Raw genomic sequence first — 72,089 nt, forward strand, 5'->3', positions numbered from 1 at the left:
TAGCAAAACAGAAGCAGTGATAAGTGGAGAGATAACAGATATCAGAGAAGAGAAGAAGAGAGCATGGTAAGGGTCGTAGTCTGTTTAAAACCTTAGGTTTTCAAGGCGGCCGGCATGTTAGCGCAAGAAGATTGGACACCCCTGAAATGTGATCCACAAGTCGGAGATCTACTGATCTCCTTTTGATTCCCACGAATGATCGTCCTATTCCTGTTCCTTAAAATTCTCTCTTCTCCCGTAGCCCAAATCCCTCTCCAAATTCCCTGCACAAAACCGATCACAATAAACTGCTCCAGTATCAGTCGCAATTAGACACCGTCGAGAACACAACCGTCGCGTAATAAAACTAACTTTTACACCGTCCGAACTGTTCGCGTTTTAGTTTTAATAAACTGTGCCGTTCTGCAACCTAATCGCGCGTTTTAAGTGCAGTGTCCGAAACCGTGCACGAACAATAATCTTGAAAAAGTATTTGCAAAGGCCTTACATATATACAGAAACTCGAAATTTAATTTATTTAGAAAATATAATTGTTCATTTAGAAAAAAATAGGGACCATCCATGAAGCACGTGAACAATTTTCTGAAATCTCAGGACCCCCCCCCCCCTCGTGGAAAATTTTGAAAATAAAAAATGACTTAAAAAATGCTTCACAGCAATTCTCTACGAAATCGGTATTTTTATTAATTTTAATATTTGTATTTTTAATCAGTCTGAAACTTTTTGGAACCTTCGATATGCCCAAAGAAGAAATTTTGCATCATTAGTTTGTCCATATCATTTTCCATACAAATGATATATAAAAATTCAAAAATCTGTATCTTTTGAAGGAATTTTTTGATCGATTTGGTGTCTTCAGCTAGGTTGTAGGTATGGATAAGGACTACACTAAAAAAAATGATACAAGGTAAAAAAAATTGGTGATTTTTAATTTAACTTTTTGACACTGTAACTTGATTTACAAAAAAAACACTATTTTTATATATTTTTTTATATGTATTAGGGGACATCAAATGCCAATTGTTCAGAAATTTCCTGGTTGTGCAAAAAATCTTTGACCGAGTTATAATTTTTTGTATCAATACAGATTTTTTTAAAAAATCTAAATATCGGTCGCTAACATTTTTCAACTTCATTTTTCGTTGTAAAATCAAATTTGCAATCAAAAAGTACTCTAGTCAAATTTTGATAAAATGCACCGTTTTCATGTTATAGCCATTTTTAGGTAACTTTTTTGAAAATAGTCGCAGTTTTTATTTTTTTTTTAATAATTGCACAAGTTTGCCTACCTTTGAAATAATAGTTTTGAAAAGCTGAGAAAATCCTCTATATTTTGCTTTTTTGAACTTTGTTGAGACGACCCTTAGTTGCTGAGATATTGCCATGCAAAGGTTAAAAAACAGCAAAAATTGATGTTTGCCCAGTCTCACCCAAACAACCCACCATTTTCTAATGTCGATATATCAGCAACTAATGATCCGATTTAAAATGTTAAAATATGAAACATTCGTGAAATTTTCCGATCTTTTCGAAAACAATATTTTTAAATCAAGACTAACATTTCAAACTAACATTTGAATGTTTGGCCCCACCAAAATCGAATGACCGATTTTTTTTTAATTTTTTTTTTGTTGGAATTCTGCCCGGGTTATCTTTTATAGAAATTTAAAATTATTGATCTTTTTTTTTTATTTCTGAGTTTTTGTTTTTTTTTTATTTTTGGATCGGAAACGGCCATGATCAACGACGACCAACCTTTTCAAAACTTGTGTAACTTTGTGGAAGATTTTCAGTAATATTTACCCTATTTTACCTACTTATTTTTTTAACTAATCTTTTATTACGTAACGCAGTTGGGGGAGGAATGGTCGAAGGCCGTGTTACGATCCAATTTTTTTTGTTTTTGTAATTTGTATGAATATTTTGTTACGAGGAAGAGGGGGTCCAAAAATCCAAATTTATGCGTTACTAAATAAAATTTATATTTTTGTGGACCAGGCTTTATTTTGAACAAATCAAACAATTTTTTCTCAGAATCATCACCGATACAGAGGCCAAATTCTTCGAAAAACTTTCCCATGCTTTTCAATTCAATTCAATTAGTGTTTATTGGTAAATAATCAATTTACAATTTAGTGTTTCTTATAACCTAATAGAGTTTTGGAGTTCCTTTCAACTATGGTTTACACTATAATTCATTTAGAAGTAATTGGATATTCTAACAATGGATTTGGCAAGAGAAGGAAAAATGAAAAAAAAAACCTTCGAGATTTGCTAAGGAAAAGGATAGAAATAGGAAAAGCTTAAAACTAAATCACAGTTTGTATTGTCTGTTGACGTCGAAAAACTTCGCTGCACAAGGCAGCTTATCCGTTGTAGATGTACTTCATCATCAGCTCACTGAGAGCTTGGAATTGTTCTGCCTTGTTTCGGCAGGCACGAAAGCGCGTGAGCATCTCTCCAGCAAGGGCGAAAACTCAGGAAGCGTGAAGAGATCATCACCGGTAACATCAGCTTGTCCCGGGGAGTACCGACGCCAGAAGCGGCTACTCTGCGTACGAACCTCCCCAACCGGGAGGGAACGCTGGTTTGGTCGATGGAACCGCTCCGCCGCCAGCTGCTGCAGCGTTCGAGCTCAAAGTCTTCGGAGGTTGGCGGGACGCTGGCGCTTTCTTCTTCTTGTCCTGCTCCTCGAGGTACTTTTTCCGCGCGGCACAGCCACGGAAATTCGCAGTGTGGTTTCCACCACAGTTCGCGCACTTGACGCGCGCTTTGTGCTGCTGGGCGTTTTCCCCAGCTGGTCTTTCCGCGGAAGATTGCACCTTTCGGTGAAGTGGGTCTCACCGCACTTTACGCACCGGGGCGGAAGATTGCAGTTTCTTGAACCGTGTCCGAACTTTTGACAGCGGTGGCATTGGGCTGCGTCGGCGGGATTCTTCATGTAGAATCGCCACGTCACAAAGAATCCGTCCAGTGCTTTGATCCGCCGAAGGTCCTGGATTTTGACGGACCCACGATCGAAGTACAGGAGGTACAATGTGTACGTACCTGTCACCGTTATCGTCTTTGAGAGCACCTTAATCTCTCGAGGCTTAACCTTGATGCCCGATAGGTGTTCTTCCAGGTCGGAGATCGGGCGGTCCGGATATCCCTGAAGGACGATCTTCACTGGGACCTTCTCTGCAGGGTCAAATGTAAAAAACTTGAAGTTTCGCAACTTCAACTTCTTCACCACCATGTCGAAATTCAGTTTGTTATGTGTAATCACTTGCACTGACGTTTTACCTATTTTCAGACAATATTGGAGGCCCTCAAGCAACTCGTCAACATCGTCTGCCAGCGTATCCAAAATAAAAATTGGAGGTGGACGTCGTTCCTTCGGAGAGTTACATTTTTTCTTCTTTTCTTGCTTGCGCGCAAGTTCATCATCGTCATCGTCGTCGCTAGCACTGCTGCTGTCACTGGCGGTGTTGTTTTCATCTCCACTCAGCATCTCAAATTCGTTGCTGGTGGGAACGTTGGAAGTAGTTGTTGTCGTAGTGCTGGTGGACTGCTGCTGCTGCTGCTGGTCGGAAGTGCTTCCGGATGCCCGGGTCGATTGTCTCGTCCGTACTGGGGACTCACGTGGACGGTATGACACGTGTAAAAAAGAAGGATCGGTGACGTCACCGGGCACGCTCCCGTGCGCGATGGCGGTCGATGCGGCGTTGGTGTGTTTACCTTTCTGCACTCTGCCGGTAGATGAGCTTCGCGGGTTTTTCGAGGCCGCACTCGAACTGCCACGGCCACGGCCGGCCCTTGGCTTGCTGGAGCAGCAAACTCGCGGGTAATCACGGTAAATTACGGCGAAAAAATCGAAAAGTTTGAAGAGCTCCGAACAATTGACTGTTGCTGGCTGGTGTTGCCAGTCCCGATGCTTTCCCATGCTTTTCTCCTCAATACTCACCATTAAACAAAAACAAAACAATCTTTCGCCCCACAAAGACCAATTGCCAACCTCTCGATCCAGCAGCTCTCAATCGCAATCCTTCGGCGTCGATTCCCTCTCCCTCGGAAACCAAACGACCAACACGATGGAGAGTGGATTTCTCCAGCAGTTTCCCCCCCAAACAGACATCGGGAAATTGTAAACTTTTATATTCCTGCCCAGGTTGAGTTGGCCAATCCTCCCTCGCTCCCTCGCTTTCTCACCTGTGTGCGTGGGAATTGGAACCGTGCTCGGAAGCGATAAAACAAACTTTGATGGAATTTTTCCGCCCAACCCCTTTCGTCGGATCGGGAGATTCAAAAGTTTTCCTTCCAGCGTGGTGAATTCGCTCGCTTTGTGTAAAGAAAAGTTGTTTTGTTTTGTTTCTGCACAAGTTGGACGTTTGACACAGTTTTCTTCTATTTCTGCATCAAAATCGAACACGAGGAAGTTTCGTTTTTGTTCTAAATCAAACAATGGAGGGAAAAAAAAAACAACTTTTGTGTGTCGCTTGTGAAATATATTTATAAACCAAGTCTATCAATTAAACACAAATAAAATAAAATAATGATAAGTTTTTCTCTTTTGCTTTTGATTCGTAATACTTTCATCTGCACTTCAACGCTAACTGTTGGTTATTTTTTTTCCATGATTTTCTCACTACTTTTAAAGGACTTTTGCTTAAACAATTCTGCCGCATGCATGACATCTTACAGACACAAAAAAAAATAACTAATGGGAGGATTTCGCTTCTAAACATGACTCGTTACAATCGTCTTTTCCTTCTTAAAAATGCTGCACAATTCTAAACTGTCTGAACCGAAGGGGTTGTGGAAATATTTATAAGTAGAATGTGTTGCCCTTCTGTGTGTTTTGTGATTTCTTTCATTTTCATCCTCTACCATTTTTTCTTCTAGTTCGTTCGCAGCTGATAGTCCCCGTTCTGGGTGATGTAGCGAACCCACGGCAAGGCCTGGTAGCCGCTCTTCTCGATGATCTTCAGGTAGCGGACCTGTTGGTGGAGTTGAGGGGGGAAACATTAGAGTTAGGTGGCGTTGGCAGAAATTTAAATACTAAAATTATTGATAATGAGTAGGGTTAGTGAATTTTCACGATTTCGCGGACAGCGTGCAATTCATGAAATTTAAAGATTTCCGTGAAATCCCGTGAAATTTATCAATTTTCTTAAATCAATTCTTTAAAATAATAACATATTCAATATTTCATTCATAAAAGACTTTTTAAGTAAATTTTATTAGCTTTCAATTGAAAAGTGTGATAAGTGACCATTTGAAAAATTGTTAGCAAAACCTACATAAACATGAAATTGATAGAACATTTACTAAGAAGTGAATGCTGCGAAAACTTAAATGATGTTAACAAAAATCAGTCAAAGAAAAACAAAATATTCTCGCATCTGTTTTATAAATTCTCTTTTTTTCAACCGAAACATGTTAAATTTGATTGAACAAGTAAATTGTGATTTTTTTAAAGATTGCACAGATTTTTTAATTTTATTGACTTTTTTTTAGAAATCAACTAAAAGCAAACATATATCTTTCCCTTTTCCTCCGGTCAATGATTTAACGGGAAAAAATATATTATCAATTTTACTTAGGAAACTAACTTAATTTAGCAATATTTTCATTAGCCGTAATAACAATTTCACCATTATTTAATTTGATATTTGAAACATATAATTTAAAAAAAAATCAAAAGATTCATGCTTGGTTAATTCAACATTAAGTTTTTTTTTCTATTTTTATTATCTTTAAAGTTACCTCTAAGAACATTTCACCTGTTTAAATTTCACGATATTTAATTATTTGGGTGAATGGCTCCCGTGGAAATAAAAAAAATAGTTTTCTGTTCGGATTTTGAATAAAATTTTGAAGATTTCGTTACAGATTAAATTTTTTTTGCCTATTGATTTTAAATTTAGCTTTTGAAAAGTGAGATGAAAACTCTTAAAATATTTTCAACTGGGCAAAATGTCGCAAAAAAAGAATGTTGGATTGTTTTGTTGAATTTAGCTTTGATATGAAATTCAATAAAATGTAAAGGATAAAATAGTAGCAAATCGACGAAAACTGTTTAGCTATATTAGTCGAACATTAAAAAAGCAGCTTAATAAATGACAATGCGCATGCCCTACATTTTGGTTTAAAAATGAATATAGAGCCCATCCATAAACCAAGTGGATTTTTTTTTAAATGCTAAAAAAAATTTAAGCGTCACGTTCAAATAAAGTTAAGATTAGTTGTAGGTATGTTTTAGGACTACACTAAAAATATGATACACGGTAAAAAAAAATCTGGTCATTTCTAGTTTCACTTTTTGTCACTAAAACTTGATTTGCAAAAAAAAAAACACTATTTTTTATTCAGAAATTTCCAGAACGGGCAAAAAATCGTTGACCGAGTAATGAATTTTTGAATGAATAATTTTTTTTTTCATAAAACTAAAATATTGGTTGCAAAAATTGTTCAACTTCATTTTTCGATGTAAAATCTGATTTGCAATCAAAAATTACTTTAGTGAAATTTTGATAAAGTGTACCGTTTTCAAGTTAAAGCCATTTTTAGGTAACTTTTTTGAAAATAGTCGCAGTTATTCATTTTTTCAAATTAGTGGCCATGCTTGCCCACTTTTGAAAAAAATATTTTTGAAAAGCGGAGAAGATTCTCTATATTTTGATTTGATTTTGATTTTGATTTTGAACTTTGTTCATACGACCCTTAGTTGCTGAGATATTGCCATGCAAAGATTTAAAAACAGGAGAATTGAAGTTTTCTAAGTATCACCCTAACAACACACCATTTTCTAATGTCGAAATCTCAGCAACTAATGCAGGGGTGCTCAAAGTTTTTGAATGGCGGGAAAAATTTGGAACTCACATGACCTTGCGGGCCAAATGTGAAAAATTGTTTAGGCCGTTGCAAATATTTTTCAAAGTTTATGTCACCCCACCCCCCCCCTTCCCCTTCAAAATTGGTCTGAAAAATCAGGGGGCAAAAAATATATTTTTCCAAAAAACTTCAAAATTTCCATGAAAATTGAAGTCTAATCAACTGAAAACAATCTAAAATGCATTTTTCTGCAATGATAATCATATTTAGCATGTTTGGGCTTGTTTGAAAATGTTTTGAACTTTTATGAAATTGCAATGTACAGCACCGCAAAATTTTTATTTTTCGCAAAAAAATATTTTTTTTGTCAATCATTAGATATTTTGGAAACTAATGATGGCAAAACAACTGGACAGGTGATAATGCATTTTAAAACACTTTTTTCATTAAAATGTTGAAACCATGGCTCGTTATTTAAATTTTTATACTTTTTTATTTTTTTGTCCCCCCCACCCCCCTCGACTTTGGTCAGAGTCGAGGGACAAAAACTTCAAAAAATACTTGCAACGGCCTTATTTGAAAAGTACATTTTTTCTGGTTAGTTTGCAATAAGTCTTAACAACCATCGTGGCCTCCGACACTTAATTGTTTTTTTTTTTTTTTTGTTCGAAGCAAATCAAAATTTCACATTTTTCAGTAAAGAGCATTAAAAGGACGTGCAGATGAACAATTCAAAATATTATTGAATTTGATAATTCGTAAATTGATCGAGAATCGATAGAAAACGGCTTTGTTTACATTTGGCGCTTAGGACCTTATGAAAACTAACCCGTGATTCATCAGCTGATTTTTTTTTATTTTATGTGTTTTACAACATTTTTGAGGACAAAAAATGACATTTTTCCAGAAGTTTTGTTCAAAAAGCTTCGAATTAATTGGTTCAAATTTATTAAAATCAATAAAACCAATAAATGGCAAACACAAAATATACATAAGATTTGCATTGCTATTGGCAAGTGCAAAATAAGTTTTTGACTAGAGCGTCCAATTTCCCGTCCCGGGAATTCCCGGGATTTCCCGAAAAAATATATTTCCCGTTTCCCGGGAAATTTGTAAATTTCCCGGGAATTCCCGAAATTTAAGCAAAAGTACACATTTTCTATACTTTTTGGAACATTTTTTTTAGATGCTCAGAGAAAAATAAATGAAGATGATTTTGTTCAATTAAATTTATTTTATAGCTCATACACAATTAATCAGATTATCAGACTCTTTGATCTGATTTTATTAATTTATCATCGGGAAAATTAAGTAAGCTTTTTCAAGAATATTTGGAGTTATTTCATAAAAAAATATAATGAGTTGAAAATTAAATTGGTATCTTAACATTTTTAAAATAGTTTTGTGCAAGAAGAATTACTTCAATTCGTTAAATACCTGGTATACAAGAAATTACAATACGTAGTAAAAGAAAAATGGAGCACTGGTGTAACAATGGGTGTTAGAAGGTTAAATAACAAAACATGTAAGACTGATTGTGTTAATTCCAAATATTTGAAAACATTGAGTTGTTTGAAGTAAAACAAACAAGAGAAGTTTGATTTTTGCTTTGCCATTTTGTCCAAGAACTGAAACCATTATGACTTTTTTTTCCCCGGGAAATTGGACGCTCTATTTTTGACCCAGCCCCTAAGAGATTGGTGCGTTAAAACTTTTAAATTACTGTGGAATACCTGTTTTTGCTATTTTTACAGTTTCCTACTTTAGTCAAATTTGAATGTTTTATAACTCATTTCCAAAAAACTTTGATGAAAATTTTGACGAAATACCAATTTTCAATCACATCTAAACTTTCGGATCAAAGCATGGAAAAAGCTTAAACTAAAACTACATTTTTAAGAATTATAAAATCAATTTACAGATGAATCAAAGGGCCATTTTACATGATCTTTCAAAATGGGTCCGCGGGCCACAAAAAATCACCTCGCGGGCCGCGTTTGGCCCGCGGGCCATACTTTGGTCACCCCTGCTATAAATACAAATTGATTGAAAACGGTTAATCTTACCAAAATTTCACTTTAGTACTTTTTGATAGCAGTTTAGATTTTGTTCATTGACCATTATTATTTTTTTAATCATTGACAATTATTTTTTTTTAAATATGCAACATTCTTACAATAAATAATGATTAAATAAATAATATTTCGTTGAAAAAAACTTGCAAAATCGATCGAAATATATTTAGAATACAATCAGACCAAAACAAAATTTAAAGAAAGTTTGTACATCAAATTACACGACGGCGACATAAACTTTGAAAAATATTTGAAACGGCCTAAATATTTTAAGAGAATTATTATTCATGAAATATTTAAATTGTCTTTTTATTTTGTAATCAAAAATAGTTTACAACATTAAAAATGCTTTGCAATCGAAATGTTTATTCTACATTTTTTTCAAAGTCAATCAAAAATATATATTTTTTAAGTGCAATCAACCCTCAAATGACTTTAGCTTGAAAATGGTTCATTTTATCGTAAAAATCAAAAATAGTTTCAAATTGCAAATATTATTTAGCGCTAAAAAATAATTTTGTAAATTTGTTAAGGCTTTTTAAAAATATTTTTGAAAAAAAATATTAATTTTCAAAAAAAAAAATTTGTTAAATGAAACGTCCATGCTTCTCTAAGACTTGAATGGCCTTTGAATGGTAATTGGGAAGTCCCTAAAAAATTCAGAAAAGTCATAAAAAACAAATTAAATTTCGCGGAGAATAGCGAAAACCAAAACGCAAGTTCACTCATTGTGGTGGTCAGCATGTCACGCGAAAGACCGGGGTTCGATTTCTCTCTCTCCCACACAAACTCACCTGAATGCCGGACGTGGTAAAGTACGGTATCTCGAACTTGACCTGTATCGGCGGCTTGCCCTCCGAGTCCTCGCACTCGACGCTGGGCAGCCCAAAGTGGGCCCGCATCAGATACTCCTTGCCGCCCTGGTTGAGCAAAAAATAAAAGTGTTATTAAAAGGTGTTATTTAAAGACTTCAAGAGCTTACCGGGAACGACTTGATCGTCCAGGTGATGGCGTTCTGCTCGGGCGCGTACTTGACGCTGCCGATGGTGGTCTTGAACTTGGGCGAGTCGGCGTCCGCCGGCACCGGAATGACAATCTCGACGTTGTTGGCGGTCGAGCGGCGCTTGAACTGCGACTTGGCCTTGATCATGTACTCGACGCGGCTGTGCGCGTGCCGCTCGATCACCGACTCGATCCAGATGAGCGGCTTGACGTGGGTGTTGAGCCGGTACGACATCAGCTCGAACTCGCCGTCCGGTGGAATGAACGAAATGGTCCGGTCGTTTTCGAAGCGCGAGAGGCGCACGCACTGGTGGAACTTGACGTCCTCCAGCTCGACCGATTTGGACTTGCCGCGGCCGGTGCTCTCGAAGAGGACTTTGTCGTTGAGACCGAGCCGGAGTTCGGGCATTCCGGACAAGTAGACGCGCATCTTGATGGCGCCGACAATTTCGCTTCGCAGGACGTTTCCGTTCGCGTTGGCCAGCAAATTGACGCTCTCGATAACGTCCAGAAAGACCTCGTTCTTGCGGTACTTGATTCCCTCGGAACGCCACGAGACCGCGTTCGTCACGGCCATCGGAATGCGCGGTTGGATCTCCAGCTTGTGGCCCTCCTGGGTGATGTACTCCTGCAGGATCTTGCTGTCCGTCGTCTGCGGGTAGCCAAAGTCGATCAACTCATCGAGCAGCTCGTAAATGACCACAAAGTTGTCCCGGATGCTCTCCTCCTCCAGCTCCTTGAAGTACTCCGTGAAGACCTGCACGACCTTGTGGAGAAACACGAAAACCAGCGCAATGTTGGCGTTGCTCCGCGTGACCGACACCAGGTACAGATTGTTGGTCTTGACGTACGCGAAGGTGCACTCCGGCGTTTGGAGAATCGGCGTAATCAGGCCCTCTTCTTCCTTTTCCATCAACAGCGGCATGAACTTGTCGATCACGCCCATGTCGATGTGGCCGCGATAGTTGCGCGAGATGAGGACCTGGAAGATTAAGTTCAACTTAACTCAAAACATTCTAAAACCACAATCATCCAACTAACCTTCCCTTTGGCGTCCAAGATAAAAATCGCCGATGACGACATTGCTTATCAATTAACCTGGTTCGAGCACGAAATCGTCGAGTTATTTAATCTGAAAATAAAATGCAAATAAAAACATGACTAATTAAAGCGACTAGACCCAACACTATTTACATCGAAGGAGGCCTTCTCTCTTGCAGACGAAAAACCCGTTCCCGGTCGCTGAGTTCCAGCTGGCTGAGAAAGAGTTTGGTGGAGGCGCGGTGAAGGACGGGAAAATTTGACAAAACGAAGAAAAATTTACGTCACCACTTTTGCCGAACGTGTTTTCCTCAATTTTCCAGCAAATATAGTCAATTATTTACCGATTCCATCGAAATTTCAACACAAATTCGACGCCAAATCAACTTTCAGTCATTTTTTCACTTTCCCCACTTGAATCCACCAAAATCAACAAATTTGGGCTGGGACTTCCGAGCCTACTCAGGTTTTGCAATGATTCACCCAAAATGCCCCACTAAAACACGGAAAACCCACCTTCTCCGGCACCGGCACACTCCCGGAAGCAGCGTAAACCACCTGAAAACGAGTTTTCACGCGAAATTTATCACGAAAAGCAAGAAAATTTACACATTTTTCAGTGAAAAGTACTTTTTTTTTCACTCGCGACGACCGACGACGATGTTTGTGGTGACACGGCAGAGTGACAGCTGTCAGAACGGAAAAATGGGAAAGGGCCAATTCGGCGCACTGTAGTAGTTTTGGATGAAGGTAGGAGGGAGACACCTGGCGGTGAGTGCCGTAGTTTGGATAGGGTGATTAAGACACGCTATTTTGTTTTTGTTTGAATTCAAGTTTTCTGTATTCTATGTAAGTTTTTATGTACAACGGTAAAAAACACGATTAAAACCCATTTCTGATCACTTTTTTTCATTTTTATGCAAAAAAAGTTATTGACAAGACAACATTTTTACGATGGATCAACTATGGTCCCCTTGGAACGAGCTGTCAAGTAGGAGCTTTTCTGTCAAGAAGGACCGCGAGGTTAATTTTTCAAAATTGATTTAAAAATCCATTTTAAACTCTTTGTGGTCGTACAAAGGGTCATTGTACTCAGAAAAATAAGCTTTATCGCTGTGAACAATAATATCAGCAATCTAAGCTTCATTTTAGGACCCAATTGAAACAAATTTATATTTATAGTTTTGAAGTCGGGTACTCCCGATTCGAGTGGTTTAAATGACAGTTCTCCCATAAGTACGGTATGCAGATCGGAAGGAACGCGGTCAAGAAATGTTGCGCATTCTTTTCGTGACCCCCCCAAGAAAAGTTGACAGTTCGGTGTGAGCGCGTTTGACGGTGTGCGCGCTTTAGGTTCAAAAATATTCAAAAGTTAAAATTAAATAGATTGTTTATTCAAAAACATTCAACAAAAATTATTAATTATAAACAAAATTGAGAAATCAATAATTTAAAATTTCAAACTTTAGGAAACTTGGATGTTAGGAAATTTGGATGTTAGGAAATTGAGAAATTTAGGAAATTAGAAAATTAGGAAATTTGGTAATAAGGAAATTTGGTTATTTGGAAATAAGGAATTTAGTAAATCAGGAAATTAAGGAATTGAGAAATTTGGAAATTTGGAAATTTGGAAATTTGGAAATTTGGAAATTAGGATATTTGGAAATTATAGGAAATTAGGATATTTGGAAATTATAGGAAATTATAAAATAAGGCTGGTATAAATGTTTTAAAGTTTTTCTTAAATTCTTAAATTCTTGAATTCTTAAATTCTTAAATTCTTAAATTCTTAAATTCTTAAATTCTTAAATTCTTAAATTCTTAAATTCTTAAATTCTTAAATTCTTAAATTCTTAAATTCTTAAATTCTTAAATTCTTAAATTCTTAAATTCTTAAATTCTTAAATTCTTAAATTCTTAAATTCTTAAATTCTTAATTCTTAAATTCTTAAATTCTTAAATTCTTAAATTCTTAAATTCTTAAATTCTTAAATTCTTAAATTCTTAAATTCTTAAATTCTTAAATTCATAAATTCTTAAATCTTAAATTCTTAAATCTTAAATTCTTAAATTCTTAAATTCTTAAATCTTAAATTCTTAAATCTTAAATTCTTAAATTCTTAAATTCTTAAATCTTAAATTCTTAAATCTTAAATTCTTAAATTCTTAAATTCTTAAATTCTTAAATTCTTAAATTCTTAAATTCTTAAATTCTTAAATTCTTAAATTCTTAAATTCTTAAATCTTAAATTCTTAAATTCTTAAATTCTTAAATTCTTAAATTCTTAAATTCTTAAATTCTTAAATTCTTAAATTCTTAAATTCTTATTCTTAAATTCTTAAATTCTTAAATTCTTAAATTCTTAAATTCTTAAATTCTTAAATTCTTAATTCTTAAATTCTTAAATTCTTAAATTCTTAAATTCTTAAATCTTAAATTCTTAAATTCTTAAATTAAATTCTTAAATTCTTAAATTCTTAAATTCTTACATTCTTAAATTCTTAAATTCTTAAATCTTAAATCTTAAATTCTTAAATTCTTAAATCTTAAATTCTTAAATCTTAAATTCTTAAATTCTTAAATTCTTAAATCTTAAATTCTTAAATTCTTAAATTCTTAAATTCTTAAATTCTTAAATTCTTAAATTCTTAAATTAAATTCTTAAATTCTTAAATTCTTAAATTCTTAAATTCTTAAATTCTTAAATTCTTAAATTCTTAAATTCTTAAATTCTTAAATTCTTAAATTCTTAAATTCTTAAATTCTTAAATTATTAAATTCTTAAATTCTTAAATTCTTAAATTCTTAAATTTCTAAATTTTGGATGCTTAATTTTTTTAATTATATTTTTTCATATTTTAAATTTGTAAATTTCTTATTTTTTATTCATAAATTTTAAATTGTTCGAATTTTGGAGAAAAAAAGTTTTTGATTGTTAGAATTTAAAGAATTCGTAAATCTTTATTTTCGAATTTCAAATATTTAAAAAAAATTCACCTGTAATTTTTGAAATTTTCAAGTTTTTGAATTTTAAAATTTATGAGCTATTGAATTTATAAATACTTTAACATTAACATTATTATTAAATTCTGCATATTTTATATTTTGAATTTCAGATATTAAAAGTTGTTGAAATTTCCTTTATTATTTTTCTTAGTTATTTGAAATTTCAGAATTTTCAAAAAAAATATTTTTGGGTTATTTGTATTGTTTAATTTTGTAATTTCAATTATAGAATTTTCAGTCAGAAAATAGATATTTGTACTTGTATTTGTATGATTATTGTCAAGTTTATTTTCACTCTGGTTTACTTCATTTCGGTCCCGCCACTGTGGGCGCAGGGGACTCATAATCCAGAGGTTGCTGGTTGGTACTAGCAATAACTAGTTGGCCGACCGATGGCCGACAGCTATAAAGACAACTTCTTTTTTTTTCACTCCATTCGACCAAAAAACTAAATCTGTCCCTCGACGCCGACCTACTTATTTCTACCCTCAGCAGCTTCTCCATCCATTCAATGGGTAGTTTGGTCTTTAAGACTCCGGTTTCAAGACAAATTTGATAAATTTCAGATTAATTTCCATTATCCATGCGGCCGCACGCGAATATTTTTTGTTTTGCTTTGATTTGTTTGACGTTTGTGCGACAGACCAAGTCAAATAAAATGGTGGGAATGCGCTAGTTGATTAGCGTAAATGCTAATCAACTAACTGAAATTTCTAACCAACTAGGCGATAATCTTAATTGATTAGGGCATGTGTCTCACCCCTCGCTTATGACACATTTTGTTTTATTGGACCTTAAACAAACATTAGTAATAGAAATATTAATTTTGCGTGTTTTTCTATTCCGAGTCATTTTTAAGAGTAAGGACATCCCTAGCGCACCCCCTAACGAAGGAACTCAATACGGGCTAACGTCACCCACCCAGCAACAGGTGGGTGAGTTCCTCCTGTTTGTTGTTGTTGTTGTTCGAGTCTCGAAACCAAAAATAAAATCTCATTCGTCATTCAGCACTCGCTCAGGTAAGAAATTGCGTGCTTTTTAAGAAACCTTAATTTTCATAATTTAAATAATTTTCACAGAAGCGTCGAAAGACATAAAATGTTCAAACCGGAGCAGCACGGCCTGGACCGTGCCTTCCGGTTGACCCGGTTCTCGACGCTGCGCGGGTGAGGGTCCAAGATTCCTCAGGATGTCCTTGACCGGCTTCTGCGAGGAGTTTACGCCGACCAGTACCTCGGCGGAGGGGGGGCTGGTGGTGGTGGTGATGGTGGAGAACCTTTCCAAATTTTAGTAGATAAGGAGGGCAAAAGCAGCACTGATAACGAGGGAGTTGGTAAGATTACACGGTTGAAACAGGTTGTTCAAATATTGACCGCGCTCGTTATCGTCGTTTTTAGGCATTGGATTGGATTCTTCGGTGATTCCGTTGAAGAACGACTTGCAGCTGGTTCAGACGGTGGACTTTTTCTACCCGTTGATCGACGATCCGCACATGCTCGGCCGGATTGCGTTGGCCAATGTCGTGAGCGATGTTTACGCCGTGGGCGCGCTGGAAATCGACGAGATCAAGCTGGTGTGTTCGGCCCCGACGGAGTTTTCGGAGGCGGAGCGGGACATTGTGGTCCCGATGATCATTCGAGGGTTTCAGGAAGCGGCGGCCGAGGCTAAGTGTCCTGCCAAGATCGGCAGCATCGCGTTGAATCCGTGGTGCATAATTGGGGGCATTGCGACGGCCGTTTGTCACAAATCCGAGCTCATCATGCCGTACCACGCCCAGCCGGGAGACGCCCTGGTTCTTACGAAACCGCTGGGGACCCAGCTGGCCACGAATGCCTTCATCTGGATGACCGAGGAGGCGGAAAACTGGACCAAACTCGCGTCCCATTTGACTCCGGCGGAAGTCGAGCGATCGTACGCCATCGCCGTCGAGTCCATGTCCCGGCTGAATCGGTCCGGCGCGGAGTTGATGCACAAATTCGGCGCCCACGCAGCCACCGACGTGACCGGGTTCGGTCTGTTCGGGCACGCCGAGAATCTGCTCAAGTTCCAGAAGGCCGACGTTGACTTCGAGCTCGACACGCTGCCCATCATACGAAACGTGGTCAAAATCGCGGAAATCCTCGGTCGAACGCCGAAGTTGATGGCCGGCAAGGCGGTCGAGACTTCCGGAGGGCTGCTGGTCAGTTTGCCGGCGGAGAATGCGGAAAAGTTCTGCGCAGACTACCGGACAGTGTCCGAGCATGACGCGTGGATCATCGGGAAGGTCGTCCCCGGCAGTCGAGTGCTTAGAATGAGTCCAAATCCGACCGTTATCAGTGTTGACTAATATTTTGAAGATTTTCGCCGAAGTTTCGCTGCGCGCGCGTTTGTCCGGAAGCGTATGAAGCTTATTTTTAAAGGCTGAAATGCTGGTAAATTTGCGAAAGTTTCTTCTGGCAAAGGTGCGCATGGCGGAACTTTGGCTAAAACTTTCCACCTGAAGAAGCAATAAATATTTTTTGAGCATTTTAAAAAGTGGTTTCTAATTCTTGAATCCAAAGAAAAGTCCTAACAAGAAACTGAACAATCCCACGTGCCTGCACTAAACAACGGTCAAACAACCAAAAAACAAACAAAAGTTTCTCCATTTCGCACACGTGTCCAATTGTTCGCCCAATTACCATCCCCTGAACTGCAGTTGCTTGAGTTCGTCGTTTCAGTAACACTTTCGAGGCGTGCCCATATTTGTGTGAACAAACCCAAACTTTCTCCAACGTTAGGAAGAAGGAAGCAAGTTTCTTTGCTTTGTCAGGTACCGTAAACTGGGGTGACTTTGATAGGATTTCAATTTGTTTTTGGAATATTTTCCAACTGTAAAGATTTTTCTCAAGATTATTATTTTTAAAACATGTACTGGGGTATGCCACATAAAGTCCATGCACTATTTTTGAAAAAAAGTTTTTTCAATAGTAATTGGAAAAATAGTTACGTTAAAAATTCTTAGTTTAAATTCCGGGGTGACTTTGATAGTCGTAGTTTTTCTTGTTAAAATCAGATTTGAGGTGTTCAAACTTTATTTTTACGTCAAATGTACCATCACTAAGGTTGCTGATACAGTTTTAAAGAAAGAAAATCAATGTTTATATTTAGTTAACTAAGTTTATGTTCTTTTTAACAAAATACATATAAATTTCAGGTAAAATTGTTAAAATGTTGGAATTTTTCCTTAAATTCGTGAAAATTAGTTTTGTTTACAAAATTATCAATTTATATAGCATTTTATACTGAATTCAAAGCACGAATCACAAGTTTTCACATTTTACATGAAATTTGTTCAACTGAAATTGCCTTTAAATTTGGAGATTTTATTGAAATGTGTTTTAAAAACACATATAATTTATTATTTACAAACTTTTTTTACCATCTCCTAGTGGGAAATTGTCCAAAGAATCCGAAAATGCATTCCGTTTTCCGATTCAAAATGATGTTCATTGATGAAATCATGACACTTTGAGAAGTTTTAAATAAAGCCTTTCATCAACATTTTCTGTGTTATAGTTAACTAACTATTTAAACTTTTCAAAATTTTATGAAAAGTTCTTCTTGAGGTACATTGAACACTTCTCTACCACGGTCTGTATTTTTCTAAACCATTCCTTACGTATTTTAATTGTACTCTTCATTTTGCGGAAAAATCTCAAACCTATCAAAGTCACCCCGGCTATCAAAGTCACCCCGTTTTACGGTAGATCTTTTTATCCGGGCTGGCAAACTATTTGTCCCACCCCCTGAAACGATTCAATTTCCGCATCAAATTTTATTTGCCCTTCTCGTCGTTACGCTCGGCAGGAAGTTTTGTGGAAAATAAGGGTTGCCCACGTGGAAACTTGCCCAAATCATCAGGCAAGTTTCTTACGAAATTCAAACTCTGAAGCGGGGGAAGCAAAAGTTTTGCATCACAAAGGAGGCTTTGCATTGGGTTGCATGCTGGCTGCAGCTCCATCCTGCCTCTAATTGTCGGGTGGAAATGTGTCGAAGGCTAGCAAACAAATTTGACGTTATCTTGTGTGGGTTGCATTTCAAAAGATTACAGAATATCGGACAGGAAGTACACATCTTGGGTTATAAAGCTAAACATTTTGAAAGTCATGACGTAACTCCTGGTTTTTTGCATTGAAGTGTTGGCTATCATAAATTTAAATAATTTTTGCCTTCCAAAAAGCCTATAAAATCACTCGAAAAATAAACTTCAAGCAAAACAATGAACATGGGCCAAAGCTGAAGTGTAAAAAAAGAGTATGTCCTGCTCGTTTCTAATATAAACACATCCACTGACGTAAGCAGGACAGACTGTTTGTTTACACTTCGACTTTGGCCCATTTACATTGTTTTGCTTGTCTTCTTAATAAGGCTTTCTAGTCAGAAATTTACCAACACATTCAAAGTATGTTTACATTACAGATGGCAGTTTGTTTGCATCAGGTTTCCTATCTCTTTCTAGCAAAAATTTTATGTCAGGCGACTTCTAGCAGGTTTTTTTGACTGGCCGCCCGATATTTCAGCCAACATACTTCACAGGGCTGTGACAGCTCGAGCTCGATCATTGTTTGCATCAGGACACTGTGACGAGAAGTTCGTCATTTTTGAGTAAAATTATATTTTTTTCACTGGGCCTAGAAAGCCTTATTAGACGTTTTGGACCCACCTTCACGTATACTTATCGACTCAGAATCATGTTCTGAGAAAATGTATGTGTGTAGGGATGTTAATCGAAAAATTGACACTGGATTATCTACAGACTGACTGAACGGATTTTAACCGTTTTGGTCGCATTCGATCGTAATATTGAATGTTTGGCCCTTTTGAAATGTTAGTCTTGATTTAAAAAAAATTAAATCGGATCGGAAAATTTCACAAATGTGTCTTATTTATAAATTATATCAATCTTATAATAAGTACTCCTTTAGTAATTTATTACATATTCAATCCTGCAACCCATAATCCCTACAAAATGATTCATATTTTACATTGAAAATCAGACCATTAGTTGCTGAGATATCGACATTAAAAAATGGTGGGTTGTTTGGGTGAGACTTAGAAAACATAAATTTTCCTGTTTTTTAATCTTTGCATGGCAATATCTCAGCAACTAAGGGTCGTATCGACAAAGTTCAAATAAGCAAAATGTAGAGAATTTTCTCAGTTTTCAAATATATATTTTTTTAATGTGGGCAAACATGGGCCACATTTAAAAAAATGAATAACCGCGACTATTTTCAAAAAAATTACCTAAAAATGTATTTAACTTAAAAACTAACTTAATCCACCTATGTGGTTGATGCCTTCCTCATTTTTAATATAAGTGGTTTGCCAGCTATTTTTTTAGATCCAGAAAAATAAGTACACAGCTATAGGGGAGAGTGGGGAGACTTGATCCCCGGGGACACTTGATCCCAAGCCTGTATCTCGTCAGCATGTGGGTAAAACAATTAGCATTGTTCTAGAAAGTTGTGCGAAATTGACTAAAACTCATTTTAGAAAAAAAAGAAAAAAATTAAAAAATGTTTAGATTGAGTTACACACATTTTTCTAAAAAGTGCTGCAAAAAACTTCCAAGAGATCTTTTTTCTTTGTTTTGATAAGCATAGATTACACTCAGAAATTATTCAAAAAATATTTTTTATACATGAATTGTTTGATAAACATATCAACTTCAAAACCCTTACGCATTTGACGTTAAATTTATCGTTATACTATTTTTACAATCAATTGTTTAAAAAAGTGCGTTTAGGGAGACTTGATCCCTGCATTTTTACAGTCACTGGAATCAGCCTCAAGATTAAAAAATTGGGCTGGATTTTCGTACATAGTTTCCTTTAGTATAGTTGTACATAACTTACTGCAGTTTGAACCATTTTTCAAAAGTTTTGTAAACAAAAATTACCAGCTTTTGTAAACATGCTCAATTCAGGTCTAAAAAAGAAAATTTTAAGTTTTTAAATATTTTGCATGCTAAACTTGTTAGGGGAAATATACCCATTTTAATCACTCTAAGCCGTTCGACCAATTCTCATCACTTTTGCCGTTTTCCGCTATTAAATCAACATTTTCAGATGTATCAACATTGGAGAGTTGGTTGCTCACTTTAATTTGAGATATTTATTACTTTGGAACAACCAAAAACACTTTATGAAAGCTGTAATTCATGATCAAAGTGCTGATAGGCCGATAATAGAAATAGGCTGAGAAAGGGTATAGTTCCCCTATATTTTGAACACAAACGTACAGGTTTAATGTGAAATTGCTGTAACTTAAGTTTGGATGAATAAAAAACATTTAGCTTAAGATTTCTTCAAAATGTCGAAAGGGGGATCAAATTACCCCCAACATTTTGAAAATGCCGGTTTAAAATATTTTTTCAAAACGCTTGGCATGATTCGAAGAGTATATCTGATGAAATACCCTTATCAGCCAAACATAGTTGAATGTTTAAGCTTTCAATTCATGCAAAAAGTTCATAGTTTTGTGAGAAATTGACAGAGTTATGTGCGATACAAAAAAAGGGGATCAAGTCACCCCACTCTCCCCTAACTTAAGTGGCCATAACTCGAGACAGGGTTGCCAAATCTTCAATGTTGTGGACTCGTTGGAAAGGTCTCTCGATTACCTAACGAACGATGTCGGATGATGGATCCGGACATCGTTTACAAGCATATAAATGAGTTCCGGATATATGTGAAAACACATTTTTATACATAACTTTTGAACTAGTTATCGAAACTTCAAACAATTCAATAGCGATGTATGGGACCATGAACCAAGTCGAATGCAACCGGTTTGATCAAAATCGGTTCAGCCAGTGCTGAGAAAACTCAGTGAGAATTTTGGTCACATACATACATACAGACACATACACACACAGACATTTGTTCAGTTTTCGATTCTGAGTCGTTATGTATACATGAAGGTGGGTCTTTGAGCTTTTAATAAATAGTTCATTTTTACAGCAGGATTATAGCCTTACCGCAGTGAGGAAGGTAAAACGGCAAAATTTAACTGGAATAATTTTTGATTGTAAATTTGATTTTACATCTAAAAATGAAGTTGAAAAATGTTTGCGACCAATATTTCAATTTTTGGAAAAATCAGTATTGATTCAAAAATTCATAACTCGGTCAAAGATGTTTTGCTCATTCTGGAAATTTCTGAAAAAATGGCATTTGATGTCCCCTAAAACATATCAGAAAATAAAAAAAATAGTGTTTTTTCTTTGCAAATCAAGTTTTGGTGACAAACAGTAAAATTCCCTCCTTGACTTGATACATAGTTTAACTAACAAGTTATCGTACCCAACAAAACAACAAATTACAAATTAAAAATCACCAAAATCGTGTATCATTTATTTTAAGTGTAGTCCTTATCCATACCTACAACTTTGCCGAAGAGACCAAATCGATCAAAAAATTCCTTCAAAAGATACAGTTTTTTTAATTCTTCATATATCATTTTTGTATGGACAGCTGTCTAGAAATTTGACAGTTTTAGCTGGATTTAAAAATAAAATAAAAATCGAATGACCGAAATCTCAGAAAATTGCTCAGACACCTTAAGAGCAAGTTTTTCGCCAATGTGAAACTGGTCGTGTCGAGGTGCTCCGATTTGGATGAAAATTTCAGCGTTTGCATGCAATGAACTCATGCCAAATATGAGCCCTCTACAACAATGGGAAGTGGGGTAAAACGGGCATTGAAGTTTGAGGTCCAAAAATCATGAAACATCTCAAAATTTCAAAACAGCACAAAACGTGCCAAAATTGGTTTGACTTTTTCTCATAACTTTTGCAAATTACTGTTAAACATGGATTTTGTTAAAACCTTAAAATCTTTTTCTGTATAACAAACTTTTTACACCGTTAACTTTTGTCCTGTAGGCCAACAAGACGGAAATTTTTGGACCTCTAGAACAAACCGAGCAAAATCTACAAAAACTGCCTCTTAAGGTGGATTATGGAACTTGTTTATTATTATCAAATAAGTTTTTAAAAAATAAATCCTTAAACTATGGTGTCTTCAGGAAAGTTATTCCAAATTGATTGACGATCTTAGTTCCGAGAATTGGTACGAATTGAAAAGTTATTGCACCTTCCGGAGGTAAAATACTGAACCAGTTGCTTTTCTCCATATATTTTACGAATTTTTCCCATTCAAACTTCAAGGACTTAGTTAGAGGGGTTGCCGTGGTCAGAATGAGCTTAAGAGGCAGTATTTGTAAATATTGCTCGGTTTGTTCTAGAGGTCGTATCGAGGTGCTCCGATTTGGATGAAACTTTCAGCGTTTGTTTGTTTATACATGAGACGAACTCATGCCAAATATGAGCCCTCTACGACAAAGGGAAGTGGGGTAAAACGGGCTTTGAAGTTTGAGGTCGAAAAAACATAAAAAATCTTGAAATTGCTCCCATTTGCGTAAAACTTGATCAATTCTAATTCTCTTAGTTGCATTCGAAAGGTCTTTTGAAGCACTTCAAAATGTGCCATAGACATCGAGGATTTGTTTGACTTTTTCTCATAGCTTTTGCAAATTACTGTTAAAAATTGATTTTTTTAAAAACCCTAATATCTTTTCGCAACAGCCTCCAACACCCATACTCCTATAGGTCAAAAGATAGTTAATTTCATGGACTATAAGCCTATGGCATTAACTTTTTGGCCAATCGCAGTTTTTCTCATAGTTTTAAATTTTTTCTAGAACAAACATTTTACGACGTTGGTTTTTGCCCTGTAGGCCAAGAAGACGGCACTTTTGGTATCAATTTTGTCATATTCGGAATCCTCGGACAATTTCACGTAAGTTAGAAGTATTGGAGTTGCAAATTTGATTTAAAAAATAATTGAATAAAACATTTAAAAAAAAAATAGATCTTATTTACCCTGTGATCAATACGTCAAATGCTGTATCAAGTAGGCGAATATCTGTTTTACCCCTAATCCGACAAAATGTTAAAAAATATTTTAATTTATTCTAAATGGCATTTTTTCCAATCAAAATTACAACTCCAATACTTCTAACTTACGTGAAATTATCCGAGGATTCCGAATATGACTAAATTGAGACCAAAAATTGCCGCTATGGCGGCCTACAGGGCAAAAACTAACGTTTTAAAATGTTTGATCTAGAAAAATTTAAAAACTATGAGAAAAACTGCGATTGGCCAAAAAGTTATTTCCGTAGGCTTATAGTCCATGTAATTACCTATCTTTTGACCTATGAGAGTTTGGGTGTTGGAGGCTGTTGCAAAAAGATATTAAGGTTTTAAAAAAAAACAATTTTTAACAGTAATTTGCAAAGCTATGAGAAAAAGACAAACCAATCCTGGATGTCTATAGCACATTTTGAAGTGCTTCAAAAGACCTTTCGAATGCATATAAGAGAGTTGGAATTGATGGAGTTTTACGCAAATGGGAGCAATTTTAAGATTTTTTATGTTTTTTCGACCTCAAACTTCAAAACCCGTTTTACCCCACTTCCCTTTGTCGTAGAGGGCTCATATTTGGCAAGAGTTCATCCCATGTATAGACAAACAAACGCTGAAAGTTTCATCCAAATCGGAGCACCTCGATACGACCTGTTACACATTCTAATCTAATCTAATCTAATCAGACCCTAGCGCAGCCAATCTTTCGAAGGGATCCTGGAGAGTGCCTTAGGTTAGATGACGCCTAGCACTCTTCTTGTCATTTATTAACATTTGTAGTGCGCCATTGCATCGAAATGCATTGAAACATCACAAGCGTTAAAGCGGCCAGGCCTACTGCGTAAAGCCATATCGCAGAGATGACTCGTAATTGGGTTGAGTTTGAGCACACAGTGTTCGAACAACAACACAATTCTGAATCGACAGGGGAGGAAGAAGCGTGGGGACACACCACCATACGCTCCGAGATGTTTTGGTTGTATTCGTTGGGAGCACCATGCTAAGAAGGTTTGGTACTCCGGGACCCTCTGGGATGGGACATTGTATTTCCACGAATGCCCTGGACACTATTTGCCGTGGTTATAGCGCCACAACTCGCTCTCTGTAACAGTATTCCTAATTCCAGTCCACGCTCACCAAGTCGTCATGGCCTAGTGGTTAGCATTTTTGCTTACCAATCCAAAGGACGGGGGATCGAACCCCGCCTCGAGCGACTTTGATTTTTCGTTCATATTCATCATTTCAAATTTATGTGTTCTTAACTTTCTCGTTGGGAGCAGATGGGAATCGAACCCAGAACCATTCGCTTACAAAGCGAACACCGTAACCAGTCAGCCACGGCCGCTCCCTAAAAAAAAAAATCTTTTCCCTTTTACGTAAATTTATTGAAAGAAAAACTTGAAGGACTTAAAATACTTTAAACGTAGGAAATTTCGTTTTTCTTTCAACAAACCTATCAAAACTCATAGATATTTTTTTTGCTGGGCCGATCATACATGAACGATTCTTACCTCTTTAAATTTTCAACTTTTCAAATATTTTGCAGCAATTTTTTTTTTGTATGCAATTTTTCCATTTTTTCAATTAAAATTCAACCTAACGAAATGATGTAAGTTTTGCCCTTCTTTTTATTAAATCCAACTTGAAAAAGTAGACTTTGCTCCTCTTTAACACCTATTAAATTAGCTTTTTGAAACAATTTTCTCTTCTTTTATTGAAAAAACTTAGAGAAGACAAAATCTTTCAAAAGATGTACACTTTGTCATGTTAATGTTTTGCAATTATTTTATGTAGTTTATTTTTGCAACCTAAATCAGGGATGTACATTTTTCCATTCTAGAAATATTTGACAATTTAGTTATTTTTAATGAAATTTCCCCTTCTTTTATTTTAAATTCAACTTATAGAAAGTAAAATCTCTTTAAATATTCACATTTTGCCAGTCTTTAAATGATGGACGATTGCATTATTTTTTATCTAGGGACCATCCATAAACTACGTGGACACTTTTTTGAAATCTCAGACCCCCCCTCCCCCCTCGTGGATAATTTCCATAAAAAAAAAAACAAATCTTTTTTGTATGGAACGTGGACAATCGTTGACCCCTGCCCCCCTAAGGTGTCTACGTGGTTTATGTATGGTGCCCTATTTTTCCTACCTTTTTAAAAAAATCAGTTCAATTTGGATTTAAGTTTTTTTGTACAATTTTTCCATAAGTTAAATTTTGAATAGAAGAAGGAAAAATTACAAAAAAACAACACAATTGCAAAAAAAAAAACAACAGAGCTAGTAACAGGTTTTGTTGTGAGTTGTTTTCCTGTTTTCTGTTTCCTTTTACAACAAACTTTATTTGCATCCATTGAGATAAATGCCTTAAACACAGCTGAAATGATCCCCCCCCCAAACTCTTTACTGCATTAACAAAACTACTGTTAGTCGATAAACTAAAGAAATAAACTGAATTGAATCGAATTGAAATCAATAGAGCAGTTCTCTAGGATTTCGGTCATTCGATTTTTTTTGTATTTTTTAATCCGACTGAAACTTTTTTGGTGCCTTCGGTATGCCCAAAGAAGCCATTTTGCATCATTAGTTTGTCCATATAATTTTCCATACAAATTTGGCAGCTGTCCATACAAAAATGATGTATGAAAATTCAAAAATCTGTATCTTTTGAAGGAATTTTTTGATCGATTTGGTGTCTTCGGCAAAGTTGTAGGTATGAATACCGATACGACCTGTTACACATTGGTGAAAAACTCGCTCTTAAATTTGGAATTTAGCCTACACAGAAAAAAATATGTGAATTTACTCGACACGGAAAAAATGAATCACATGTAAACTCAGTTGATGTAAACTTGAGATTCGATGTAAACGGTTGAATCACACGTAAAATCATGTTTTTACGTATAATTTGTTGCAAATTTACATCAAATTGAATTTAAATTTAAATGTTTAATGACGTGCAAAAGTGTTACATCATAAATGATGTAACATTAGGAAATATTTTTTTGTGTGTAGTTATGGGTTAATCATCGATTCCATGAGGTAGCCCAGATTTGGACGGTTCACGGTTGAGTATAGGTTTGCTTGTACGCGTGCATACACGGTGCTGGTGTTTGATCGAGTACAGAAAACAGAGAACGCGTTTGACACGCGGTGCATGGGATCACTGCGCAAAACACCAGTTTGGACGGTTGTAGTAAAAAACACGTTTTATTCAATTTATTCGTTAACATTATATTTTCGTTGTTTTTCTTTACCAGAATTAAAATTTTTATTGTTCGATAAAATAAACCTAGGGTTAAAAAAATAAGATTATGAAGACATGATATTTTTAGATCTAATAAATGTAGGCTTTATCATAATGCATGGTTATATTGTTTTAGTTGATCCCATTAAAAAAATCATTAATTTTTCTCCATTTTCATTGAAAAACTTTGAAAAACGCCTCCCTCAAATCGGACATAACCCTCCCAAATACTGTGTCAGTTGTGGCGTTCTTCGTGAATCCAGCTTCTACAAAACGTTTCGAATTGTGGATCGTAACCGCTTGGACGTGAACGCATCCAGTTCCGTGCCAGTCTAGTGGGCCGATTTTAGCTCGCTCCATCAGGTCACCGAATGCAACGACTCCCCTGGCAGGACTTTCGAGACAAGCACTCAAAAATTGTGCGAAACACAGCTCCTTAAAGGTTGACGGTTTGTTAAAATCCAAGAATTGTCTCAAAGTGGGCTCTGGGTTTGATTGATTTTCCATAACTTTTACCAAATGTTGGCTGATCTCTAGCGCGAATTGTTTCGAGGAAATCGATCGCAGCTCGAAGATGCTTGTAAGAAGGCAGTCGTACAGGCAGTTACTGTTGCGAATTAACTTTCCTGACGGTTTTTGCGTTTTTCCGACTAGGAATTTGTTGTCCATCAGATGCAGGTCCATTGCGATTCCGTTAGAATTCCTTGGTGATGAAATTTTGTTCCGAGTTTTACCGTCTGTCATTAGATTTACGCAGATATTGGAAACGACCACTGCTCGTCGCAGGAGTACGAACCGAACGGCGTCCAAACAAATGTCCAGATACTGACCGTCAACTGGTTCTCCTTTGCGAATGCTGACTGTCAGTCGCTCCAGCTCGGTAGCAGTTCGTTCCCATTTGGCCAATGCCTCGTTGAACTGCTGATCGAGAAGATTCTCGACCGGAGTCATTGCCAGCGCTTGGCGCCTTTTGTCGGACTCTTTCTTGAGCTGACCAATGCGGATTTTTTTGGCAATATCTTCTCCCGGATTGGGACCATCGTTCGAGTCTGTTTGAAGTTCAATTTGTCCTTCGGCGTAATTTAGCAACAGGAAGCGACCTCTTTCTTGAACCGGCCTGTGGATGGTCTGTTGCAGAAGAACATCTAGCTTTTCATGTAGCTGTGCCTTAAGATTCACGATGGCCTCCTCGACAAAGCCTTCACAAACGGTGATTGCTGTTTGATCTTCAACCGAGTTTTCAGCAATCAGTAAATTAAGCTTACCTGTCAATTCTTGTACAATATTGGTAACAATCATCGCAAGGTTGCGTTCGTTGTCTTTAAGTGCGGTTACCCACGCATCGTTGATGTCAACGGACAAAATTGTGGAAACCGTGATGTGTACGTTTGGTCTTTTAGTGGCTCTTGAAAGTGCCTGCAGAACATTATCCGCAACCTTAACTAGAATGGCTTCTATATTTTTAAAATATTGTTGTCTCTGCAAATGCATTTCAGTCAGCTTAATTAGCTTTTTTCTAGCTTCATCAACATCCATAAAACGGAACAATTTCTTCAAGCATTCTTCAAATGCGGAAAAGGCTGCATTCTTATCGATTGATGAAAGCAAACAATCACTTCGTTCTGTGCACATAAGCTTAAGGCGATCGTCAATTAAAAGCTGTACGTTTGCAGTTCTCGAGACAAGATCAAATCCACGGATCAGCGGAACAGCCAACTTTCTTACATATTTTATGTCGGGTTTGGAGGTGGCAGGTTGAGTCACTTCAAAAGCAAATTTATTCAACCTATCTCCGAAAAACCCAAAATTTGTCGCTTCAATGAGGGCTACTCGTTTGATAAACTTGTTATATTGAAGTTTGTAGTAATCCGTACCGTAAACATCGAAGGCCATTCGTATTGCGCTGCAAATGTACTGCCAACCAGTTGAATATTTGCTCAAATCCTGTCGAGACAGCTCTGTTCTACGCATTTTAATGTTTTGTACCAGCGCAGCTCTGATTAGTAGGGCTCCCCATAAAAATGTTCCAACTATTTTCATGAAACTCGCGCCTCTCAACTTCAACAGCAATTCGTTGCCATTGAGAGAAAATAGGTTCCACTCTTCGACGTTTGTATACCGGTCATACTCAGAAAATGGAACCATTCGAAGACTGTCCATTGAACCTTTCAAGCTTTTCAACCGTTGAGCAACTTTAACTAAGCTATCTTCCTCCAGCCTCATTCCAGACAAAGCCTTACGTAGATCTTCAATGTCTGCGAATCTGGAAACGGCTGGCTCAAGGATCCGTGCATGAAGCAAATCCGCCAGAATTCTTCGATGCGGTTTTGATATCAACGGGAAATCTTGAGCTCTCCCATTATTCGCACAACGCGTAATGCTTTGATATGCTATTCTATAGCAAAAGCACAAATTAAGCAAACCTCTCACGGCAACCTCGTAGATCTTGTATTCGCCTAGTTGAATGCCATTTATTCTACTGCCATCAGTATGCAATTTGTACAACTCTTTGTTGCCATCTTGCTTTTGCAGCACTTTGCCCCTCACAAGTAAATCCAAGATTCCGTTGGCATCGTTCTGACTTATATTAACCATTGCGAAGTCTTCCAATGAAATTGAATCATAATGGTTAAAATTTACTTGCTTAGTTTTCAGCTGGTCAAGATTAAATTTTGTCTTTCTTTGAAATGAAATTGCTCCCAGTTCCTTGAAAGCCGCATATTTCGCGGGGTCAATAGCTTTTTTAAAGGAATCTTTATTATAAGCATCTCCATCAAGCAGTTGATCTGGATAAAGTAACAACTCTCCTTCTTTGATCGTCACTTTCGTTTTAAGTCCCGGTAGCGACAACATGGAATCGAAGTATTCTATATCTTTAACTGACAACTTTGTTTTGTCCACAAGGATATACTTTTCCTCCTTCTTTTTACTCAAAATCTCCTGTTCCACCAGATGCCGCCAGAATCCTTCTCGACTTGGTAATATTACTTGCTGCTTCAACAACCGTACAAATTTCTCTAGTTGTACAGATCTTCCCTGAGTTGTGCGGCACTTTTCTAAAAAGTTAAGTAGCTTTGCAGCAGAGGTTCCATAGTTGTAACTTATGTCACGTAACTCTTTCTCACTGATGTTATCTTTAATAATGGGATTTTGCACAATTTTCTTCGCCTGCAATGCGTTAAATATTTCAATCGACCTCGATTTGTCAATGGTGTCTCCAAACTCGAAGGAAGTTGCAGTTATCGGGTGTCCTAGAATGTCGTTAACGGATTGCGTCAGTGCCCCGTAGAACTTACAGATGATCTGTTTTTGCTCTTTATAGGCTGTTATTGGCAGTATGTTGTGCTTAAAGTTTGTTTTTATCTTGTCGACCCGAGAAACATTGATCATCAGATTTTGAACGCGTTCCTCGAACATATCTGCCGCAGAACGCAGGGTATGCGAGAATGTTTTTACTTCTGGCGAATTGACTACATTCCAGGTGATTTTCGTAGATAATGCGTATGCTTTGTAGTAGAGAGCAGCTTCACAAAATTGGGGTTCTGCGGCAATAACTTTTTCAAAAAGAGTGTGTGCTAACGCTGCTTGCTTATTCTCGATAAAGTACCGACCAAGTTTTATCATCCGAGGAGTGCTGATGTCAACCCAATCCAGCAGGGACTCAAAGTTTGTGACTTTCAACGACTTCAAGTGACTCAAAAAGTTCGCCAATGAAATATCGAGCGTCTTTCGTGAATGATGTTTTGCGTTGGAAACCAAGTTCTTCCCGTTATTATCCAACCAAAACACCCATCTATCCAAGCAGCTGCCCAGCAAAATATCGCTCAACTCTTCTTTCCCATTAGTGATTTTACTAGCTGTAAGCAAGTTTCTCAGCTCATCGAACTGGTGAGTGAACTGCCTAAAACAGTTTTCTTCTAGTACCACTCGGGTTTCGTAATGTTTCTTGATCAGCGATATTCGAGCAAGCTCACGTGTGTCACGTAGTCGTTTGAGCAGCATAATATTCAAAATCTCCTTCTGGTCCAGTACAATCAGCTGGCCAGATCCACGGTCACCACATCTGGCAGCCCGTCCGAAAGCTTGCTGCTCAACGCGGATGTTGCTCGGCAGATAGGTCAAGCAAACGTGTACCCCACCCGCACCTTTCAGCTTTTGAGTTAATTTGATGTCCGTTCCTCGACCTGCCAGATTTGTGGCAATGATGATCTGACCTGGAGATAACTCTCCGGTGTCAAACTCTTCGTATTCTCGAGTGTAGGTTCGAACGTTGGTTGCATTTTTTCCACCGAACTCTTTGTACAGCTCGGCAACTTCATTCAACGTTTCACATATTATCAAAACGGACCTACCATCAGTCTCAGTCAGCCTTTTAGCCGACTCAATGATAGTATCGGTCCAATCAGCAGCGCTTTTGCAAACGATGGGAACATATTCGTAAAACAGTTTGCACTTTGCCGTTGGAACGTTCACAAAGTCTACCGCATAAATCTCCTCCAGCAAATCCCGTTCCCTCTGTGATCCCAATGTGCCAGATAAACCGTACAACTTGTCGTACAGCTTGAAGAACGTTACATTCGAGATGAACACTGCCTTCAAGCTCTGCAGGTACGTCTTGCAACCGTGCTTCAGCTGTACAAACTGGTGCAGCGCCGCTTCCCACTGACTATTCACCAAATCTGTGCCCGTGTCTCTGTCCAGGATCGTAATGTTGGGCGTTCTATCGGCACTGCTTCCGCTTCGATCAACATCGACCACATAGTCGTGGCCAGCTTCCATTACGAGAGCCATCTTGGCAGCTTCGATCCACGACTCCAGGTGCAAATCCACAAATGATCGCAAGTAATTGGGCACGTGGATGAACTTCTCTCTGTTGATATACTCCGTCAGTAGGTACTCCAAACGATCAAGGTAAACAGAGTATTCGGATCCCAGCAACTCACCGAGGACGTCATTCTTGATGTTTTCTGTCATCAACTTGCCATCACCGTCAATTATCTTGGCCTCGACCAGCTTGTTCCAGATGAAGTTTCGCTTTTCCTCGCTCAACGTCGCATCTATCTTGCCGATGTCTGTGCACTTTAGTACTCCATATAGTTGCCACAAAACTGAATCTCTAATGGCAGCAGTGTCATATACTTTTGAAATTTTGTTGACCCATTCCCAGATGAACACATATACCGACTCCAGTTTGTCCATGTCGGGCAAGTCGTGCGACAAATACAGCATGTTATTACCTCTGTCCAGCAGCATACTGTCCACTTCGTCAACGATGACATTCTCAAAGTTCCGATCGCCAATCACGTTGTTCTGGTAAAACTTGTGTAGCAGATAGTCCCGCTGAAAGCTGGAAAGATCTCCGTACACAACCTGATTCCCCGAGTAGGCTTCCTTCCGCTTCTCGATGTCTTCGCTGCAGTTGTGGGACACGTTGATACCAAATTTAGCGTAGATGGATTTGCTCAGCTCGGCGTCTCTCCTGGCCAGCACCGACGAGCTGGTGATGATGTCCACCTTCTGGCCCTGCGATGCCTTGATGATGGCTACAGCTACCACAATCAACGACTTGCCCTCGCCGGTGGACACTTGGGCAAGGGTGTTTTTGTTATTTTCCAACAAGGTCAGCACCACAAACTTTTGCGTGTCTCTCAATCGGAACTTGAACTCTTCATAAATTGCATCGTCAATATCTAAAAGTTGTTGCTCCACACGTTTATCAGAGAAACATGTACTGTTCGAGTTTTCAGCTCCAGGAAATCTTTCTCGTAATCTGTTGTATAAATACGGCACTAAATTCCTAAAAACTCGATTCCTTTTATCGATTTCTTCTTTGATGAACTGAACTTGCTTTGTTATCGGTTGTAATTTGGACAATATACTAAAAGAGGCCCATTTATTGTCTTTTATAAACTGAACCACAACATTAATATCTCGTTCTTGCTGTGTTGACATGTTAGAATCCATATGTTTGATCCACTGTTCCAGTTTAATCTTTTCCAGATTTGCAATATTTTCTTCTGTCAAGTTCCATCTTCCATTGTAGACACTGCAGAGCACGTCGATAATATCATTTTGCGAAACATTTTTACCTTTTATTGTATTGAAGAATTTCTCCATTATTTCGAGGCTATAATTATTCAGCAGGGCCACCGCATAATATGATGCTTCCTGCAATGTTTCATTATCGTTCCAACTTGTTAAAGGCTTCAGCTTTTCAACCCAGTAATGCTCCTCCAGTACATAATACCACTCGGAAAGATTCAGCTTTAGCAACGTAGTCGTTTGGTGTTTGGCCATACTCATCATTTTTAATATTCTTTCCATTTTGTCAATCGGCTCAACGGTTCCTGCCAGGCTTAACTGAAGTTTAGCACTGAACAATATCATAATTGCTTTGTTTTCTACTTTCTTCAGAAGAATCCTCCATTCAGATTTCCTCGCAAGCCTTTCTTTATAGTATCGCTCCAAGTCTAGAAGAAGGATCTCACTGACCCAGCTGGCCTGAGGAGATGCCAAAACAATCCAGCTAACAATCTCTTCTTCATGCCTTCCTACGCTACTGGCAACCAGATAACGGTTTACCAGAAATTGAACTTCATCTGTAGAAATATGTTTCCCCTCGGTAGCAAATCTCAAACAGAGGTTACGTAATAGCTTACTATAAACAAAGCTTGAAACATCACTTCGAGTGAACATAGCCTCTATGACATGTCTTTCCCCAAATGAAAAGTGCTGGACTAACTCGTTCAAAAGTTCGGTGTTGCATAAATAATGCACATCATTCATGGAGACAAAGTCACAGTACAAATATAGACCATTTGATACATACTCATCAAACGATTGTTTGTCCTTGAATGACATCAAGCGGTCAGTTATCAGAGAATACCTTCGCGCTAGAATCCGATAATCATTTTCCAAATTCATCAGATTTTCGTTTAATCTTAGTTTCACAAAAGATTCGTTCTCAAGTAGCAAATATACAATATTGGACGATTCAGAGTTATGACTGTCCCGCAGTAAAAACTTTCCGCTAGGCACCCTAATATGAACTTGTATATTCACTCCAAACGCGTAAGCCAAGAGCTCTCTGTAGCTCCGGGTTAAGGGACCTTTTTCAACAATGAAGGTTTGATAAGTTTCAAAAAAGTGTTTATTTTGTAGGCATTGATTAAAATTGATTTCCTTGTTCAGTTCCTTCATGTAATGTTTGCGGAGAGAACCTAAACGGTAATCATAATCAATTTCGTGGATCAGTTTTTGTGCAAGAGAAGAATTCTCATCGTTCAGGTACCATAGATTTATTATATTTGAAAACTTTGACGGAATTAATTCCTTCATAAATTGGTTCAAGTTACGAGCTGAATCAAATTCCCGTAACTCTGAAACTAACTTGTACTGATCAAGATGTTCTTGAATGGAAGAGTCTGCACTTTCTGCTTCATACAAAAAAGCTTCAACAACTGATGATGGAAGGTTTTTCCTGTATAAGTTACAGTACGACGAGAGTTTCTTTTGTTGGTCATCGCAATCAAAATTGAATAAATAATCATCCAATTTTCCCAAGTGATCATGACAGTTAATGCCACACTGTTGTGGATCTTCTTCTAGGCATATCGACGCATATTGTGCTGACAATACTGATTTGTTAGTGTTAGAATAATTAATATGAATTTTATCTGTTATTTCCTCAAAAGTGGCCAGCCTTTGTTTGTCAACCAAAATTTGTTCAATGATCTTAAAATCGTTTGCTGATAGTTTCGTTTTTTCCTTTTCGATTGAGTCTAGTAAAAGAAATAGGCGTTGCAAATCTTGATTTTCGATGCGACAAAATCTTAGTTGTTTCCAATTTATCAGTGATTCTTTTAGAATCAGAATACTTTCAAACACTTTCGAGCTCATTGCTTTCTGCTTGACTGTATTAGAAATTTTAGCAGGAGGCTCATCAATGTCATGCTCAATATCTGGACAAGCAATTATATGATTAATCCTGTATCTTTTGTTAGCTTTCTTCCGCTGCTCTGTCTTTTCAGATACTCCTTGTAAAGCCCGTTGTCGGATACGTTCAATGCGAGTGTAGGCACTAAGAAGGGCGTTCTCGTCAATGGAACCAAAGTGCTGATCAGTGCTGGCAATGAACGAGCTTTCAATGATCATTTTTTTCTTTACCGCCACCGCCGAATGCTTGCGATCACGTTTTCCAAAGTGACGTTTTTTGTGCTTTTCTACGCGTGAGTTTTCAGATTTAAGCACTTTTATGCTAGCGTATTTGTTTTTGTGCCAACACCAAACACTTTCCTTTCTGGAATCGTCATGATACTCGACATTGAGCTTACTTTTGTAGTCTTCTCCGTAGTAATACGCCGCACGCCATGTCTGGTAATCGAGATAGCCAATATCCCAACCGTTGTCACCAGTGTCGCCATACAACCCAGCTGCTCCCGAACGGCCTTCTTGGCCTCGAACAGTTGATTTGTTAACTTTAAAAATTTCCCCAATTACACTTTTTACAATGATCTGCCCAGGAAAACCCCCTTCTCCTCCCCGGCCATAGTCACCTCCTTGACCCCCTGGTTTTCCCAACGATCCCTTGTGAACAAGATAGCAATGGCTATTGTTCTGGAACAGTTTTGGTGAGCAGTATGAAAATATAACTCCTTTGCTATCTTGGCCAGTTGCTACAATAAACGTATCACTATCTTGGATGAAGCGTTGGGAGGAATGAACAAAGTTACGATCAATAGACCTGATCATTCTTTGAACTTGCTCCATTCTCGTAGTATGAAAAGCTAAAAATCTCACAGGTGAATTAAACTCCTGCTCTAAGTTTTCTCGCTTGATACCGACACCGTCTCGACCTTTTTTCCCGTGTCCACCGTCCTGACCATCACTACCGTCTCCTCCATTAGAAATTACAGTAAATTCTTCACAATTTATCATTTTCTCCGCCGTAATGAACACATTGCCACCACTTTCACCAGGATAGCCGTCCTCACCAGCACATCCGTCCGCACCTTCAACGGTTGCAGAACGGGCAGGTTCATACTTGCGATTGCAGCTCTTCCCTGAAACGTCCCACACAACAGTTCCATGCACCTTGATGAGCTTTGATCTTACGGCCACATTTTTCCCATGCCAAGTATCGCTCACCAGATCGGCGTCGATGTGAAACACTTTACTACCAATGAACTGCACTTCAGTTATGTCCATGTCGATTGCAAGTTCGTTCTCTACAGACTCTAAAATTTCACCTAGAACTATATGCTTGCCCAGCACTTTGACCACAGTTCGATCGTCGACCGTAGCTCGCTGGACTTGTACAGGCTCCGCAAAACCGAGTATGGTTTCGCGTAGTTTGTCTTTCATAATTAGTTGGGTTTCTTGTTGCATCATACTTTTAACTGTGCTCTGCAGTTCCAAAAGTTCTTCGTTATTTTCTGAGTCCTTGAGAGTCATAAGTTGTTCATAATCAACATTGAGTGTTTGTTCGTTTACACCCAGTTTGTTAACAACAGCTTTGACTTTTCGAGTTTTACTCAGATAACTCGTCAAGTTCGAAATAAAACCTAACTCGTTCTGAACTGCATTGCAATGGTTGATTATTTGGCTAACAAATGTGCATTTGAAATGATCTACGAGTTTGCTTTCCTCTTCCTCACTTAGCTTAAACTTTAAAAGCTCTTTAAAGAAATGAAATTCTTTGAAAAAATGCGGAATAGCATTGCATGTGCTAACAATTTCGACGAAGTTAAACATCTTCACTATATCCATTTCCTGATAGCTCGTTAGATATGATTTCATCGAATGCTGCATTTCTTCCAAACACTGCTCCAGGCAAAGCCCTCTGAATTCATCCTCAACAAATACCGTATCGGTATTACTGAGTTCCTTGCCAGCGTCACGTTGGATTATAAATTTTACCTGTTCCAAACAGTGCTTCCTCGAAACAACTTCACCGTAAATTTTCTCCCTTACGCGTTCCTTTACACCACCGTAAAACACACACTCTTGGGTAGAGGTTTGGTTTGTTCCGACACTCTTCGAGTGATTGTCACTTGGATTACCGTGCCTAGCAAGTTGGTATGCTCTGGCCAGACAAGTCTCGTTTTCTGCAGGAATCGAAATCCGATGAAATGTCTGGTTTAGAGCTTCTTCCTCCAGGGTGATGATGAGACGAACCAGTTGCTTACACCAAAGAAGCTGTTCAAGCTGCTTCCGGTCTTCGTTCGAGCATTTTTTCAATTGTTGCAGCAACTCGTTATTATTCTCTATGTTACCGAGGGTGAGACAAATTTCAACATAATCCTTAAAACTCGAACCATGCAGCCTCGACTCGTGCTTAGAAACATCTTCATCTATTTCAGCTAACTTTTCCTTAACAAAGATACTCAATTCGTCCAAAGCGTAGTTGCGGTCATCTTGGGGTATCTTGTCGTAACGCTCTAGGCAACTGTTCAGGATGTTTTTGGTTTGGTGCAAATCATCTCTCAAACAGTCAACCGATGCCAAATGATAATAGTGATAGAACATCTGTTGGTTGAACTCCGACTCCGTTTGATCTTCTTCAATGATCACATCTTCCCTTGCTGTTTGGTAAATGTCTGCAACTACATCCGGAAACTCTTTAAACCACGGTGGTGTTCTGTTCGTATCCCAGATACGCTCAAAATCTTTTATGATGTTGATCCTCGCCATAGTGATCTTCATTCGGGCAGGATATTCGAATCTGGAACAAAATGAACGCGAGTTGTTAGCATTAAATTGCCACAAATTTATATTTAAACTGAACTATAACTGAATTAGTGCACTTCACTCAACGTCGAAGAAGGCAATCTTAATCTTATCAGAAGATATAACAGGACATGAAAGTGCGATAAAACAAGTAATCGCAAAGTTCGCGATTCAACTGGAAAAATTACTAACCTAAAGTAGCTTCAACTCCATTCCGGCTTCCAGATCAACATCAACTTCAAGCCACCGCTGCGAAGTGTTCGGTTAAACGTCTAATGGAAAACTATATCGAATATTAGAAATAAACATTGAACCTTATTTTGCGCAATTCTACCTACCTGTTTCTCCAGTTCCGTCTGTACTGAGCACGTCTCGGTCATAAAGTGTAAAAATCCGATTAGCACAAAAGGGATCGGTCATAAATGACGTATTGTTTCGCGTACGAACTTCACACAGTCAAAACAACGTGTAGCTTTAGGCGTTCCGTAATGATCGAATATACCCATCCAAACAAACCTGCCCGGCCGGCCAGTTTAGTGTGCAGCGGTACGGCAGGGTTAAGCGTTCCGCGCAAGGTTTATTACCTGTGTGCGTATTTACTGATAGCTTAAAAATTTTTCTTATGTTCGACATTTGCCGAAAATATCTCTACTGGCACACATTTAGTATGCAATTTACAAGAAACATGAAAATTTCAAATTTGAAGGCCTCGTGGTTTATGCACGAGTAATATCCAGGGATGATCAAAGGGTTTAATTACATGGAGAAAAAAGAGTTCCCAAAATCGTGAACAAGCGCTCATGAAAATGGGAACCACGAAAAAAGTGTTCAAAATCCCATGGTACGATTTTGAAAAACGTACTGTGGCATTTGAACACTTTGTTCGTGGTTCCCATTTTCATGAACGCTTGTTCACGATTTTTCGAGCTCTTTTTTCTCCTTTATTTTCAAAAATTTGGAATCAAAACTAACATTTCAAAAGGGCCAAATATTCAATATTACACCCTTTTAAAATATTAGTGTTGGTTTAAAAAATTTGAAATATTTTTTTCAAAAAGATCGGAAAATTTCACGAATGTTTCATATTTTAACTTTGTAAAGCGGACCATAAGTTGCTGAGATATCGACATTAGAAAATGGTGGGTTGTTTGAGTGAGACTTAGAAAACATTAATTTTCCTGTTGTTAAACACTTGCATGACAATATCTCAGAAACTATGGGTCGTATCAACAAAGTTCAAAAAAGCAAAATATAGAGAATTTTCTCAGCTTTCCAAAAATATTTTAAAGTGGGCAAACATGTGCATTGATTAAAAAAAATGAAAAAGTGCGACTATTTTCAAAAAAAATATTTTCTGAAAATTTCACTACAGTACTTTTTGATTGCAAATTTGATTTTACATCGAAAAATGAAGTTGAAAAATTTATGCGACCAATATTTCGATTTTTTTTAAATCAGTTTTGATTCAAAAATTCATAGCTCAATCAAAAATTTTTTGCACAACCTGGAAATTTCTGAAAAGTTGGCATTTTATGTCCTTTAAAACATATCAAAAAATGAAAAAAAATAAAAATAGTGTTTTTTTGCAAATCAAGTTTTTGTGACAAAAAGTTAAATAAGAAATCACCAATTTTTTTTTACCGTGTATCATTTTTTTCAGTGTAGTTTATATCCATACCTACAACTTTGTCGAAGACACCAAATCGATCAAAAAATGCCTTCAAAAGATACAGATTTTTGAATTTTCATGCATTGGTTTTGTATGGACAGCTGCCAAATTTGTATGGAATGTTATATGGACAAACTAATGATGCAAAATGGCTTCTTTGGGCATACCGAAGGCACCAAAAAAGTTTCAGTCGGATTAAAAAATACAAAAAAAAATCAAATGACCAAAATCTGAGAGAACTGCTCCATTGATACTTTTTTTTAATTTTAAAAAGTTTTTGGATTGATTTAAAAAAAAATTCAATTCATTCATTTTTAATTTTTTTGAATTTTTTAAAATATAAAAAAAAATTTAAATTTTTCGAAACTTAAAAATATTACAATTTTGAAAACAAGCTTCGAACCCTTATCGAGATTTTCTCGATCGTCGGTCGTAACTTGTCGATGGTAGATCGAGAAATTACGATTGAATGAACTCAATCTACTATCGACAAATTAAGACTTATCATCGACAAATTAATTGCGATCGTAATATTACGATTGAGACATCTCGATCGTGAGTCTAGAAATTACGATCGAATTATAACGATCGAATACAATAATCACCAGGAATATGTTTTATAATTTTTTGACTTTTAATGCCATTTTTTAAAACATTAAGCGTTATAAAATATTGGATTGCAGAAAAACTGTATTGTCAGGAAAACATTTCTTTCTGAAAAAAACTAGCTTTCACGAAAATTTCATTCTAAAAATAACCCGAAGTAACAAAAAAAAACGAAATTTTAAAATGCAGATTATTTATATAAATAAAAATTACCCTTCTGAGTTTTTTAAGATTCGAAAAGTACATTAAATTTTCTTCAAAATGATTACGGACAAGTAACGAAAAATAACTGAATTTATGAAAATATTTTTGTATTTTTTTTTTTCGATGAAAAATATGTTTTTTTTCGGAATTCTGAGTACCGTCATCAGGAGTGACATTGGGCCTGGGGGGTGAGATTGGGTCATAAAAAAATGCTGAAAATTGTATGACCCAATCTTACCCCCCTGACCCAATGTCACCCCTGATGACGGTACATCATCCATCAAATCGGGTGTCCAATTTTAAATACTTTCCCTTTGACACCAAATGTCCAAACCATCACCATTTCAGGCTGCAAATGGCTGCAAAAACACGTCTTTTTCCCATTTTCAAAAATGGAAGGGGTCGTATCGCCCCTCCGCCACGAGATATCGAAAAAAGGAGCTCGGACAAAAATTACCCCGTGGAACAAAGTTTCACGCAAATCGAAGAGGGATCGGGTCACAACTGCTGTGTGATTTGGCGGAGGATTACTCACTTGCAATGGCATCATTCCAAATATAGTTCCAATTTGATTGAGATATCTTGGCACACGCTGCAAGTGCGACAACTCGTCCAAGGGAATTGAGTAGGGCGTCCAATTTTCCCGGGTTTTGAATCCCGGGAAACGGGAATTCCCGGGATCCCGGGAAATTTTCGAAGAAGTTATAAAATCTTTGTTTCCATTATATTTGTTATGTTTTTTAAGCTTAAATCATTAAATTAGCTCAATACCGATAAATGGTGATAAACTACACTTTAATCTGAACAAGGACAGCAGTCTTGAGATAGTTTAGAACACATATTTTTTTGTTCTTCGATGTGCTTTGGAATTTAAATGAACCGCAATTTTTAATATATTTATTTTATTTATTAATTTATATAACATGACTAAACTAAACTATCTAAAAAAGCAAGAAACGAAACAAATAAAATTATAGCAGACAATGTAACACTTTGGATAAGTTTAGAATGTTATATTTTAAATTTAAAACATATTTTAAAAATTATCTTTAAGTCACTACCGCCAACTGGGGATAATCGGGACTGCAGTCTGAAAAAGTACAGAAGATTTTAGAGCAATAAATTTGAAAATTGGTGTACTAATTGTTTTGTTCTGTTCCTTTTGTAACCGAAACCAATCAAAACAATTAGAACAGTATGCAAAAAAAAATTGCGTAAGCAACAACTTTTATCCTGATTTGCTCTGGATGCTGGTTTTTGATTAAAAATTAAATTATTTTTTATTTAATATTTTTTTCAAGTTTAAAGTCCTAAATATACGTGAATATATTAGTTAGTCTTTTTTTTAAATAAATAACATGTATTAGAAAATATTTTTGGCGCAGAGCCAATTTTGCAGATCTGTAAACAAAAATTTTAGCAATTTTCCATAATAAGCCAAATTAATGCTGATATATGCCGAATACAAATATTAATGCTTTAAAATTATTATCCATTACTAAGTATTCAACTGTTCATCTATTTCCACAACGAAATCAGATTTTGCAGACCAAAATTTGATTTGTTTTCAATTTCTGGAATTCCCGGGACAAAATATAAAAAATCCCGGGATTCGGGAATTCCCGGTTTTGGAAAAATCCCGGGATTTTTGTCCCAGGAATTCCCGGTTTTGGAAAAATCCCGGGATTTTTGTCCCGGGAATTCCCGGGATGGACGCACTAGAATTGAGTTAGAGGACGATTTGTCACACGTGCATGGCAGGCTACTGCATACATGTTTGATACTAACTAGATAGAAACAGGCGATTGCGACGGAATATTACGATTAAGGCGATCAAAAATTCTAAATCATTATTTATACACATTTGTACACATTTAATGGGAACATTATTTTCGGAAAAAATACCTTCACTTTATCATAATTTGACAAGGGATCAATTTTCCGATACTTCGAGCAATAAATATTTTTAGTATTTTAGTATTTATTATCTTAACGTGGTCCTCGTGGACCAAGGGGGCAGGAAATGCAATTTGCTTTTTCCTCAGATTCCACCCGAATATTGGCACATTGTGTGTGGGTGGTAAGATAAATCGTTGATTGAGGTTTATCGCATTGATTGCATCGTTTACTACAGTTTTTTTTTGTGTGAACACGTGTACTGACTGGAGTAAAAATTAACACCGATGTCAATGGATTGGATGGGAGACTCGAGGTGGAGACTCAGTAGGGTGATGTGCCATTTTGATGCCGATAGTGGTGGAAAATTAATTTTCAGCTGATTTTATTGGAAAGTGAATTTCTGCTGATGAATTCCCTGAATTGAAATTCAAGAAACTTTCAAACTTCATGTGATACTTCTAGATTATTTTTTTCTTTCACGTTTTTGTATTTTGTTTAATACTTAAAATGATTTTTTATGCATTGTTTGTCTTCAATTTGTTAAAAAAATACTAAAAGTTTTTTCTTTAAATATTTTTCTATATTTCATTTTCTTGAGATAATTTAACAAATAAAAAACCTAATTTTATTGCCATAAAAATCTATACACATAAAGTAGACGAATTCAAACAGTCAAAACTCATCAAACTGGGAGAGTGATTATTATTGGACCCGCACTGTTTAACTGTTCTGTCATAATTAATTTCGCCAAAGTACACAAAAAGTGACGCACCTCAGCATGATACAACAATTTGCTGAAGGGGGGGGGGGGGAGGCTGAAAATTTCAATCAACCTACCACAGCACCTCCCCCGCTCCAACCCAATTGGTGGTGGGTGGCAATCAGAAAGTGAGGGTTTTGTAATTTGGGTCGACATTAATTAAAATATTTGGCTTACTCGGGCAATTGGCCATCAACAGAAATCGTTGGGAAAATTGAAAGATTTAAATATGAGAAATTGAGGCAATTTCAGGAACAAATATTATTTGTTTTGGCATTTTTATTAGCTCTCGTCGCATAAACTCACATAATCACCCATTTCAGTGCTTTCTCCAACAAATCACTAATTAAACGCACCAACTAATTATCGAGCTTTAATTCGATTTCAGGATCCGAACTGTTAAATTATGCGAAAAATAATTATCGTAACAATTCGTTGAACACGCGTTTTTCCCTGCGTCCGATTGAACCCCCACGAAAAGCCCAAATTGTTTCCACCATCCAAAACAACCGATCTCAATTGCAATCGGCTCAGCCCTCAGTGTGACACCACAAGTTGGACTCCAACGACCAACGGAGTGGCGCAGTTTTGTCGAATTTGGCGGAATCTGATTAATTTTTAACATTCGGATTTTCCCATAATGCATTCAGCTACACATGTTGAACAAGCTTTCAATTAGAGTTAATTAAATTGGGAAGGATTTTAAGCTTGATTAACAATCGGTTTAGGTGATTAGACGCGTTGACTTCCGGGTCGCCTACCTTTGAATAGGGTTGGGTTTGAAGTAAAGTGTTGTGATGCTTCAAATGCCTCGATAAAAAATTCTGATTTAATTGCAAGAACAAGCTTATTGAATACAACTAATAAAACACATGAGGAAATATTTGGAAATGGAAGATCTTAGAAATTGTTTTAATGATTCAAACTACAGTGCTGTCCCATTTATGGCAACATCCGATTTTTGCAACAATGTCTTCAACCTTTCCCGATTTTGGCAACACCCAAATTAATTATTTTTTTGTTCTCGTAATACTTTCAAAACATACATTAATTCGTTGAGCAATTCTCCGCCAATCCCAGAAATGGATTTTACCTAAATTTTTTGGTTTGGCTCAAACTTTGTGGGGGCCTTCCCTATCACCAAAGAAGCCATTTTGTGTCATTGGTTCACCCACACAAATTTCCATACAATTTTGGCAGCTGTTCATACAAAAATACGTAAATATTTAAAAATCTATAACTTTTCAAAGAATTTTTTAATTGATTTGGTGTCTTCAGCAAAGTTGTAGATATTGATGGAGACTTTTCAGAAAAAATAGGTACATGGATTTTTTTAATGATTTTTTGATTAACTTTTTCCACAAAATATAATTTTCTTAAAATCCGTATTTTTAATATTTGTTACATGTTTTAGGGGACAAAACCCCGAATATTTTAAGCCATTCAGAAGTATGGACCAAAATTTTGCCGACGAGTTATAATGTTTTTTAATTCACAAAAATTGGAATATTGTGCTTAACATTTTTTATGTCAATCCATCCAGCAGGGCAATCTGGCCAAATCAAAAATCCGAACATGGTTTTAGCATGTACCAAAGTGGTACATATGTGTACCTTTAAGGATTTTTGATGTACTTCAAAGGTTCGATAAGTAGCCTTGCCCTGCTGGAAAGATAGCTGTTTTTTAGAAAACGTCACCAAATCAACTTCTTTATTACAGAAAAGTGATGTACCATCGATGTATCTAACGAATCTGTGTTCAGATTTTACCTAAACTTCTTATAAGTAGTACTTCCCTTTATACTTAACTTTTGAAGTACTTTATATATTGATTTTAACAACGGGATCGTGTTCCTTGGAAAATTTTAAGTAAGTTTGAGTATAAAAAGTCCATACTTAAGTTGATTTAGGCCAACTGTGGAACAATTTATCGATTTTTTGAGTATAAAGTACCATGCGCCTCCTTTAAAATGAAATTACACTGAATAATAATAAAACCAACATGTATTACAATAAAAACTAAAAGAGAAAATGTATTTTCTAATGCTTTTGCAAGTACTTGAACAACAATCAATATGCGCATACATACAAATACGTATTTATAAAACAATAAATTTAAAACTTGCAAAAGTTGAAAGAAATATTAAAAATAATCAACAAAACTAAAATAAAAGTTGCCCGCTGTCATCACAGACAATTGTACCAAAAGAAAAGTGTGTTTCTGTTGTCTGTGAACAATGTACAACACATGTACCAACTTGTACTTGCATGGAAATAATTATTTTCTAATAAAACAATTGTAATATTTGAGAAATTTCATGAAAATTCAAAATAAATCAAAAAAACTCAAATGGCAGCTGCCCGTTGACATCACAGACAATTGTATCAATAGAAAAGTGTGTTTCTGTTGTCTGTGAACAATGTACAACACATGTACCAACTTGCACTTGCATGGAAATAATTATTTTCTAATAAAACAATTCGAATATTTGAGACATTTGATGAAAATTCAAAATAAATCAAATAAACTCAAATAGCAGCTGCCCGTTGACATCACAGACTGTTGTATCAATAGAAAAGTGTGTTTCTGTTGTCTGTGAACAATGTACAACACATGTACCAACTTGTACTTGCATGGAAATAATTATTTTCTAATAAAACAATTGAAATATTTGAGAAATTTCATGAAAATTCAAAATAAATCAAATAAACTCAAATAGCAGCTGCCCGTTGTTATCACAGACAATTGTACCAATAGAAAAGTGTGTTTCTGTTGTCTGTGAACAATGTACAACACATGTACCAACTTGTACTTGCAGGGAAATAATTATTTTCTAATAAAACAATTGAAATATTTGAGAAATTTCATGAAAATTCAAAATAAATCAAAAAAACTCAAATTGCAGCTGCCCGTTGACATCACAGATAATTGTACCAATAGAAAAGTGTGTTTCTGTTGTCTGTGAACAATGTACAACACATGTACCAACTTGTACTTGCATGGAAATAATTATTTTCTAATAAAACAATTGAAATATTTGAGAAATTTCATGAAAATTCAAAATAAATCAAATAAACTCAAATAGCAGCTGCCCGTTGTTATCACAGACAATTGTACCAATAGAAAAGTGTGTTTCTGTTGTCTGTGAACAATGTACAACACATGTACCAACTTGTACTTGCATGGAAATAATTATTTTCTAATAAAACAATTGAAATATTTGAGAAATTTCATGAAAATTCAAAATAAATCAAAAAAACTCAAATGGCAGCTGCCCGTTGTTATCACAGACAATTGAATCAATAGAAAAGTGTGTTTCTGTTGTCTGTGAACAATGTACAACACATGTACCAACTTGCACTTGCATGGAAATAATTATTTTCTAATAAAACAATTCGAATATTTGAGACATTTGATGAAAATTCAAAATAAATCAAATAAACTCAAATAGCAGCTGCCCGTTGACATCACAGACTGTTGTATCAATAGAAAAGTGTGTTTCTGTTGTCTGTGAACAATGTACAACACATGTACCAACTTGTACTTGCATGGAAATAATTATTTTCTAATAAAACAATTGAAATATTTGAGAAATTTCATGAAAATTCAAAATAAATCAAATAAACTCAAATAGCAGCTGCCCGTTGTTATCACAGACAATTGTACCAATAGAAAAGTGTGTTTCTGTTGTCTGTGAACAATGTACAACACATGTACCAACTTGTACTTGCAGGGAAATAATTATTTTCTAATAAAACAATTGAAATATTTGAGAAATTTCATGAAAATTCAAAATAAATGAAATAAACTCAAATGGCAGCTGCCCGTTGACATCACAGACAATTGAATCAATAGAAAAGTGTGTTTCTGTTGTCTGTAAACAATGTATATCGCATGTACCAACTTGTACTTGCATTGAAATATTTTTTTTTCTAATAAAAAAAATCGAATATTCACAAATCTTCGAATTGTTTTATTAGAAAAAAAATATTTCAATGCAAGTACAAGTTGGTACATGCGATGTACATTGTTCACAGACAACAGAAACACACTTTTCTATTGGTACAATTGTCTGTGATGTCAACGGGCAGCTGCTATTTGATTTTATTGGATTTATTTTGAATTTTCATCAAATTTCTCAAATATTCGAATTGTTTTATTAGAAAATAATTATTTCCATGCAAGTACAAGTTGGTACATGTGTTGTACATTGTTCACAGACAACAGAAACACACTTTTCTATTGGTACAATTGTCTGTGATGACAGCGGGCATCTTTTTTTTAAGTTTTGTTGATTATTTTTAATATTTCTTTCAACTTTTGCAAGTTTTAAATTTATTGTTTTATAAATACGTATTTGTATGTATGCGCATATTGATTGTTGTTCAAGTACTTGCAAAAGCATTAGAAAATACATTTTCTCTTTTAGTTTTTATTGTAATACATGTTGGTTTTATTATTATTCAGTGTAATTTCATTTTAAAGGAGGCGCATGGTACTTTATACTCAAAAAATCGATAAATTGTTCCACAGTTGGCCTAAATCAACTTAAGTATGGACTTTTTATACTCAAACTTACTTAAAATTTTCCAAGGAACACGATCCCGTTGTCAAAATCAATATATAAAGTACTTCAAAAGTTAAGTATAAAGGGAAGTACTACTTATAAGAAGTTTAGGTAAAATCTGAACACAGATTCGTTAGGTACATCGATGGTACATCACTTTTCTGTAATAAAGAAGTTGATTTGGTGACGTTTTCTAAAAAACAGCTATCTTTCCAGCAGGGCAAGGCTACTTATCGAACCTTTGAAGTACATCAAAAATCCTTAAAGGTACACATATGTACCACTTTGGTACATGCTAAAACCATGTTCGGATTTTTGATTTGGCCAGATTGCCCTGCTGGATGGATTGACATACATTTTTTGACCACTTTTTAATGTAAAATCGAATTTGCAATCGAAAAGTATTTTAAATTTTTTTTGTTTTCAAAATAAAGCCATTCAAAGTTATTTTTTTTCGATATATTCCTGTTTTTTTTACTTTTTAAAATAGTGTCCTTGATTGTCCATTCCTAAAAATATTTATGTTTGAAAAGTTAAAAAAATGGTTAAACTATGAAACCTTCGTGAAATTTTCCGAACTTTTCAAAAACAATATTTTGATTTTTTTTAACCAAGACTAACGATTGAAAAGGGTCAAACATTCAATATTACGTCCTTTTGAAATGTTAGTCTTGTCCTTTGTGTTTTGTCCCCAAAAACATATAAAAAATTAAAAATTTAAAATTACGGATTTTGGGAACTTTTAAAATTTTTGTGAAAAGATCACCAATTTTTTCCGTGTACCTTTTTTTTCTGAATAGTCCTCATCAATACCTACAACTTTGCCGAAGGCACCAAAGCAATCAAAAAATTGCTTGAAAAATTATAGATTTTCGAATGTTAAGGTACCTACCATTTATGTATAAACAGCTGCCAAAATTGCATGGATATTTGTATGGGTGAACCAATGACACAAAATGGCTCTTAAAATTTTACTTTTCTCTTTGCATTTTTCACTTGAAACTATGCACTTTGAACATAACATTATTAACTTTTTATATTGTATATAATTTTTTATTATATTAGTTCTTTTTTTGTAAAGTGTTTAAGTTATTGTTTTGAATTAAATCAGACAATCTTTTTTCTTTACCTGGATAAGCGCTTTCTCTGCTTATTTTTTTTTAAAAGTGCTAAACTATTTTTAAAGGGCAGTGATATTTAATAGCATGTAATGAATCTGAATTAATATTTATTAATTAATATGATTGAATATAAACTACAGAATAGAGATATAAAATTAAAAAAATGCCGGTGTGGGAAATGCATCACATAAACCGATGTTTTTGTATATTGTTTTTTTTTTTTAATTGACGTTGCAACTTTTGGATTAATAACATTTAAAAATTATCTCCTATGTTATATGATTGATAATGTAAGATTAAACAAAGTACAAGCTATGTTTTAGTTATGTAATTTTTTTTTCGTGTTAGTAGATCATTTTGTGTAATTTTCATTAGGATATACTCAATTTGTTTATTTTTTTTTATTTTTAAAACTTTTAGGTAAATGCATTTTTATGCTTGAATTTACTTTTGACAGTACCAGGCCAACCTCCAATCATTATTTTATATTTCTCACATTACTTTTGCCAAATTTCTAGATGGAATCCCTTGATCTCTTAGTTTCAAGTTTCAATTATAAACCGCCAAAAACGCCTCCCTCAAATCGGACATGGACTTCCCGTAGATCGTATCTGTCGAAGCGTTCCTGCTGAATCCAGCTTTCACAAACTGTTGCGAACCGTAACATGAAACAACTTCAACGCGATGAGCACCACCACGGCCGTGCCAGTCTGAGGCATGGTTGTTTCTATTTTTAGCACGCTCCAGCAGGTCACCGTAAGCGATGACTCCCCTGGAAGGACACTCGAAGCAGGTTTGACAAAATTGTGCGAAGCACAGTTCCCTGATGGTCGACGGTTTGCTGAGGTCCAGGACGGTTTTCAAACACGGATTGGTGTTGGTTTCATTTTCGGACATTTTCCCCAAGTGTTGGCTGATCTCCAGTGCGAACTGCTTCGAAGGGATCGATCGCAGCTCAAAAATGCTCCCAAGAAGGCAATCGTACAGGCAGTTGCTGTCGGGGGTTGGCTTTCCGGGGGTCTTGCCAGTTTGGCCAACGCGGAATTTGTTGTTTATCAGATGGAGGTCATTTGCGATTCCTTTGAAGTTAAGCGGAGAGGAATATGTCTTTCTTGCTTCAGTGCCATTCGCAAGATTTACGCAGATACTGGAAATGACCACTGCTCGTCGCAAAAGAACGAACCGCGCAGCGTCCAAACAAAGTTCCAGATATTGAACGTCGATCGCTTTTCCTCTGCGAATGCAGACTGCCAGTCGCTCCAGCTCGGTAGAACTCTGTTTCCATTTGACCAATGCTTCGTTGAACTGCTGATCGAGAAGATTCTCGACCGGAGTCATTGCCAGCGCCTGGCGCTTTTTTTCGGCCTCTTTTTTAAGCTTCTCAATTTGTACCTTTTTGGTGAAATCTTCACTCGCATTGGCTTCTTCTTCGGTGCCCAGTTTGAGTTCAATGCATCGTTCAGCGTAATTCATCAGCAGAAATGAGCCTTTCTCTAGCACTGGTTTGTGGATGACTTGCTGAAAAATAGTTTCCAACCTTTCACGCAAAATCTCCTTCACACGATTAGAAGCGTCTGTCGCGAATACCTCAATAGAGTTGATTTCTGGTGGATTCTCAACTGGTTCTTCATTGGCAAACTGTAACTTTAGCTTATCAGACAAGTCTCGTAAAATTTGGCCAACATTCATCATCAGTTTTGGACCGTGGCTTGAAATCGATGTTTTGGTCACTTCGTTTACTTCGTCTGACAAAATTGACACAACTGACTTGTGTATATTGAGTCGCTGCGTTGACTTGGAAATGATTTGCAAAATATTTTCCGAAATTTTCTCAAAAATCTTTCCAAAATTTGTAAAATATTGTTGTCTTTTAAAATGACTTTCCGTAATAGTATCAAAATTTTGTCGAGCTTTTTCGACACCCATTAATTGTGCAGTATTGCCTAAACATTCTCCAAAATCCTTAAAAGTTTCCTCATTTTCTACTATCGTTCGTATTTCATCACTTAACTTTGCGCATATCAATTGGAGGCGATCCTCAATTAAAAAGATAACACTAGAATTGTCGGAAACGACGTCGAATCCACGGATCAACGGTGTAACTAACCGTCTCACGTGCTGAGTGTCTCGTTTGCCGGGTTCAGAAACATGAGTAGCAAATCTCATAAACCTGTCTTGCCCCACTCCAAAGTAATGGGCTGCCATAAATGCAACTCGTTTCAAAAAATTGTTATATTTCAGTTTATAGTAATCATTGCTGTACAAGCTGCAAGCCATACGGAATGCACTGCAGATGTTTTTCCAACCGGCCGTGAACTTGCTTATATCTTGAGCCATACGTACAGGTTTGCGTAGATATGGATTAAATAAAAGCACAGACGCTATTTGAGTTGCACCCCACAGAAATGTAAAAGCAATCTTGACGTGGGTGATGTTGTCCTTTTGCAGTAGCAAATCGACTCCATTCAGTGAAAATTGACTCCATTCTTCGATGCTTGCGCACTGGTCATGTGTTGAAAATTGATCCAACTTGAGTTTGCACATGGTTCCTTTTAAGCTATCCAATCGTTGAACAACATTTACAAAGCTGTTTTTTTCGTCCAGAAAATGTAACGCATTGCCAACAGAATTTTCGCTCATATTCGCGGAAACCTTAGCCGGTTCGATGATTCCACTTGCAAGCAGGTCTGCTACAAATCTTCGATGTGGCTTAGACATCAACGTTATATCAAGGAATTTATTTTCTCTAACACAGCTCAACACCCTTTGGAACGCAATCCTGTAGCAAAAGCACTGGTTTAACAAATCTTTAACGTCTTCCTCGTAAATCTTGTACGGTCCCAGCTGGATTGATTTAATCTTGGAGTAATCACAACGCAGAACGTAGACTTCTTTGTTCAATTCTTGTCTGCTCAAAACTTGAAGCTGTACCAACAGAACCAGAATACGTTTCGCATCGTTTGTATTTATGTTAAGCTTGGAAAAGTCTTCTAAACAGACCGAATCATAGCGATTAAAATTTAGAGACTCCAAATCGTTTCCATCTAGATTTAATCGTGCTTTTCTTTGAAACGTAATTGCTCCAATTTCTTTGAATATCGCATATTTCACCGGCCCAAGAGCTGTCTTCAGTGGCGTCTTGGAGTACACATTTTCATTCAGCAGCTGATCGGGATACAGCAAAAGCTCTCCTGCGTCGGGGGTCACTTTCGTTACCTTCAGCGCGTGTTGTGTTACTTTCTCATCAAAGAATTTCATGTATTCAAATGATAACATATTTCTATCCAATACGATGTACTGTTGTTCGCCTCTCAAGACGCCCTGCTCTAGGAGAAATTTCCAAAAATCTTCTCTGCTTGGTAGCTTTATCTCTTTTTTTAGCAATCGTGAAAACTGTTCAATCTCTATCGATTTTTCCTGATTTTTCCGACAGTTTTTAAGAAAGTTTAAAAGTTTTTCCGCCGATGTACCATAACCATAGCAAAGCCCTTTCAATTCGTCCTCGGTAATGTTTTCCTTAATTGTCGGGTGCTGAATAATTTTGTGTTCAAGTAAAGCGTAAAATATTTCCAATGACAACCCATTTTTGATGTTGCTGTCGTCCGTGAAAGATGTTCCAGTGACCGGATGACCTAGAATGGCATCGATGGATTGTGTGAGTGATCCGTAGAACTTGCAGATCGTTTGCTTTTGTTCCTTGTAAGCAGTAATTGGAAGAATGTTGTTCTTAAAGTTGGTTTTTATCCTTTCGACCACTATCACATTCGCCATCAGATGCACACAACGTTCGTCGAAAAGGTGTGCTGCTTTACGTAGCAGCTGTGAAAAGGTTTGTATCTTTGGCTCATTGATGGCAGTCATGTTAATTTCTGTAGACAGTGCGTACGCTTTGTAGTAGTAAGCACCCTCCGAAAATTGTGGCTCCATTGCGATTGCCTTGTCAAACAGCTTATGGGCCAGCTCTCTTTGCTTATTCACTGCAAGGTACTGACCAAGTCTAATCATACGGGGAATACTAGTATCGACCCATTCCAGCAGGGATTCGTTACTTGCAGCATTCAAAGATTTTAGCTCCACCAAAAAATCAACCAGCGATCTCTCCAGTATGCGTGAGCGCTGTTCAGAGTTGTCCACCAAGTTCTTCCCATTTTTATCCAACCAATACACCCATCTGTCCAAGCAGCAACTCAACAGAATTTCTATCAGCTTTTCATCGCCTTTAGTGACAGCACTAGTTGAAAGCAGCTTTCTCAGCGCGTCATATTGCTCGGTAAACATCTTGAAACAGGTTTCTTCCTTCGCAATACGAGTTTCATAGTACGCCTTGATCAGCGAGATTCGGCAGAGTTCACGCGAATCTCGCTCCCGTTTGAGCTGCATTACGTTCGCGGATTCTGTCAGATCCAGCACAATCAGTTGGCCAGATCCACGGTCACCACATCTAGCTGCCCGTCCGAATGCTTGCTGCTCAACGCGGATGTTGCTCGGCAGATAGGTCAAGCAAACATGCACTCCACCGGCTTTTTTCAATTCGGGAGTTATTTTTATGTCCGTTCCTCGACCTGCTAGGTTAGTGGCGATGATTATCTGACCCGGCGGTAGTTCTCCTATGTCGAACTCTTCGTACTCGCGAGTGTAAGTGCGGATGTGGGTCGACGTTTTTCCTTCGAAAGCTTTATAAAGCGCAGTCACGTCATTCAATGTTTCACAAATTATCAGAACAGAACGCTGCCTTCGCTGGGTCATGTGCATAGTGGATTCGATGATGGCATCGGTCCACTCAGCAGCACTTTTGCAAACGATGGGAACATCCTCGTAAAACAGTTTACACTTTGCCGTGGGAATATTTACAAAATTTACACAGTAAATCTCCTCCAGCAAATCCCGTTCCCTGTGTGATCCCAATGTGCCAGATAAACCGTACAATTTGTCGTACAGCTTGAAGAACGTTACATTCGAGATGAACACTGCCTTCAAGCTCTGCAGGTACGTCTTGCAACCGTGTTTCAGCTGTACAAACTGGTGCAGCGCCGCTTCCCACTGACTATTCACCAAATCTGTGCCCGTGTCTCTGTCCAGGATCGTAATGTTGGGCGTTCTATCGGCACTGCTTCCGCTCCGATCAACATCGACCACATAGTCGTGGCCAGCTTCCATGACGAGAGCCATCTTGGCAGCTTCGATCCACGACTCCAGGTGCAAATCCACAAATGATCGCAAATAATTGGGCACGTGGATGCACTTCTCTCTGTTGATATACTCCATCAGTAGGTACTCCAAACGATCAAGGTAAACAGAGTATTCGGATCCCAGCAACTCACCGAGGACGTCATTCTTGATGTTTTCTGTCATCAACTTGCCATCACCGTCAATTATCTTGGCCTCGACAAGCTTGTTCCAGATAAAGTTTCGCTTTTCCTCGCTCAACGTCGCATCTATCTTGCCGATGTCTGTGCACTTTAATACTCCATATAGTTGCCACAAAACTGCATCTCTAATTAAAGTGGAGTCAAATCCATTTGAACTGTTGTTCACCCACTGCCAAATGAACACGTACACGGACTCCAGTTTGTCCATGTCGGGCAAGTCGTGTGACAAATACAGCATGTTATTACCCCTGTCCAGCAGCATACTGTCCACTTCATCAACGATGACGTTCACGAAATCTCGGTCACCCAGTACGTTCTTCTGGTAAAACTTGTGCAGCAGATAGTCCCGCTGAAAGCTGGAAAGATCTCCGTACACAACCTGATTCCCCGAGTAGGCTTCCTTTCGCTTCTCGATGTCTTCGCTGCAGTTGTGGGACACGTTGATACCAAATTTAGCGTAGATGGATTTGCTCTGCTCGGCGTCTCTCTTGGCCAGCACCGACGAGCTGGTGATAATATCCACCTTCTGGCCCTGCGATGCCTTGATGATGGCTACAGCTACCACAATCAACGACTTGCCCTCGCCGGTGGACACTTGGGCAAGCGTGTTTGTGTCATTGCTAAGCAGTGTTAACACGGTGAGTTTCTGTGAATTTCTCAATCGAAAGTTGAAGTTTTCATGAATGGCATCGTCAATATCCCTAAGTTTATCGAGTGTGCTTTTGTTAGCAAATTTTACAGTTTGTGACATATATCCTTTGAAAAATTTTCCTTTGACATTGGTCAGTAGATTTGTTGGGTCTTTTTTCAAAAGATTGTTTATTATTCCTCTTTCTCTGTTCATTTTTTGGATGTCCTTTTTAATTTCTGGCATTTTCTTCAAAATATTCTCAGAAGCATGTTTGTTTTCGAGAATAAGTTGCACTAAAATAGCGATACCTCGTTCTTGATAGTCAATAGCTTGATTTTTCATTTTTTTCAACCATTCAGGAAAACCGACTTCATCTAGGGAACCAATGTCTTCTTCAGTAAGAATGCACCTTCCATTGTAGACATTCCATAATGTATTGACAATGTTGATATCAGTTACATGATGACGTTCAAGTTTGTCGAAAAGCTTTTCAATCATTTCGAAGCTATAGTTGTTCAGCAAGGATACTGTGTAGTACGATGCTTCTTTAAACTTCTGGCTATTTTGCGGCCAACGAGCGATTTCTTTAAGCTTTTCTGTCCAGAAAATCTCCTCCAGCACATAAAACCACTCAGGAAGATCTAGCTTTTGCAATGCTTCAGGTTTGATGTTACTGAGGTATAACAATCGTAACATTCGGTCCACTTTTTCAACAGTTAGAGAGTTTTCTGGTTTCTTCTGGTCGAGTTTGCTACTCAACAAAATCAGAATTGATTTATTTTCTACCTTTGATAGGTGTAATCTCCATTCCGACTTTTTTACTAACAATTCTTTAAAGTATCGCTCCAAGTTTAGCAGAAGTATCTCTCTAACCCAGTAGTGCTGCGGATAAGCTAACACAATCCAGCTTGTGATGGTTTCCTCATGCAGTCCCTCAGCACATGCAATTAGGTAGTGATTCACAAGAAAATAAACTTCATCAGTTGAAATATGTTTACCCTCAGTATCAAATCTTAGCAACAGGTTTCGCAAAAGTTGATTGTGGGCACTGTTTGAAACATCACTTTTAGTAAACAACTTTTCTACAGTATGTCGCTCTCCAAATGAAAAATATTTCACTAGGTCCTCTACAAGATTGACATTGCACAAATTCTTTTCATCGCTTTTAGTAGCACTACGCATTAACAAATCATCTGCCATGAAAGAATCAATCAACTGTTTTTCGCCGAGTGATGTCAAATGGGCCGATATTTCGGAATACTTTTTGGCTCGTGATCGCCGACTATCTTCCAACTTCATAAGATTTTCATTTAAACTTAGTTTGAAGAATGAATCATTTTGCTGCAGTAAGTATACGATCCCGTTCGCTTCCGGGTTGTGATTGTGTTGCAGAGATAGCTTACCACGGGAGTCCCGAACATAAATTCGGATATTTACCCCAAAAGCAGTGGCCAACAGCTCTCTAAAACTGCCTGTTAAGGGTCCTTCGCGTACAATCGTAGATCGAAATGTTTCGAAAAATTGATCATCTTGCAAACATTGACCCCAGCCAAATTGCGGTATCAGACTGTTGATGTAACGAGCACGAAGATTACCTAGACGATAATCGCGATTTATGTCGTCGATTAGTTTCGGGGCAAGAGTTAAATCTTCATTTCCGTGGTACCATAAACGAACAACCGAATTTGAAAAGGTGGACTGAACTAACTCTTTCGCAAATTGGTCCCTCAAAACAGCAGAGTCATAGTCCTGAAGTTCAGCAAAAAACTTGTATCGATCCAGGTGGGTCTGAACGGATGGGACAACGTTTTTGGAAATTGCAACTTCCAGCAAGAAGGCTTGCACAACTGATGGTGGAAAGTGCTTGCGGTAAGACTCACAATAGAAAGAAAGCTTCTGTTGCTGTCTTTTGTTGGTGGTTTGAAACAGATATTCATCCAGTGTGCCCAAAGAGTCATGCCAAGCGATGCCACTTTGCTTACGATCTTCTTCGAGGCAAATCGAAGTATATCGTGATGCTAACTCTAAATAGTCATTATTTATGGTATCTGCATCAATTTTGTCGGAAAATTCTTCGAAAGCTAAAAGCTTATATTTGTCAATCAATATTTGCTCAATGGTATGTACATCTTTTGCTGTTAGTTTAGTTTGCTTTTTTTTGAGTGATTCAAACAAAACTAATTTGCCTTGAAAATCAGATTTTTCAATTCGACAATGCCGAAGTTGCTTCCAGTTGACCACCGAATCACTTTTAAATGCTGAACTCATTAATGATGTAGATTTGAAGGTATTGCGCTTGGTTGTACTTGGTATTTTTGGTAGAGGTTCTCCTATGTCTTGTTCGATGTTATGATGAGATATTAAATGGTGAACTCTTTGTCTTTTGTTGGTTTTTTTGCGCTGTTCCACGGATCCGTCCATGGCTCGTTGCCGGATGCACTCCATGCGATTGTATATGTTCAAGAGGACATTTTCGTCAACAGAATTAAAGTACTGGTCGTACTTGGCGGTGAAGGAGCTCTCAACGATTGTTTTCTTCATTACGGCTGCCGATGTTTGTCTGCGATCGCGTTGTACAAATTGTCGTCTTTGGTGACAATTTTGGAAACTATTTTCCGGTCTGGTGGCATGTGTAATGCTGGCATATTTGTTCTTATGCCAACACCAAACACTGTCCTTTCTGGAATCGTCATGATACTTGACAGTGAATTTACTTTTGTAGTCTTCTCCGTAGTAATAAGTCAACCTCCACATCTGGTAATCCAGATAGCCCATGTCCCAACCGTTGAGGCCAGTGTTGCCATACAATCCAGCTGCTCCTGGGCGACCATCCTGGCCCCGGGTAGTTGATTTTTGAACATTGAAAATTTCTCCTGATGCAATATTCTTCACTACGATATGCCCGGGAAATCCCCCTTGGCCTTCTCGTCCAAAGTCACCCCCTTGGCCACCAGGTTTACCCAACGAACCCTTGTAGACAAGGTAGCAATGGCTGTAGTTTTGAAATATTTTTGGTTCACAGTATGAAAAAACTATCCTTTGACCTTCCAAGCCACAAGCTTCAATGAAATATTCACTGTCTCGTATTTCTTTTTTGCTGGTAGTGGGAAATCTTCGAGCGATTTGCTCGACCATCCTTTGGGCACCTTTTGCCCTAGTGCTCGCTAGAGCTATGAATCTTACCGGTGACTTGAAATCTTTTTCAAGCTCTTCTCGCTTTATGCCAACCCCATCTTGCCCTTTTTGCCCGTTTCCACCGTCTTGACCGTCACCACCGTTACCTCCATTGGAAATGATTGAAAGTTGCTCGCAGTGGGTCATTCGTTCCGTTAAAATTAAAACATTGCCCCCACTTTCACCGGGAAGCCCATCTAGGCCTGAGCTTCCCTCCCCTCCCACAGCAATAGCTGAGCGGGCTGGACTGTACGTGTGAACGCAGTGCTTCCCAGACACATCCCACACCACTGTTCCATGCACCATGACGAGCTTAGATCTTACAGCGATATTTTTCCCGTACCAGATGTCGTTCACAAGATCGGCGTCCACATGGAATACTTCCCAACCGATGAAGCGCACTTCAGATATGCTCAATTCGTTTGCAAGCTCGTTTTCTACCGATTCCAGAACATCACTTAGCAAAATATGCTTTCCCAAAACTTCAACTACTGCTCGACCGTCTATCATGACGGTATCAACTTGCACTGGGTCGATAAAACGGCGAATGGTTTCTTGTATTTTGTCTTCAATAATCAGTTGGGTCCCTTGTGGCAAGTTGCTGACCATGCACTTCAGTTCCGTTAGGTGTTCATTATTTTCTAGGTCGGTTAGATTCATAACATTCCTGAAATCTACCTTTGGTGATTGTTCCCTGGCACCTAATCTACCTGCCACTACCTTTACGTTACGAGACTGGCTCAGATAACTCGTTAGGCAACTTAACAATCCTAGCTCACCCTTAACGGATTCACAAAAGTTGTCAATATGTTCCAAACATACGACTTTAAAACGTTGTACTATAGAATGTTCTTCATCTTCGTTCAGTGTTAATTTGAGCAATTCTTTATGATAGTCCAATGTTTTAAAATGCTCTGGGATATCATCCCAGGATTTCATATGCTCTATTAAATTTAAATTGTTCAAAATGTCAATTTCTTTACTACCTCTCAAAAATGACGCCATTGACTGTGTAATTTCCTCCAAGCACTGATCCAAGCAAATTGTTTTGTACTCATCCTCCACGAAAGCGATGTCTATCGCACTTAGCTCCTGCCCAATATCACGCACGACAGCGCACTTTACCTGTTCCAAGGACATTTTGTACTGCATCACCTCGCTGTAAATCGTACTTCTAACGCGTTCCTTTGCACCGCCGTACAACACTTCCTCTCTGTCTGGTTTATGTTCCGGGTTTGGACGTTTCGAGTCACCTTTGCTAGGCTCGCCGTGCTGGACAAGATGATACGCTCGGGCCAAACATGTCTCATTTTGGGCAGGAATCTCAGCCCGTTGAAATGTTAGCCCGAGAGCTGCTTCCTCCAGGGAGATGACGAGACGAACCAGTTGTGTGCACCAAAGTAGCTGTCCCAGGTGCTTCTTGTCCTGGCCCGAACATTCTTGCAGATGAGGAAGCAGCTCAGAATTGTTATCTATGCTGCCCAACGCAAGACAACTTTCGACATATTCCTTGTGAGTTGAGCTTTTGAGTGATGCGGTCAGTTTGTGGCGTTCTCCGGTGACCTCTTCCAGTAGCTCCCTGACATGTTCACTCGAATCGTCCACCGAGTGGTCCCGATCATCGGCAGGGATTTTGTCGTAATTCTGCAGGCAACGGTTCAGAAATATCTGCGTGCTGTGTAAATCTAACTTTCCCAGAAAGTAACAGTTGTTCAGATGGACTGCCAAACCGTGATCGTGGTAGAACATCAGCTGGTGGTACTCTGATAGTTGTTGACTGTCAATCTGATTCAGTTCAGCTCTTGTGTTTTGATAACTTGCCGCTATGGTTTCCAATGATTCCTTCAGCCATGGTGGTGTCTCGCTGGGTTCCCAAAAGCGTTCCAATGCATCTATCATTCCATTACGCTCCATGATGATGATGGTTAAAATGACATGACCTGCCAAAGTATCAAATTAATCAAAAATGTACTACCGGGAATCAATTCACATCCGCTGATTGCATCACTAGACTGCACTTTTAAGCAATATTCGAAATCTTATCTTGGTTTCGCTGAGCAGCAGGACGTGAAATCAATTTGCGAAAAAAAAACATGGCGCAGTCCGCAAATGCGAATCTAATTCGACGTGTGACTTACCTTATTCGGTTTTAAACTATAAATCAATCATTGAAATACACCAATTTCATTAGCACTTTCAACTGCGTCGTTTGCCGTCTATTAGGAAAAGAGTAATGCAAATAATAGAGCACCGGTTAACGAATTGCTAAATGCAACCAATCCTACCTGTATCGAACGTTGCGACTGCTCGGGACACGTCTCGGCAATAAAGTGTGAATGTTGATAAGCTGTACCAGGATGAATGAATCATGCACTTTTAAAGGGGCCATTCATTAAAATCGAAACCCACAACATCGCACTGACATGCTTCAAAACTTCACAGGCTTCTTTTTCCGAGGGTTTCTTGATACAAACAAACCCGCCTTACTTGGATTCCACGCGTTGCGGAATAAATGATTGTCCAAGAAAACATAAACAAACTTCGGAAGCCGGTCGATGCACGGTGTTTGACACCAGCGGTGCGCAATGACTTAGCGTGAGCTAAGCGTACTGCGCAAGACAAGGGTTTGTGTCTTCGCTAGTAGGTTAAGAGTTTCTTTTAGGAAAAGTTCTTAAATCGAATGAGGAATCTTTTTTCATTCAAATTAAAATGTTGAATTGCGTTTCCTCTTAACATAACCCGAGATTTACTGTGTTGATTTGAAACCTCGACAAATTATGTAGGCAAACGAGATACCAAGTGGATGTACAGCACACAAGTGAAGTCTCGATTTCTTCTCTGAATCGGCAGCTGCCGATTTTGATTATGAGCCGAGTTAAATTGCAAATTTCCACGCTGTGACTGATGTTGGATAACCCTCCCACCCGCTTGATGTTGAACTGGAGTGTCAATTTTACGACATTTTCCACTTTGGTGAGCAAAAATCAAATCACACCCACCTTCTGACTGTTTTCGGAGAAAACACAGACAAACTAAAGAGGGTGAGTAGGTTGGAAAAGTGTTCCATTGTGAGGCAGGTTGGCAATAAAAGCAAAAAGTAAAAAGCAAAAACAGCAAAAACAGCAAAAACAGCAAAAACAGCAAAAACAGCAAAAACAGCAAAAACATCAAAAACAGCAAAATCAGCAAAAACAGCAAAATCAACAAAAACATCGAAAACAGCTTAAATAGCAAAAACATCGAAAACAGCAAAAATAGCAAAAACATCAAAAACAGCAAAAAAGCAAAAAAAGCAAAAAAAAAGCAAAAACATCAAAAAAAAAAGCAAAAACATCAAAAACAGCGAAAACAGTGAAAACATCGAAAACAGCAAAAACAGCAAAAATAGCAAAAAACAACAAAAACAACAAAACAGCAAAACCAACAAAAACATCAAAAAAGCAAAAAAAAAAAACAAAAACAGCCAAAATGGCTAAAATGGTAAACACTGCAAAAACAGCAAAAACAGCAAAAACAGCAAAAACAGAAAAAACAGCAAATACGGCAAAAACAGCAAAAACAGCAAAAACAGCAAAAACAGCAAAAACAGCAAAAAACAGCAAAAAACAGCAAAAACAGCAAAAAACAGCAAAAAACAGCAAAAACAGCAAAAAACAGCAAAAAACTGCAAAAACAGCAAAAACAGCAAAAACAGCAAAAACAGCAAAAACAGCAAAAACAGCAAAAACAGCAAAAACAGCAAAAACAGCAAAAACGGCAAAAACAGCAAAACAGCAAAAACAGCAAAACAGCAAAAACAGCAAAAACAGCAAAAACAGCAAAAACAGCAAAAAACAGCAAAAACAGCAAAAACAACAAAAACAGCAAAAACAGCAAAAACAGCAAAAACAGCAAAAAAAGCAAAAACAGCAAAAACAGCAAAAACAGCAAAAAAAGCAAAAATGGCTAAAATGGCAAACACTGCAAAAACATAACCTTACCCTACTTCCACAAGGACTTCTTTTTTCAATTTCAAGCCGTGGTGAAAATTGATTCCGTTTTTCTTTCTCCCCTTGCCGTTGTCACTCACTCAATCAGAACGATCTGTAAAAGTTGGTGTGTTTGTGTGCGCGCTTCGATATCAGTTTCTTCGCCATTTTCCCGGGAAAAATCATTTCACACGACGGCGGTTCATGTTATTTTCCGCCCTCGATTTTCCCGATCCGAAAAGTTGATGGAAAATTTGCAATTTGCGGTTTCAACATATGCCGCGACAAGCAGTCAGCATGGCTCAGATGAAGTAATAAACTGACGACTTTTCGGTGTGGGGGAGTGGATGAGACGTTTATGTTCGATCAGGATGACGGTGGCAGATGATAAGAAACTTTAACGCTGATGAAAGGTTTCGGTGGAGAGCATTCAACCGTATCGTGATCAGACTACGCTTTATTACTTTTTCATATTTTAGATCGATTTTTTAAAATTTATTGAAAAACACAATTGGTTGCTGTTCTAAAACAGATAATAAAAAAGTAGCAAACGCACATCATAGAAATCATGTCTTAACAGATTCGTTTTTGTTTCCGGAAATGTCCTACAAAATGTCCAACTTCATTACCTCCCATCCCTTGCAGCAAGCCCAACCAGAGCAAAAACTAAACTTTTCGATTAGCCTGTGTCAGTAAAGTGCTAATGCCACTCGATTTATCTATGCAATCGGAAAGCTCAACTCTTCCTTTTGGTTTTCCAGCCTTCGTGTTAGTGTCCATCTCGAGTCTCAGTTTTTCGACCTCAACTTTGCTTTGGCCTTAACGATGGGACAACTTTTTGCCATTCAGGACAATTGCGAGAGGGGAAGCTTTGTGTACAACTGTAATGATGGTGTGCAACCTTAAGCCTTTTTCCATCGTGATTTGCTTTTATTGGCTGAACAGTTTTCTTCCCTCAAGCTACACTTTTCATTTCGTTTGGACCGTTATCACTCAGTTTCAAAAAGCTCTACCTAGAGATTTTGAATCGAAAGTTTGATAAAAAGTAAATTTATAGTAAATTGCACACTAGTGCATTGCCGAAGGGAGGTAACAACTTGACCTCGGCGTTCCCACTTTCCTCGTCTATAAACCCACGAAAATCAGGGTGAGGGCGTAATCCTTCTAATAGGAACACCAGCAGCTTTAGGAACATTCAGTCGAATACGGGAAATGAACCAGTTTTGGTTCAAGATAGAGAGTTAGAGGGAGGTTCAGGGAAAACGAAACGATGAAGATGCAAATGGGTCAGGATGGACGTTGTTGGAGATTCTCAGGGGGGTTGAAAATAGAAGGGTAAATATGAGGTTTTTAGCTGCTTTCTCAAAACGTGTAAGGTTGAATTCGATTCAAATGAGCTATATGGATTTGGGTTATGCAGGGATGACACTCAGGACAATATTTTGTAGAATAAGCTTTAGCAAGTGTTGAATGTTAAATCATTGTTTTATTTGAATTTGCTTCGTATCTCACAGAGTAATTGGTTTTATTTTCATTTCATTTCATTTATATCGTTGCTTAAGCATTACTTGTCTGAAGTTATTATCCTAAACTGAGATGTGGACTACCTTTCAACAGCTGATTAATTCAAAGTTGGGAACAGAGTTTGCGGGTGCTTAAATAATCGAGTAAATCTACTGAAGGAAGAAAGTTACAAAATAACCTTCGAAAGGCAGTAATTGTTTGTGATATTGAAAAAAGGTGTTGAAAACATTTATTTTTTTTATTTTTTTTAACCATATTTCTGTGATTTATATTAAGATTTCAATATTTTTTTTGCTTTTCTTTGCTTAGCCAGTTTATTTCTTAATAAGAAATTATAGGGGAGTTCGGGGTAAAATTGACAGTGCGGGTAATTTGGACACATATTCAATTTTAGATATGAAGTGACATTGTCAATGCGACAAAGATGCCGACTGAATATTGACATTTGAGCAATTCTCTACGAATTCGGTCTTTTTTCCTAAATTGTAATTTTTGTATTTTTTAATCGATTTTGCATCATTAGTTTGTCCATATAATTTTCCATACAAATTTGGCAGCTGTCCATACAAAAATGATGCATGAAAATTCAAAAATCTGCATCTTTTGAAGAAATTTTTTGATCGATTTGGTGTCTTCGGCAAAGTTGTAGGTATGGATATGGACTACACTGAAAAAATATGATACACGGTAAAAAAATTAAATGATTTTTAATATAGCTTTTTGTAACTAAAAGTTGATTTGCAAAAAACACTATTTTTATTTATTTTTAATTTTTTAATATGTTTTAGGGGACATAAAATGCAATTTTTCAGAAATTTCCAGGTTGTGCGAAAAATCTTTGACCGAGTTATGAATTTTTGAATCAATACTGATTTTTTTCAAAAAATCGAAATATTGGTTGCGCAAAATTTTTAACTTCTTTAATCGTTGTAAAATCAAATTTGCAATCAATAAGTATTTCAGTGAAATTTTGATAAAGTGCACCGTTTTCAAGTTAAATCCATTTTTAGGTGACTTTTTTGAAAATAGTCGCAGTTTTTCATTTTTTTAAATTAGTGCGCTTGTTTGCACACTTTTGAAAAAAAAATATTTTTGAAAAGCTGAGAAAATTCTCTATATTTTGCTTTTTTGAACTTTGTTGATACGACCCTTAGTTGCTGAGATATTGCCATGCAAAATGTTTAAAAACAGGAAAATAAGTCTCACACAAACAACCAACCATTTTCTAACGTCGATATCTCAGCAACTAATGGTCCGATTTACAATGTCAAAATATGAAATATTCGTGAAATTTTCCGATCTTTTCGAAAACGATATTTTCAAAATTTTAAATCAAGACTAACATTTTAAAATGCATTATATTTAATGTTTGGTCAATTTAAAATTGAAAAAAATGTTTTAGAATTAATCGGAAAATTTCACGAATGTTTCATTTCTTAACATTGAAAATCGAATCATTAGTTGCTGAAACATCGGAATTAGAAAAAGGAGGATTGTTTGGGCGAGACTTAGAAAACTTCAATTCTTTTTCTGTAAGGGTATTTTATAGTCAATTTTCTTAACCTTTAAAAAAAGTCAGTAATAATCACTAATGGTCAGTATTTTGAAAAATCTAAAAACTGCAAATATTTCGTTGAAATCCAAATTTTGGTGGCTATATCTTGAAAAAGAGGCATTTTATCAAAAAATCTGTAAAGTACTTTTCGATTGTAAATCTGAAATGTACATAAAAAATAAGGTCAAGATTTTTTACTATACTTGTCCCCAAAAAACATCGACAAATAAAAAAAAACAAAAATACGGATATTTGGGAAACTGAGTTTTTGTAAAACAAAGTTATTTTTCCGTGTGCCTATTTTATCTATTTTTGTCAAGAAATTTAAAAAAAATACAAAAAATAATAATGGCCATAATCGTCTGATTTCGCAGGTAATTTGCTCATATTTTGATAAGTTATTGACACATTAAAGACATCATTTGACAAGTTTTATGAACTTCTATTAAAAAGTTCCCAATAAATAATGAAGGAATTAAAAAAAAAACTAAAAAAAAGATGTTTCAGAAATTTTTCTATGAAACCATTCGATTTATATAAAAAACACATAAAAATATAAAATTGAGTGTTTTAAAATAATAGTTGCCACGACCCATCTTCGATTTGCGTGAAACTTTGTCTGTTTGAGACTTAGAGGATCGTGGTTACAACCCTGTACCATGCGTACTGCGACACTACGACCTCTACCTGCTGGATCTTACAATGATCGGCAGTGGAATGGAGAAATTGGCGATAACGATCTACGATAGTGGATCGGGTCGATACACACACTAGGGCAAGGGATTTGGGGATTTATATTCACCACAGATCACTCTTTAGGGTTCAGGCAAGATCAGTAAGAAACTATAAACTAAGTTGAAATTGGCCGTCGGCCAGGAAGGTCGCCGCGAACGGCGCGGCACCGCCGCGAGATATTGCTTTTTTATTAACTGACTGTAATTAGTATTTAGTACAAATATACGTAGTATTAACAATCCGTGTTTAATTAACTACGCGTGTTTTACTGTGCTGGGTCGGCCAGCACTGGGCGAAAAGATCCCGAAGCGCTCGTGGAGGCTGGTCAAGGGATGACCGAGCCTGTTGAGATGTACTGCAGCAGGGTGCTGCGTTCCTGGTAGCTGGTGGCAACGAAATCCGGTTCGATGCTGGAAGCCGCCCCGGATGGACCACTGAACCTGAGCTATCGAAAGTGGTAAACGGGGGGCGGCCCCAACATTGTCTTAAGAGGTAACTTTTGTCCCTGATCACGAATCCGATGTCCGTTTTTTTAATATATCTTGACGGAGGGGCGGTACGACCCCTTTCATTTTTTAACATGCTAGAAAAAGAGGAGTTTTTCAATAATTTGCAATCTGAAACGGTGATGAGATGAACATTTGGTGTCAAAGAGACTTTAATGTAAAATTGGACGCCGTACTCAAGATTCTTAAAAACGTATTTTTCATCAAAAAAAAACACCAAAAAAGTTTTAAAAACTCTGCCATTTTCCGTTACTCAACTGTAAAAAAAATTGGAACATGTCATTTTAAGGGAAATTTAATGTAATTTTCAAATCTACATTAACCCAGAAGGTTGATTTTTTCATTTTAGAACAAAATTTTTCATTTTAAAATTTCATGTTTTTTATAACTTTGCAGGGTAATTTTTTAGAGTGTAACAATGTTCTACAAATTTGTAGAGCAGACAATCACAAAAAAAAAAAGATTTATAAACATAAGGGGTTTGCTTGTAACCATCACATCGCGATTTTGCGAAAAAAAGTTTTCCCGATTTCGTGTGAGTTGGTAGAGAATTACTCAATAATAAAATGTTTTTTTTTTCTCAATATTTCGTCACCGCCATATTAACCGCCATCTTGGATTTAAAAATTCTAAATCACTTTAGCGTAGTTTAGGGGTCATACTTAAGTTCGACAAACAAAAATAAGACAAAATAGTAGTTTATGCAACAAGTTGCAAAAAGAGGTTTTCTTCAGCACGAGTCGTACAAATACGTCGAGTGCTGAAAAAATCAAGTTTTGCTACGAGTTCCAGACAACATTTTTTGCAATTCCGAAAAACACCCATTGAGTGAAACTTTAAGTCAAATTTTCTTGTATTTTGTCAATAAATCGTTTAAATCTTCTGATTGAAAATGTTGAAAAGTGTTACTTTTCGAAACAAAAGCTGAAAAGTTCAACTTTTCAGCACCCATTTCAGTGCTGAAAAGTAGAATTTTTCAGCATTTATTTTGAAAAGTGTTGCTATTCGATTCTTTTATTTTTGGTACAGAAAAGTAGGCTATTTCGTCGTTCAAGAATGACAGGAAAAGTAAGTAGTTTCACGATGGAATTGCAAAAAATGATTTTTCGTGATTCGGTTATCCGAAGTGAAATTTTCCCTGGACTTTGGATAATCGACTGTATAACTAAAATTTGGTCGCAGAACTCTAATTAGATGTTAAAAGCAAGAAAATAAAAACATTACGTAAAAAAATAGTTTTGTTAATGATTCGAATATCCGAAGTACCATAAAACCATTGGATAATCAAGGTCTCATATAATCGAGAAAATGTATTGTACTTTTTGCTTCTAGATTCTTTATGGGAGGGGTGACAAAACTTTGAAAAACACATTTTGAAAACTAATTTTTAACACTTTTCTTGTTCAAAACACTTTGGAATGAAATTGTCGTAAAAATTGCCCCATTTTTAAGATTAATCCACTTAATGTGCAATTAGTTTTTTTTTGTTTTTTTTCAATTTTGCCTAAGGTTGGCCATATTTGAAAATATGTTAGGTTCATAAATTTTTTTTAAACAATTTGCGTGGCAAGTGTTTACAGTCAAGTTTTGTTTTTTCTTACTTTAAAAAAATATTTGCTGCAAAAAAATTCTAAATTATATAAAAAAACTAAACTGATCTCACCCCTGACCATTTAAATTTCCTATCAAATTCTCAATGTTTTGATGGACGAAATCTGACTACGTCCAGGGCAAAACCACCCCACATGCAAAATGGAGAGAAAGGTGCCCTAAGTCGATTCAGAGAGACTTCCCGTAATAAATGCAGAACGGAACAAAAAATAAACGCATAAGTCTTGGAAATAAGCCATCATCATCCCTGGTTTAAGGGGTGGCGGTGGGGGGAGGGGGGCGGATGGTCAGCGGAAAGAAGAGTGAAACGAAGAAGTTTGCGTCATGATCCGGGTATTTTACACAGAAGCTTTTCTGGTCTTAAATAGACGATTTTCCGGACGGCATCATTCGGTTGACCAGAAGAAGTTGTAACTTCGCTCGGAGGATGCAGCGCGCTGGTGGGAAAGGGGCGAAACCAAACACAGGCAAATTCAATTCGTTTCGATCCAGGACTTTTATCCCCAGTTAGGGGGAGGTTTGAGGGGGGGTGGGACATCGAGGTTACTGGTGCAACGACGACGATTTTCCGAGGAAAATCGAGAGAAAATAAGTTAGCACTATAATCGATTGTGAAACGACTAATAAAATCTCGTTGTGGATGAGTGGGAAAATGGGAATCGACTTGGCTTTTCCATCGGTTTTGCACTAGTTTCTCTCCAATCCGGAACGGGAAAGTTTTTCCACCCTTTTTTTGGTTTGTGGCCCCTCCGGAAGCTGGCGTTAATTGAAGTAGAACCAACGTTGGAGTGAAAAATGAAAAAGTGCACTTTTCTATGCTTACAGTGGGAAAAACGGGAGTGGGAAATCGGAAAATCCTGCCTTGTCATGGGGATGTCACCGATGGAAAATAATTACCGGAATGATAAATTTGGCTTGCGGGTTTCAAGTCAAGCAAATTATCGTTTCTGCAGAATGGATTCCTGGAAAATTTCAACGTTTGCAAAATACTGTCTGAGTGGCTGGAGGTAAATGGCAAACTCTGCAATGCTGGCAATCGTTGGTGGGGAATTGTGGGGTTGTTCAAATAAAATTTCTAGATTTTTTTTTATTTTTTAAAGTTACAAACTTTTTTTTTTTTGATTTGAAGTAATTTAAGATTTTTCTCAATTAAAAAAAGATCACCTCTCAACCAAGTTTTCCCCAAAAAAATCTTCGCAACAACCATCCACCCACTTGGGATGTGATGTTCGTTCAGTGTTTTAACTGGTGGAGTATTTACACGTTGTCTGGAGGAAAATTTATGGTGCTGATTCGAAAGTGCTTTGTTTTCTTCTGGGGCTGGGTGCGTTCTACGTGTGCACGTCCCCGTTGCAGCACAACATTCTTGAGTACACAAGCAGATATTTGGCCAACATCGCATGAATTTCTCCTTGGCTGCTCTCTCTCTCGCCTAGCAAACCAGATGCCACAGTTGTGAGTGCAAACGATGTCAGTTTAAGATGTTCGTTTAGGTAAAATTTAATTTAAATTTCGGAAACCTTTATTAGCAGCTTCATCAGCAACTTCTTTCTCACACACAAATTCAAAACTCAACAGCTTCCATGAGGTGAAAAACGATCCCCAATAAATATTAATTTATAGCTTTATTAACCTGAAAAGAACCAAACACCGCCATAACTCGATCGCTCCATAACGTCATAATTGCATTCCGTTTGATTGCTCAACTCTCAATTCGAAAATCTCAAACGTCTTCGATTTCAGCTAACGACAAAGGTCCAGCCGGACCGCCAACCGGCGCCATTTATTACACATTGTAACAGTTTTCAACGGCAACGGTGTCGACTCCAGAGCGATATGGTCACATGCTGAGAGGCTCAGCACGTCAAGACCAAGTTCCATATGGTGCGTGACCTCTCCGCACGCGGGAGAAAGGTCTACCCCCTGTATTATAACCAAAAAAAAAAAAACGGTAGAAAGATTGGAGAACTGTCATAAATAATAAATTTTATCACATTAGAAGAACTGGCCAAGCCTTCTTTTCCTTAAGGAGGTGGGGAGAACAGCATTTTACGACCTGTTCTTGCGGGGCGTCAGAATCGTTAGAAGGCATGATCACCTGCCAGCTTGGAAATGTAACGAAATTAACCTGCTGTTATGTTGGGTTTTGGTTGTGGGTGTTTTTGAATTTGAATTCAAAATTGGGTCAGTTTTTTTTATTACCGGTTGGTTTAGGTTAAGTTCTCGTCTATTGATTTTATTATAATTATAATAAATTTGAAGAAGATATTTAAACTTTTAATGGTTTGCATCAACAAATCAAAAGTTGGATATGGTAACCGAGACTGTTTTTTTTTAAATAGCAACATAGTGTTTACATAGTCGACGTTTATTACAACTTTTTCTCATTTTTTAGGTTTTCAAATGGAGCAATTCCAGCTCAAATCAAGATTGTTTGGGGTACTTTTGTACCCGACCCTAGGCTTATATAAGCCTTTTTTGTGTATATGGAGCCAGTTGCACTCGAAAATGACATTTGAGAAGGGCGTAGATTATTTAAATATTTTTGTAATTCGTTATTTAAAAAATACTGTATTTCGAAGCCGTTGCATCGAATCAAAAAGTGATCAAAGACAAACTTGTAGGAAATTGGATGGACTTTCTGAAAAAAATACACGCCGTTTCTATGGGATTGTTCCATTTTTAAGTCTAAAAGTTAAATTTTAGGAAGGTACCACGAATTTTTGAGGAAATAGTCAATGATGTTACAATAAGACTAACAAAAAATGCAGGATGGTATGTTCCTCTTAAAAAAAAAAAAACAAAAATCAGTTACTGAACTGTGATTCTCCTGACAATTTTTACATAAAAGTCTCCATATTGACCGAAGCCCTAAGGCCAATCCATGTGAAGATACAGCGGCTTTAAAAATATAAATGTTGAAAAAACAGGAGTTTTTGCCATTTTTATATGACAGACTTGAGTTTTCTGTCTCGTAAATATTTTTCCCGGAAAGTTCGTCCGATTTCCCATAAGTTTTACATTTGAAACGCATTTTCCTGCGATTAAAATCATGTTGAATCGCTTCAAAAATATATTGAATTTCTTATGATATACCAATGTAAAGCACAATGTAAAATTTCGCAGATACATACATTTTTTGAAAACTAATTATTGCGAAGCAAATGGACTGTCCCTGATCGCATAAATGTTCCATATGCATTTTTATCACTTTTGAATTATTGGTGCAGATTGGTTCAAAATTGGCTGCTCTTTCTGAAGAGCCTACAACATTCGGTACTTTGTTCTAGAAATTAGGAGGAAATCCAGCGAAAACTTAACACGTAGCCTTACGTGTTGGACAAACTTAAAATGTGTTTTCTCAGTTTGCTGTTTTTGCATATGGGACATTTATGAGAACATGGGCAGTGAACTGGTTTAAAATGCATTTTAAAACATGTTTTTTATTCAAATATTAAAACCTTGGCTTGTAGTTTAAATGTTTATATTTTTTTTATTTTTTTGGCCCCCACCCCTTTCCACACGACTTTGGTCAAGGTCGAAGGACATAAACTTCAAAAAATATTTGCAACAGCCTTATATTTTAATTACATCAAATATTTACAAAAAGAACTGTTTTGCATTTTACTCGTATTTATACTTTTATTTCTATCAAAAACTAAATCTTTTTATGTGGGTGCCACTAGAAAATCTGATATATTTAAAGTTTTCTGGAAACCTGGCAACTCTGGTTGCAAGGTCAAAACAATTTTATGTTTTTTTTCGCGAGCATTCTTCTCTTAACGGTGCACATCAACCAGAGATTTTGCAAACAGATTTTTGTTACAGACATTTTAGTATCTTCAAAACTACGGGATCTATCAATATATTTTTTCATTCATCCCCTAAGCTACTATTTCCATAACGATTTACAACAAAATTAGTCAATTTTAATAATCAAATTATTTCAGGATTGGGTCCGTAAGTTCAACAATTTTGGTATAAGAAGACAACAACTTCTGTGGTTGCAGTGTACCCTTAACAACAATTTAATTTTAATAAATATGATTTTCGTCAAGTTATATCAATCCATTTTTTAAATGCCTTTTAAAAATATTGACTTGATTTTCTGTTAAAATCTATCAAAATCTGGAATAGAGCAAATTTTTAGCCCTTGTTTGGAAAAGTTATACTTTTCGACACTGTTTTGGTGTTCGAGTCGACCAAACGACACGCTTTCAATGAAAAATCAAATTTTTAAGTGTTTATGCGGGTTGCATAAAAAATATTGAAAAATAGTTTATTTTTGGTTTTTCGAAAATCCCACATTTTGATTTAGAAAAATCATATCTTGGAATGCTGTTGATGAAAGTAAAATAAATATGGTTAATTCTCCGCCAACTCACACAGCAGTTGCCCCGACCCCTCTTCGATTTGCGTGAAACTTTGTCCTAAGGGGTAACTTTTGTCCCTGATCACGAATCCGAGGTCCGTTTTTTGATATCTCGTGACGGAGGGGCGGAACGACCCCTTCCATTTTTGAACCTGCAAAAAAAGAGGTGTTTTTCAATAATTTGCAGCCTGAAACGGTGATGAGATAGAAATTTGGTGTCAAAGGGACTTTTATGTAAAATTAGACGCCCGATTTGATGGCGTACTCAGAATTCCGAAAAAACGTATTTTTCATCGAAAAAAACACTAAAAAATTTTAAAAATTCTCCCATTTTCCGTAACTCGACTGTAAAAAATTTTGGAACATGTCATTTTAAGGGAAATTTAATGTACTTTTCGAATCTACATTGACCCAGAAGGGTCATTTTTTCATTTAGAACAAAATTTTTCATTTTAAAATTTCGTGTTTTTTCAAACTTTGCAGGGTTATTTTTTAGAGTAACAATGTTCTACAAAGTTGTAGAGCAGACAGATATATAGACATAAGGGGTTTGCTTATAAACATCACGAGTTATCGCGATTTTACGAAAAAAAGTTTTGAAAAAGTTACTTTTTGCGTTTCTCTTTGTTTCGTCGTCCGTGTCTGTCGCGGGTGACCATGAACGGCCATGATCGATGACGACCAACTTTACGAGAATCAGATAAAATGTTTTTAAACAAAGACTCTCTAGACCTTCAAAATATCAAAAATATGGGTCGAATCATTTCGGCCAGCGAACCCCTAGACCAATTTGTGGCCCAATTGGACATTTTTGTTTCGAATCGTAGGAAATTGCTGTAAATCAAAAATCAGTTTAAAACTTTTTTTTACATCATAGTTACTTATTTGAGTCATTTTGATATGTTAAGCTATTTTTATTCGATTTGTTTCAAATGGCAGAGCA

At 37.0% G+C, this 72,089-nt stretch overlaps 3 protein-coding genes across 8 annotated transcripts; 1 reads left to right on the forward strand and 2 right to left on the reverse strand.

The window, feature by feature from the left end:
* Positions 1–4,550: 4,550 nt before the first annotated feature.
* On the reverse strand, positions 4,551–11,612 carry LOC6051850 (AP-1 complex subunit mu-1). 2 transcript variants are annotated; one of them, XM_038256119.1, is made up of 5 exons: positions 11,451–11,612; positions 10,935–11,025; positions 9,874–10,875; positions 9,686–9,811; positions 4,551–4,979 (listed from the first exon to the last, which is right to left on the reverse strand). In XM_038256119.1, the coding sequence occupies exons 2-5, from the start codon at positions 10,974–10,976 to the stop codon at positions 4,881–4,883; spliced, it is 1,269 nt and encodes a 422-aa protein (XP_038112047.1). In that variant the 5' UTR covers positions 10,977–11,025; positions 11,451–11,612; the 3' UTR covers positions 4,551–4,880. The 2 variants fall into 2 exon arrangements, with proteins under 2 accessions (XP_038112047.1, XP_038112048.1); XM_038256120.1 differs by lacking the exon at positions 11,451–11,612 and adding an exon at positions 11,088–11,151.
* Positions 11,613–14,882: 3,270 nt separating this feature from the next.
* LOC6051852 (selenide, water dikinase 2) lies at positions 14,883–16,455 on the forward strand. Its single transcript, XM_038256590.1, has 3 exons — positions 14,883–14,960; positions 15,021–15,274; positions 15,339–16,455. Exons 2-3 carry the CDS (start codon positions 15,040–15,042, stop codon positions 16,265–16,267), a joined length of 1,164 nt encoding a protein of 387 aa, XP_038112518.1. The 5' UTR covers positions 14,883–14,960; positions 15,021–15,039; the 3' UTR covers positions 16,268–16,455.
* A 9,659-nt stretch (positions 16,456–26,114) lies between these two features.
* Positions 26,115–59,242, reverse strand: LOC6051849. Of its 5 annotated transcripts, XM_038254575.1 has the most exons (4): positions 59,161–59,242; positions 59,014–59,091; positions 53,188–58,815; positions 26,117–31,255 (listed from the first exon to the last, which is right to left on the reverse strand). In XM_038254575.1, the coding sequence occupies exons 3-4, from the start codon at positions 58,787–58,789 to the stop codon at positions 26,322–26,324; spliced, it is 10,536 nt and encodes a 3,511-aa protein (XP_038110503.1). In that variant the 5' UTR covers positions 58,790–58,815; positions 59,014–59,091; positions 59,161–59,242; the 3' UTR covers positions 26,117–26,321. The 5 variants fall into 5 exon arrangements, with proteins under 5 accessions (XP_038110504.1, XP_038110505.1, XP_038110503.1 ...); XM_038254576.1 differs by lacking the exons at positions 53,188–58,815; positions 59,014–59,091; positions 59,161–59,242 and adding exons at positions 37,068–37,158; positions 37,214–37,271 and having other exon boundaries at positions 26,115–36,870; XM_038254577.1 differs by lacking the exons at positions 53,188–58,815; positions 59,014–59,091; positions 59,161–59,242 and adding exons at positions 37,068–37,147; positions 37,214–37,245 and having other exon boundaries at positions 26,115–36,870.
* Positions 59,243–72,089: the final 12,847 nt, after the last annotated feature.

The sequence above is a fragment of the Culex quinquefasciatus genome, chromosome 2, assembly GCF_015732765.1.
Source record: "Culex quinquefasciatus strain JHB chromosome 2, VPISU_Cqui_1.0_pri_paternal, whole genome shotgun sequence".
Taxonomy (NCBI): Eukaryota; Metazoa; Arthropoda; class Insecta; order Diptera; family Culicidae; genus Culex; species Culex quinquefasciatus.

Coding starts and splice junctions, on each gene's coding strand:
- LOC6051850 (XM_038256119.1), bottom strand. CDS start 10,976: ATGTCGTCATCGGCGATTTTTATCTTGGACGCCAAAGGGAAG. Junction 9,812..9,873: donor GGACGATCAAGTCGTTCCCG/GTAAGCTCTTGA, acceptor TTGCTCAACCAG/GGCGGCAAGGAGTATCTGAT. Junction 4,980..9,685: donor TTACCACGTCCGGCATTCAG/GTGAGTTTGTGT, acceptor CTCCACCAACAG/GTCCGCTACCTGAAGATCAT.
- LOC6051849 (XM_038254573.1), bottom strand. CDS start 58,789: ATGGAGCGTAATGGAATGATAGATGCATTGGAACGCTTTTGGGAACCC.